A 72,089-nucleotide genomic window follows, 5' to 3' on the forward strand; every position below is an offset into this window, starting at 1 on the left:
AAAAAATAAAAAATAAAAAAACTAACCCTAAAACTTATAAAAGAGACGATATTTTATTAAGAGTAGTGATAGGCTAATAAGTTAACAAAAATGCTATTTGCACACGTCATTGGGGAACCCCCATGTACACGCGTCCACGTGTATTAATTAATGAAACGGTGCGTCTCGTTTAACAGAAGCCCTTCCCCCTATATTTTTGTTTCCCCCCTTCTTCGTTTTGCCTTCCCCTATTCACGTACAGAAGGCAGATGAAGTTAGGGCACAAGCATCATTTGTAGAGAAGGGAAAATCGAAGACAGACCACAGCTGAGACGCATGTAATCCAAAATCTTCCCCTTCTTCGCATCTAAAATCGTTTTTATCTTCTTCTAATATTTTCCTCATTTACTTCTCATTTGAAATGCAGCACTCACTTTCGTATACCCACGGAACATATTAGGCTTCGGGAGCAAACTTCCCCACACACAACCATGAAGACAGGTTATTCTAATCTACTGGTTTGCAGCTTCTTCTCATATTCTTCTCATCTTTGAACTCTTGGAAAATATTTCTGACCAAGTCGTGCACCATTGTTAGTGTTTCTTCAACCAACAATTTATTCATATGCCTTAAACCCAAAATCTCTCATTTGTAGTGTTTCTGGAACACTAGATTTCGAAATGCCCAAATGTCCAAGCATAAAAATTGCTCCTGATTTCAAAATTTGGAAACCCTAACCCTAACCCTAAATCTAAACAATGGAAAATATTTTAGACTCTTATTTGAAGGTTGTGCACGATGGATGTTTCATGTGTGACAAAACCTGATTTTAGATTTAACTCGGGTAAAAGTGTGGTAGCCAGTTGTACATGATGTAAATTATTACTTATAATGTGCACGTTTTTTTTGGGTAAGCATACCTTTCTAATTTCTTTATTAATGTATAATCTTATTTTCTCATTTCAATAATATAAGAATCTACGGCTCAAATGTAGAAGTACCAATAGGTGGAACTGATCCATAAGCATGGAAATTCATAAAAGCTAAACAAATGCTAAATTATATACACAATATTCTTTCATTGTGGGTCTGGATGGCTGTATCTCAACAGCCTTGATAAGAACTGATGGGCATGCACAGAATTTCGACTTTTAGAGTAGTGAGTGGCTACAGTTACAATGTGCAAAAACTAGAAAAATAAAATAAAATAAAATAAAAGAGTTGGGTACAGCATAGTGACACCATCTTAGCATTTCTCTTAGCAGAGAAAGTGTCAAAGCAGCTTCATCTTGGTTTCCACTTATATGTTGAGAAATTTGTATATTTTTTAGTATAAGTTTTGTGAGATGTAATTTTTTTGGTTCCTGAGAAACAATAGGTAAGACTGGTAAGTTTTGTGACGCCCCCAAATCCCCATGCACGGACACGGGGAAATCGAGACGTCCGGATGATGACATCACGGGTCATCATCCTATCGACGAGTGTCAAGTGTGTGTAAAAGCAACAAATGTGCAAAAAGAAATACGCAGCAGATAACGAAAGTCATGACTAAGTACCAAAATTTTTTCTTGTTTAATGCAAAGCTGTTCAAAATATACATAAATAAATATTACAAAACACAAATATAGATTTAAATCAAATACAAAACATAAACTTTAGCAACCCGGCGGAGCCACATCCTCGGGCTCAGCCTCCTCTTCCTCATCCTCGATCTCTGCACCAAAATTTAGGTACCAAAAATGGTGCCGCAGGTAAGTAAAATCCAAACACCACCAGATAAAAACATATAGAACTCAAACAATATGCATGAAAGGATGTCAATGCACAAAACCCATAAAATCATATTTTTCCACGTACGCCAAAAATCTCATTTGGCCCAAAAACATAACCTTTCCAAAGATCACGCCAAAAGTCACATTTGGCTCATATCAAACTCAAACCGTTAATCAATTAATCCGTATGCACCATAACCTCCCCTAGGTGTCATCCGCACACCCTGGCTCCAATGCCACACCGCAGGTAACGACCAGGCATGTGACACCTAAATGAGTGATGCACAACTCCGCGCTCCGCGTGTTCGTAGCCAAGCATCCTCTAGCCCTCACCAGCGAAGGGCCATGGAGTCGGTGGGTAGAGCGATGCCCGGTTCCCTGCTCAGCGGGTTAGTAGCCAAGCATCCTCTAGCCCCTCTCCCATCGTCACCCAGCGACAACTCAGGGGACGTCACTCAGTTTATTACGCTTCCGAGTGACCAGAGGAGCTCCACCGGAATAATACCCCATGCCGGCTTGGGGTCGTGATAGACACGCACCCGAAAATCCACTTACGCCAATAAAACAGGATTTTCTCAAATTAAATAAAATGCACGTGCAAGCACCATGTAAATGCGATTTCAATGCACAAAATGATCAACCAACCATAAATCAATAAAATAAGCAACTCCGTCCTCTATCCATCCGATCCCCGAACTCCTCAGACTCAGTTCGGAATCAGCCAACCAACAACAAATAACTATTGAAAGAGAAAAATATATTTAAATCTAAAAGTAGAGTTTGGAAAATACTTACAGCGCTATATGGTATTTTTAGAAAGCTCGCGGCGTTGCAAACGGCGGAAGGAAAGCAACGTAACAGTGAAATTTCACTGTGACCGTGGGTTGTAAAATACCCACTTTTGAACGGGGACAAACCAAGGCTCGAGATTGATAGGGAAGGGTCTAAGGATGTTTATGAAGCTAAGGGAAGTGGAGTTTGGCCTTGGGTGGCGGCGAAAACGACGGAGGAAGGGCTTAAACGACCAAAACGGAAACTAACTCGTGGGAGCTGTTCCGATGACTGTTAGTGGCCGGAAATGGGTGGGTTAGGACGGCAAGGAGTCGGTGATGAAGTGGTGAAGAGGTGGAGCGACGGCGGCAGATCGGAGCAAAAATCGTGTGGCTTGATGGGCTTTTTTCCGGCTAAACGGCGGCACGGTTGGGGATGAAACTTGGTGGGGTGGTTCACCGGAGGGAGGGGAAGAAAATGGTGGGGGTGGTGTGGCTCACGGCGCCTGCGAGCGGCGGCCCTGGGTGGCTGGCCGAAACGGCGTGAGGGAGAGAAGAGAGAGAGCGCGCAGGAGAGAGAACCGGGGAGGGAAAAAAAGAGAAAGAAGAAAAAAAAAGAAAAGAGAAAAAGAAAAGATGAGGGGAAAGAAATAAGGTCCAGTCCTCACTCAGGAAACCAAAACAGATCCGCCGAAAACGACATTAAAAAATCGTAAAACGACTAAACAAATAAAACACTACATCAAATAAATTAAAAATCAATTAAAATACATTAATTTAAAATAAATAAACCAATATATTAATTAAATTAAAAACAACCATTCAGTGAAAATACACGTAAAAGCGGGTCATCACATCCTCCCCCCCTTAAAAACAAATTTTGTCTTCGAAATTTGCAAGATCAACCACCAACTTAAAACAAGCCACATAAAATCACGTAAACCACCTGTGACCAAGATTAAGAAACGTACCATCATTATTCAAACAAGTACTGGTACTGCTCACTCATGTCAGTTACTCGCTCCCAATGCCACCTTAACCAAAGGTATTGTCTTGGACCTCAACTGTTGCTCCTTTCAATCCATGATCTGCGACGGAACAACCTCATAAGTAAGGTTCGGTTGCAACTGAATACCCTCTGGGTCGACAAAACGTGGCTCTTGTTGTCCAAAGCTCTTTTTCAGGGATGATACGTGGAAGACATCATGAAAATCCTCAAAATATTCTGGCAAAACAACTCTATAGGTGATGGACCCTACCTTCTCCAGAATCTGAAAAGGGCCGACATACCTCGGATCCAGTTTCCTCTTCTTACCAAAACGCTTAACTCCTCTCGTGGGAGAGATTTTGAGATAAACCCAATCACTTTCTTCAAAAGATAACTTTCTCCTCCTGGTATCAGCGTAGCTTTTCTGGCGACTCTGAGCTGCCGCCATTTTATCCCTGATGATCTGAACTTAGTTTTGCATCTCTTGAATTATTTCGGGTCCAATTATCTTACTCTCCCCGACTTCATCCCAACACAAGGGCGATCTGCACTTCCTCCCATAAAGAGCTTCATAGGGAGCCATCTGAATGGTCGCATGGAAGCTGTTATTATATGCAAACTCTATGAGTGGCAAATGGTTTTCCCAACTCCCTTGAAATTCCATGACACATGCTCACAACATGTCTTCAAGGGTTTGAATGGTGCGCTCTGACTGGCCGTCTGTCTGCGGGTGATATGCAGTACTGAACTTCAACTTAGTACCCAAAGCTGCCTGCAAACTCTTCCAGAATTGCGACGTGAACCTTGGGTCTCGATCCGACACTATACTCTTTGGTATGCCGTGCAGCCGCACTGTCTCCTTGACGTACAAGCGGGTCAACTTACCAAAGGAATTGGTGTTATTAATAGGCAAGAAATGAGCACTCTTCGTTAACTGGTCAACAATCACCCAAACAAAATTTTTCCCACTAGGCGTCCTTGGCAAGCTCACTACAAAGTTCATCGTGATGTCATCTCATTTCCACTCAGGAATAGGGAGGGTTGGAGCATACCTGCAGGTCTTTGATGCTCAGCCTTCACTTGACGGCATGTGTGGCATTTCTCAACATACAAGGCAATATCCCTCTTCATTCCATCCCACCAATAATTTTTCTTCAAGTCCCGATACATCTTTGTACTGCCGGGATGAACTGAATAAGGGGTCGCATGAGCTTCTGCCATGATCCACTCCTTGAATTCTGAATCTTTGGGGACCACTCTACGATCTCAGAACCGAAGTATTCTATCTTTATCCATACTATAGTGCAACGACCCTCGAGATTTTCTGACTCTTTTTCTGATATTCAGCAGCTTCGGATCCTTCCTTTGAAGAGTCTTCAATTCTTCAAAATCAGTTACCCGAATATCAAGAACTGAAGATAAAATCTCTTCTTGCTGTGAACTTTCAATAAGGAGCCTTCTCATCCCACAAAGCAAAGAATCCAATTCCGACGGCTCGGCTTCATATTCCAAGTGCGATTTTCGGCTCAAAGCATCAGCAACTATATTAGCCTTCCCCGGATGGTACTTGATCTCGCACTGGTAGTCACTGATTAGCTCTAGCCATCGCCTCTACCTCATGTTTAGATTTTTCTGGGAAAACAAGTGCTTCAAGCTCTTGTGATCGGTGTATACTTCACATGCTTCCCTATACAAAAAGTGCCGCCAGATCTTGAGAGCAAAAACAATCGCAGCCAATTCCAAATGGTGCGTCGGATAATTCTTCTCATGGTCCTTTAGCTGACGAGATGCATAAGCAACAACCCATCCTTCCTGCATAAGGACACAACCCAATCCAAATTTAGACGCATCGTTGAAGACTACGAATGGCTTGTGCGGTTCTGGAAGCGCTAACACTAGTGCCGTCGTCAACCTGTTCTTCAATTCTTGGAATCTTCTCTCACACTTATCTGACCAAACAAATTCTGCATTCTTCCGAGTCAAAGCTGTGAGAGGTCCGGATAGGCGAGCAAATCCCTCCACAAATCTTTGGTAATATCCGGCAAGTCCCAAGAAACTCCGGATCTCACGCACTGTAGTCGGACGCTGCCATGACAAAATGGATTCCACCTTACTAGGATCAACAGCCACTCCGTCTCGGGAAATCACATGTCCAAGAAATCTGACTTCCTCCAACCAGAATTCACATTTGCTGAGCTTGGCGTACAACTGGTGTTCTCTCAATTTCCCAAGTACCAGACGAAGATGATACACATGCTCTTCAACATCTCGGGAATAAATTAGAATATCATCAATGAATACTACCACAAAGGAATCCAGATAAGGTCGAAATACTCGATTCATTAAATCCATGAAAGCAGCAGGGGCATTGGCTAATCCAAACGGCATCACCTTAAATTCATAATGCCCATATCTCGACCTGAAAGCAGTTTTGGGCACATCCTTGTCTCTGATCCTCAGCTGGTAGTATCTCGACCTCAAATCAATTTTCGAGAACACAGTTCCTCCTTGAAGCTAATCAAATAAATCATCTATCCGCGGGAGAGGATATTTATTTTTTATGGTCACCTTATTTAATTCCCGATAATCAATGCACATACGGAGGGTTCCATATTTCTTTTTAACGAACAGCACTGGCGCACCCCACGGCGAAATACTAGGCTGAATAAATCCCTTATCTACCAGCTCTTGCAACTGAGTCTTCAACTCTTTTAATTCAGCCGGTGCTATGTAATAAGGAGTTTTATGTACAGGAGCCGCTCCAGGTTCTAAGTCTATAACAAACTCCATTTCTCGAACAGGGGGTAGTCTATGCAAGTCATCCACAAACACATCGGGGAATTCTTCCACAACTGGAATGTCTGCCAAAGACTTCTTCTCAGACGACGTAGACACCATCTGAACTAAGAATGCATCCGCTCCCCATGCAATCTCTCTTCTTGCTTGAATTGCCAATATAATTACCGGCTTTTCTTTTAACTTACTCCCCGCAAATTCCAGACAATCACCATCTGGAAGCTGAAAGGTAATTACCCGACTTCTGCAATTAATACTCGCAGAATATCGGTATAGCCAATCCATCCCGAGAATGATATCAAAACCCAACAGCTTAAACACCACCAAGTCAGCATCCAAGAACCTTCCAACAAAATTTAACGGGCATCCCAAAGCAACCTTAGAACACCACACCATTTCACCATTGGGTAAAGCCACTACCAATGACTTCAGCAAAGGTTCCGTGACCAAATTACACATCCGCGCAAACGTGGAAGATACAAATGACTGTGACGCACCGGAATCAAACAAAGTGCAAGCATAAAACTCATATAAACGGACTCTTCCTGAACCAAACACATTAACCCATGAAATCCAAAAACAAAGGAGAAACCAAATACACCAAAAATTAAATTAAATCCATACCTGTAATTACTCCAGCATCATGGGTCGCTGGCGCCTCATCATCCACATCTCCGGGTGTGACAGCATAAATCCGGGCTTGCACTGCTTGTCTTAGATTTGTTCTTCCTCCGCGTCTACCTCCACGGCTTCCTTGAACTCTGACAAGGCACTTACGAGCAATATGTCCCACTTGGCCGCATCGGTAACACTGGGGTCCACCACTCAGCCGACACTCACTCTCATGAGCTCTATTACATGCTCCACAAATTGGCACCCGTCCTCCCATACGAACACCTGAGGACGCTTGAGGTCGAGTTCCGGTTCGCTGAATAAATTTCTGAGGCGAACCCGAGTTGCTTTCTTCACCAGAAAAACTCCGCCTCTTATGACCCGGAGGGGAGCCCATACACAGATTATTCTCTCGCTCTATAAGGGTGGCCACATCCACTAAGTCTTGAAAAGTGGATATCCGGTGACTGACCACCATACGGCGTATATCAGGGCGTAGTCCCTCCTGGAAACGCTCAGCTCGCATCTCCTCTGTGGCGATGAGGTGGGGAGCAAATCGCCCAAGTTCTATAAATCTTCGAGCGTACTGTTCCACTGTCGTGCTCCTTTGGACCAAATTTGATAACTCTCTTGCCTTTTGCTTCCTTACAGAAGCAGGAAAGAAGCGATCATTAAACTCTTTCTTGAAGCGCTGCCAGGTCACAGCGGCAAAAGATCCCAACTCTGCTTCCAGCATCACCCTCTTGGTATCCCACCAATCAGAAGTGGTGCCTTGCAACAGATAGCTAGCGTAGAGTACCTGTTGTGCCTCGGTGCAACCACACACCTCAAAAGTTCTTTCCAAATCCTTGATCCACTTTCCAGCTTGAAGTAGATCCTCTTCTCCAGTGAAGTGTGGAGTTCTAAGCGCCAGAAAGTGCTCATAAGTGCATCCAGCTTGCACCATGCTACTAGATTCTCCTGGGTATAGCCAAGGCCCTCCCTGATGTAGCCAAGAACCTCCTGGTTGTGGCCAAAGCCCTCCTTGTTGTGGACAAGGCCCTCCTTGTTGTGGCCAGGGACCCCCTTGTTGTGGCCAAGGTCCTCCTTGTTGTGGCCAAGGCTTTGTCTGCTGTGGCCTAAAATTCTGCTGCATAAACTCCATCATCTGCCGTATTGCTTGGGCTATGGAGTCATCTCTTGATGTATTGTCCCGTGGCTCCTGACCCCCTTCTTTCCTTGGTCTCACCATTTTTCCTGCCACCACAACCTTTGACCCCCTTTAAGAAAACACAAACAAAAACTAAAGACCAACACCACATAACAAGAAACAAAAAGAAACTGCTTGCAAAAACATAACTAAATAAATAAAAACAAGCAAACAAGCTCAAACAAATAAAACAAATCAAATAGCAACTTTACTTAACATAATTTTTAAAACACAACTTTAAAAACATTCTGATACTACCTACGGGACATGTGGTTTTACTTAGAGCCAAACCGCTCTGATACCACCTGTGACGCCCCCAAATCCCCATGCACGGACACGGGAAAAACGAGACGTCCGGATGATGACATCACGGGTCATCATCTTATCGACGAGTATCAAGTGTGTGTAAAAGTAACAAATGTGCAAAAAGAAATACGTAGCGGATAACGAAACTCATGACTAAGTACCAGAATTTTTTTTTGTTTAATACAAAGCCGTTCAAAACATACATAAATAAATATTACAAAACATAAATATAGATTTAAATCAAATACAAAACATAAATTTCAGCAGCCCGGCGAAGCCGCATCCTCGGGCTCAGCCTCTTCCTCCTCATCCTCGATCTCTGCACCAAAATCTACGGTACCAAAAATGGTGCCGCAGGTAAGTAAAATCCAAACACCACCAGATAAAAACATATAAAACTCAAACAATATGCATGAAAGGATGCCAATGCACAAAACCCATAAAAATCATATTTTTCCACGCACGCCAAAAATCCCATTTGGCCCAAAAACATAACCTTTCCAAAGATCACGCCAAAAGTCACATTTGGCTCATATCAAACTCAAACTGTTAACCAATTAATCTGTATGCACCATGACCTCCCCTAGGGGTCATCCGCACACCTTGACTCCAGTGCCACACCGCAGGTAACGACCACGCATGTGATACCTAAACGAGTGATGCCCAGTTCCGCGCCCCGCGCGTTTGTAGCCAAGCATCCTCTAGCTCTCACCAGCGAAGGGCCACGGAGTCGATGCGTAGAACGATGTCCGGTTTCTCGCCCGGCGCGTTCGTAGCCAAGCATCCTCTAGCCCCCGCTCCCATCGTCGCCCAGTGACAACTCAAGGGACGTCACTCAGTTTATTACGCTCCCGAGTGACCAGAGGAGCTCCACTGGAATAATACCCCATGCCGGCTTGGGGTCGTGATAGACACGCACCCGAAAATCCACTTACGCCAATAAAACAGGATTTTCTCAAATTAAATAAAACGCACGCGCAAGCACCATGTAAATGCGATTTCAATGCACAAAACGATCAACCAACCATAAATCAATAAAACAAGCAACTTCATCCTCCATCCATCCGACCCCCGAACTCCTCGGACTCAGTCCGGAATCAGCCAACCAACAAAAAATAATTATTGAAAGAGCAAAATATATTTAAATCTAAAAGTAGAGTTTGGAAAATACTTACAGCGCTATATGGTATTTTTAGAAAGCTCGCGGCGTTGCAAACGGCGGAAGGAAAGCAACGTAACAGTGAAATTTCACTGTGGCCGTGGGTTGTAAAATACCCACTTTTGAACGGGGACAAACCAAGACTTGGGATTGATAGGGAAGGATCTAAGGATGTTTATGAAGCTAAGGGAAGTGGAGTTTGGCCGTGGGTGGCGACGAAAACGGCGGAGGAAGGGCTTAAACGCCCAAAACGGAAACTAGCTCGTGGGAGCTATTCTGGTGACTGTTAGAGGCCAGAAATGGGTAGGTTAGGACGGCAAGGAGTCAATGATGAAGTGGTGAAGAGGTGGTGGCCGGAGGTGGAGCGACGGCGGCAGATCAGAACAAAAACCGTGTGGCTTGATGGGCTTTTTTCTTGCTAAACGGCGGCATTGTTGGGGATGAAACTTGGTGGGGTGGTTTACCGGAGGGAGGGGAAGAAAATGGTGGGGGTGGTGTAGCTTACGGCGCCGGCGAGCGGCGGCCCTGGGTGGCTGGCCGAAACGGCGTGAGAGAGAGGAGAGAGAGAGAGCGCGCGGGAGAGAGAACCGGCGAGGGAAAAAAAGAGAAAGAAAAAGAAAAAGAAAAGAGAAAAAGAAAAGATGAGGGGAAAGAAATGAGATCCAGTCCTCACTCCGGAAACCAAAACAGATCCGCCGAAAACGACATTAAAAAACCGTAAAACGACTAAATAAATAAAACACTACATCAAATAAATTAAAAACTAATTAAAATACATTAATTTAAAATAAATAAACCAATATATTAATTAAATTAAAAACAACCCTTCAGTGAAAATACACGTAAAAGCGGGTCATCAGAAGTTTTGTGAGATGTACTTATCTTATCTGATTTGGCTTTCATTTTGAAAAATGAAAATTTGTGCATATGTGTAAACAATGTTTGGATTGAGAATTCAATATTTTTTTTCTAAAAGATTCTAAATTTATTTTGATACCGAACAAGGGTGAGGCTGCATTGTTAAAGAGATACATATTAGGAAACTTTCTTTCATAGATGTATGACCTCAATCAAGTATTCAGAATTATAGTATTTTAACAATTAATCGGAAGGGCAATGATTGTTCTATTTTTTGACAACATTTTTCGTGGCATTGGATTAATATAAGAATATGTCATCATCCACAACGACGTCTTCTTCCTCTTTTTCCAAACGAATTTTGGGCCATCCATTATGCTTCTGTGAGATTGAAACCCAACTGAGATACTCAAATACTCAAAAAAATCCAGGACGACCCTTCTTATGTTGTCCAAAGTACAACAAATAGGTAACTAAATTCATATTTAGTTAAATTATTAATATTATGTTCATCTAACATTTTTGTAAAAAATGTATATAAAATCACAGGGATTACCATATTGTAAGTATTTCAAGTGGGTAGAGGGGAATAAATAGAAGATGTCGGATCGTCCAGAAACTCATAATGAACTATTAAGAAAGGAGAAAGAGCTGAAGAAAATACTTAACGATATTGAAAAGATCAATATTGATTTGCGTAAAAGAGCAGATGAGATCGAGTTGGTACTATCCAATAGAAATGAGTTACTGAAGGAGTTGGTGGTTATTGTACGTGAAGCTGAAATAAGACGTTCACGCACATTACTCCTTGTGTTTTGGGCTTTTGCATTTGTTGTAGCATATTACTTGGTAGTACATAAGTAATTTTAGATTAGTGTTAGAAGTTAGTTGCTATGTGTATGTATTGTTGTTTATACGTTAGTTTTACTTGTCAACCATGTAGATTGCACCTGAAACAAGACTGAGACCATGCATATTTTGTATTGTATTTCCATTGGAATGGAAATGATTCATGGGATGGATGTTTTAGTTATGTTGAAATTGAAGTTATTTTGTATTGCATGAACATGAGTAATTATCTTTGGAGAACTATTTTAGCAGCGTCCTGCCCCAATAACAGCTAGCCATACTTCTCAATTTTATTGGATGGGAAGAGTAAAAGTTTCTTGTAGACCCCTCAATTTTACTGGACGGGAAGAGACATATCTTGTATGTCTCTTGCAATGATTTATTCAGGTTGTAGACCAAAGTTTTGTGAGATGTAACCTTTCTCTTATGCTTTCATGGGAATTGGCCAGGATTCAATAAGATGCTCCATGCATGTGGCCGGTTGGGACTTAATAAGATGCTCCATGCAATGGCCTGTAAAATATACTGATAGTGTAAATGCCAACTTGTATTTTATTACAAGTTCCATGCATCCTGCTTATAATAACACTTTTTAAAAATTTTCTCAATTCAAATCTTGCCATCCTGTGTAAACACCAACTTCAATGGCTTTTTTGGCATTTACTTGTCAACTTGACTTGCGTCTGGTAAATATTACTAACCTAGCACAAGATAGAGATTAAGAAGAATCTAAATCAAGGGAGTATTAGAAATTCTCTAAGGGGTCAGCAAGGAGAAAGGTTTAGCACCAAAATAATCACTATAATTTTTTCATTCATTTATAGTATCAAAACATACAAAAATATTGCAAAACTCTCATTTCTTCATGAGAATGTTCCGCATACAAGGTATACTTCATTCAACACTACAAAATAAACCAATCATCTATACATGATTGACTCAAATTCATGTGGACCTTTGAACACAAAATAAACCAAAAAGTGCATTCATGTATGCACTCAACTACTCCCATTTAATAACTTACATACACCTCTTGCATATATATTCAATGCTTCGGCCCTGCACCTAGCTAGCTAATTGTGATCACCCTGCACCTTCAATACACAATGCAATCATTTTCATTCGAATGAGCATGCTGTAGAATGACAGATACAAGAGAGCACGCTGTACAAGAAAGATACATTTGCTCCATCATTTTACAGTACCTACACAACACAATCCAGATTACTAACATTATTCTTAAGAGAAATAATGTGTAATTTAATCACTATAATGTGTTATTTAATCACTAGTTAGTTTGTTCAAATAATGCCCTTTTTCATAGGAAAGCCTTATTCTTTTCTGCCTATAGTTTGAATGTCAGAAAAATACTAACTAGCTTAGATTCATTAGCTCTATGTAGCTCTACCAATGTTATGCCAAGCACCCCAATGATATTACTAATAATTCAACAACTCTAATACCAACATTACCAAAGCATCAACCCATTACGAGCTTGAATAACCACTTTACCAATATTGAACTTAAAAGTCATTGAGGTTGCTTCGGTTGTGATCCATCCGCCTCAAACTCTTCCACCGGTTGTGATCCATTCAACCCAAATAGCATTTGCAAGGAGTAATATCAGTTTCTTAGTGTAATGCCAATATTACTATTTCTTAAAAATGCTGAAATAGTACGCTTTCTTGACTCTCGATCATTGATTCTTGGCGCTGGGTTCAACTAATGTCAATAATTGAGCTGTCTTCAATTGGCTGGTGCTAACATAACAAACATAAAAAATAAAAAATAAAATAAAATTGGTAGGTAGCAATAAGTAAACATCAAAATATCTATATTAGGAAAATAATATACCTGTGACAATCCAACATTGGACATATCTTTCTCTGACGGGCCAAATAAATTCCTGCGCGTGTTTGGCAATGGTGCGTCTTCTCCATTTCTCTAAAATATACAAGTAACAAAACACATTTATAAGTGTATGTCTTAATAACTTATAAAACCTCATAAAGAACTATAGTTAGTTGTAACTAACTTAGTGAAGTACTTGTTTACGTTTTCCCTTGACTGGTACTTTCTTCGCCTTCACTTTAACTTTGCTCACCTCTTTTTCCATTATCGATGCTCTCTTCAGAGATGGTGATCTGCCTTTTCCTCTTACTACTAGCTGACTGAATATTTTCTGTAAACCCGCACATGTAGCTGTCTCCGGTATCATACAAATAACATTGGAACTCGTGCATGTTCCTGATGGAGGTTCTTGGTTCTCACTACATAACTCAATCATTGCATACAACTTTTGTGTTGCATCTTTAGTATGTTTTTTTGAATCCACTGCGTGAGTAATCATCTTATAATAGATATTTAATAGAGTTGAATATCTATTAGCATCTGCCCTCTGAGCCCCTGCGTCATGGCTGCTGTCGATTAACGTGTACCTCCTCTTAATGTCCTTCCTTCATCTCTCTAAAATATACTGATTTGGCAAAACTTTTCTACCATTACATTTAAATACAGCCAAAATATGCTTGCACAATATACCCCTCATCTGAAATAACCCACACAAACACTTTGCAGCTGTATCCACCTCATTAAATTCCATTGAATATGTAACTAGCTTAGTGAAGTCTTCCACATTAACTTCATCCTCTACCAGATACATCTTTACTGCACCATCTCTCTTAAGTAACTCTGGAGCCAAATCTATAAGGCATTGAAGTTCTTGCTAAACTTCCCTGAATTTTGCATTCATGTATAATTCTTGAAACTTCTGTTTGATCAGATATCTAGATATGTAGGGAATGGTGACGCTAAATGAGTGGAAGTTGGTGCTATTTTCATTCTCAATTTTCTTCCTCAATGCATTTTCAAACTGGTCAACAAACTCTTTCAAGTTTATCTTAGCGTGAACATAACCATAAAAAAAAAGCATTCATGCTCTCGCTCTGTTGCGTTGTACTCATCCCCGCCCAAAAAGAATCTTTCAAGAATGCTAGTACCCAATGCTCACACTCAGGGTATAAACTTTGCAGCTAAGCATTCTCCTCCAAGTTGTAAGTGGTGATTAACTACTCCCAAGAGCTTTCAAACTCTTCAACACTTTGGGTATCATACACGCATTTCATCAAGGCATTCTTCATCCCACTTTTATAGGTAGCATAGGAGGAAAGCTTTTCAGTGACTTTTTTCAGTATATGCCACAAACAAAATCGATGTCAACTTTTTGGAAAGACAATAGCAATATCATTCTTCATTGCTCTGTTCTAATATGTGATAATAGCTTTTGGAGCTATATTATCCATATACTATAACCAGGTCTTGAATAACCACACAAACGTTGTCGTATCCTCACTGGATATCAATCCTGCTCCCAAAATAATTGACTAGCCGTGATGGTATACACCAACAAATGGTACAAATGGCATCTCATATCTATTCGTCAAATATGTGGTGTCAAATATAACCACATCATTGAAATCTTCATAGGCTGCCCTACTACGGGGGTCTGCCTAGAAAACATTCTTTAACCTCCCATCGTTATCTAAATTCATCAACGCAAAAAATCCAAGATTCTTGTATTGCATCTGTAAAAAATATTCCTGAAGCGCTCCAGCACCACCAGCGCCAAGTTGTAAATATCTTACCTTATCGATGTAATTCCGAAAATTCTTTTCCAAAAACGGGAGGTTTTTGAAACCTCCCGTGCCAACGACAAGAGATCTGAAACTCTTATTTATTCGGATACCAGCCAGATCGTTTGTATCTAGGACTTTTTTTACGGAATCACTAACTTGGCTATTACATCAAAAGAAGTGGAATTTTTTTTGGACTGAGACCGTGGTTATGAATATCATGAACTGTTGCCAACTGAAACTTTCCGTCAACTTTTAAGACATTAATCTTCGCCTTACACTCTGTCTTTCCTGTCGGATGTGGTCTTGCGACATTCAACGTCCTATTACGGTCCTTACCACCACGGGCATAGCTGAGGGTGGCATATCTGATAGTCCCATCATCTCCCTTCTCAGTCCTTCTTGTCATCACTCCAAACCCAATATTCTTAGTATACTACTTATAATAAGTCATTGCTTCTTCAAAAGAATTAAACTCCATCTTCGACTTGGGCTCCTCAATCGTATCACCACCAACTTCATCCTCTAATTGAGGTGTCTCGGCAATTCCATCCTCTGTTTTCATTGAATCTGGTCTATTTTCGTTGCTTTCTTCAACTCTAGTGGAGGTACATGGGATATCAGTTTCCCTATAATCGAGTGTTTTTTCTATATCACCTCTTTAGCTTGCGGCAGATCCAATAGTCATAACAGGAGTTGGGTAACCAGCATTGTGCTAAAAGAAGAAGAAGAAAAAAAAAACCTATGACATTAATCTTAAAAAAATAAAAACCAACTTATAAAAAAAAAAAAATTCAAGAACACAATTGTATCACCTCTTGAATATTTTTGGATATTGGTAGCCATCTAGCTATTGCATAAGAGCTGGTGACCATGCAGGAAGTTCTCCATAGTAACAGTGCATGTGCATGTAATTTCTGAAGTTTAGAGAAGTTGATGGTATGCCCTAACATGTTATTATACAAGTTATTCATGTACAAAATCCATAGATATCAACCCAACATAGTCCTACAATTTTTTAAAAATATAACACATTGTGGTTGGGAGATTTGAACTAGATGGTGTTAGCAGAGATGAGTGTTCTTCCCCTTTTTCCATGACGAGAAGAGATGAACTGTACAATTCCACAAAAGTAATTAAAACTGGCCTTACAAGTAGTACATCTTGAATGAAAAACTCTAAAATAAACAAAACTGAACTATAGAAGGGCAATTTAGTCATACTTAACTGAAATTGTAATAATACCAATTAATTGATCTAATTCCACAAAAGTAATTAAATTTTGCATCAGTACCTATCAGCATAGAGTTGGTATTTTAGCATCATGTTTTGAAGTGAGACCAAAATTAGGGGCACAAGGTGTAGTGGACAAAAAGTGGTCTAAATAATTAATAATTATATGTCATAAGTTGTCCAAATTAATACCAAATTAAATGTTTGATTTCAATTAACATTATCTAGTGCTGCAGCCATAATTAAATGGTCATCAAGTTTTTGTCAAGATTTCTATCTTCATCTTCTTGATTGGACCAAATTTGTTTCTAACATGAGAGCAGCAATGCAAACACTTAAAATATGAGTCACTGCCATGTATATCATTCAATCAAGTCATTTTAGAAATGCCCATGTTTTTTATGAGTTAATACTTCTTAAAAATTTCACATAATGAAAAGTTCATCTGCTTAGATTCATCACACAAAATTTTAAGAAACATTAAGGACAATTATAATGGCAAGAAATTTATAATTGCTATATGAAAAAATCGATAAAATTAGGAATTTCATAACAGAGCCAGTACCATTAGATTGTTTTCCCTTTCTCCCTTTTACGTGCCTTCATACTTGCAAAATCCAACAAATTTATACCAGTATTCATAGTTACAAAATCCAACGAATAAAGTTGTGAGATTGCAGTCTTAACACACATTTGGTTGGACAAACCAAAACCCTAATATCTGTTAGTTCATTTCCCACATTTGGTTGAAATATAAAAAATTTACCAATTTAGGGATAAATATGTGTAAACTGTTAAGGGCTTTGGAGCTATATCTTGCTTAAAACAACAACAAGAATTGTCCAAGGAAACGTAACTACACCAAAATCAAATGAAGGATACAATAATCCCACTTTTGCATGAATGACAGAAACTGGAACCACCCAAAGGTAGACACTTCTCCAGCTTCTGTAGAAACCATCAAACTACAAGACCTAATCCATCAAAACCAACCCATTCATGCAGTCTATTTCAAACAATTCCAATTAATTAATTTTAACACAAATCTCCATGAAGCAGTGTCTACCTCTTCTTTTTCTATACACCGAGTTTGTACAGAGACCCATTCTACTGTTAACTTCGAACTAGAGATTATTAACAATATTCAAACAAAGTTTTATAAATGGGAAGATAAAAATACTGCAGTAAACAAATGAAAGAGCCCCAAACTCACCGTTTCAACACCAGATCGAGTAGAGAGGAAAGGGCATTGAACGGCGTCGGGTACCTAAGCAGAAGACTTGCAGTTTTTAGCCAACGACGTGTGCCAAAAATCTATTGGGATGGTAGAAATGCAAAAGAAGAGGAAGAATGTGGTTGGTAGCTGAACAATCTACTAGGTTTTGGACTCGACAGCAAGGTTTGTGTGGTAGCTGAACTTCAGGAGTGATTTTGGCTCTCACGAATTATGTCTGCAGATTTCTAGGTTTGAAATCGTTAAATAGATTTCAAACCTTTTTTTTATATAGTTAATATATTGACTAACGTGGCATTAATATATCGGCTACCACATCAGAGATTCCGCAACAGGTACCAAGTGGCAGGTACATGTAGCAGTATTGGTAAGTTAATAACCCATTTATAACTTATAGACAACTTTGAATAAAATAATATATTTTATTAAATTTAATCACATAAAATCAAAAGTAACAGTTAAAATAAAATTTTTAAAAAGAATACTATTCTACAATATAGTTGTATACAAATTGTTATTTAGTTGGAAGGCTCTCTCTCCATCTCTCTCTCTCTCTCTCTCTCTCTCTCTCTCTCTCTCTCTCTCTCTCTCTCTCTCTCTCTCTCTCTCTCTCTCTCTCGTAAAATGTCAAGGGCTCCAGATCTTTTTTTTTTTAGAAGGCCTCCTTCTCCCTCTCCTTTCCCTCCTTCCTCCATCCACCCACCTTATTTATTAAGGTAGTTCTTTTTGTTTAGTCTTATTTTGCTTCTTTCAAGGTAAAAAAAATAGATCTACAACTTTCCGGCAACTCTCGAAAGACATGCTTAGTACAAGCAGACTCTCAAGCCACAAATCATTAGGAGGAAAGTGGCAGTTGTGAAAATCATAGCGTGTGGTTCTCACGCACCCCCCACATCTGTGCGTTTATCAATAGAGAGTATCAGCAGTAATGAAAACCAGACTAGTCACAAAAGGCAATAGTATACTGGTGGAGCTCCAAATGCATCATTTTGGTTTATGATGTCATGTTTGATATTGTGATGACCCGCTTTCACGTGTATTTTCACTGAAGGGTTGTTTTTATTTTAATTAATATATTAGTTTATTTATTTTAATTTATTGCATTTTAAAATTGGTTTTTAATTTATTTGATGTTGTGTTTTATTTATTTTAGTCGTTTTGCAGTTTTTAATCTTTTTTTTGGCGGTTTTGTTTTGTTTTCCCGAGTGAGGGTTGGACCTCATCTTTTTCCTACATCTCTTTTTCCCTTTTTTTTTTCCTTTTCCTTTTTCTCTTTTCTTTTTCTTCTTTCTTTTTCTTTTTCTCTTTTTTTCTTTCTTTTCTTTTTTTTCCTTCTTCCTCCCCGCGTCGACCCCGTCTCTCTCTCTCTCTCTCTCTCTCTCTCTCTCTCTCTCTCTCTCTCTCTCTCTCTCTCTCTCTCTCTCTCTCTCTCTCTCTCTCTCTCTCTCTCTCTCTCTCTCTCTCTCTCTCTCTCTCTCCTCTCCCACGCCGTTGCAGCCAGCCCCTCGACCCATCGCCGTCCGGCCGCTGTGCGGCACACCGCCCCTACCGGTCGAACCCCCTCCCTCCGGCGCACCTCCCCACCAAATCTTAGCCCCATCCGGCCAGCCATTTGACCGGAAAACACCATCAAAGCCCCCACGGTTTTTGCCTCGATCCGCTGCCGTCGCTCTACCTCCAGCCACCATTTCTTCACCACTTCATCACCGGTCCCTTGTCGTCCTAACCCACCCATTTTCGGCCTCCAATAGTCACCGGAACAGCTCCCACGAGTTAGCTTTCCATTTTGAAAAATCCGGCCATCAACCTCCATTTCCGCCGCCACCCACGGCCAACCACCACTTCCAATAGCTTCATAATCATCCCTAGACCTTTTCCTATCAATCCCAAGCCCTGGTTTGTCCCCGTTCAAAAGTGGATATTTTACAACCCACGGCCACAGTGAATTTTCACTGTTATGTTGCTTTTTCTCCGCCGTTTGCAATGCCGCAAGCTTTCTAAAAATACCATATAGCGCTGTAAGTATTTTCCAAACCCTATTTTCAGATTTAAAAATATATTGCTCATTCAATAATTTTATCTGTTGGTTGACTGATTCCGGACTGAGTCTGAGGAGTTCGGGGGTCGGATGGATGGAGGACAGAGTTGCTTGTCTTATTGAATTATGTTGGTTGATTATTTTTGTGCATTGATATAGCATTTACATGGTGCATGCACGTGTGTTTTTGTTTAATTGTGAAAAGCCTGTTTATTGGCGTAAGTGGACTTATGGGTGCGTGTGTATCATGACCAAGCCGGGATGAGGTATTATCTCGGTGGAGCTCCTCTGGTCACTCGGGAGTGGAATAAACTGAGTGATGTCCCCTGGGTTGTCGCTGGGCGACGACGGGAGCGGGGGCTAGGGGGTGCTTGGCTATGAACGCGCTGGGCGCGGAACCAGGCATCGCTCTACGCACCGACTCCGTGGCCCTTCGCTGGCGAGGGCTAGAGGATGCTTGGCTACGAACACGCGGGACGTGGAACTGGACATCGCTCGTTAGGTGTCACATGCGTGGTGGTACTCTGCAGTGTGGCACTGAAGCCAGGGTGTGCAGATGACCCCTAGGGGAGGTCATGGTGCATACGGGTTAAAATGGATAATGGTTTGAGATGAATAAAGGCCAAATGTGACTTTTGGCGTGTTTTTGGAACGGGTTTGTTTTTGGGCCAAATGAGATTTTTGGCGTGTGTGGAAAAATATGATTTTATGGGTTTTGCGCATTGGCATCACTTCATGCATATTGTTTGAGTTCTATATGCTTTTATCTGGTGGTATTTGGGTTTTACTTACCTGCGGTACCATTTTTGGTTTCGTAGATTTTGGTGCAGGATTCGAGGATGAGGAGGAGGAGGCTGAGCCCGAGGATGCGGCTCCGCCGGGTTGCTGATGTTATGCTTTATAGTTTGGTTTAAAACTATATTCGTGTTTTGTAATATTTTATTTATGTATGTTTTAAACAGCCTGTATTACGTTAAGAAAAATTCTAGTACTTAGTTTTATGACTTTCGTTATCCGCTGCGTGTTTCTTCGTGCACATATGTTGCTTTTGCACACACTTGGCACTCGTCGATAGGGTGGTGACCCGGGTTGTCATCATCCGGACGTCTCGATTTTTCCGTGTCCGTGCGTGGGGATTTGGGGGTGTCATAGGTGGTATTAGAGCGGTTTGACTCTGGGTAAAACCACATGTCCCGTAGGTAGTAACAGAATGCTTTTAAAGTTGTGTTTTAAAATTTATGTTAAGTAAAGTTATTTAAGTTGTTTTATTTGTTTTATTTGCTTTATTTGTTTGAACTTGTTTGTTTGTTTTTATTTATTTAGTTATGTTTTTACAAGTTGGTTTCTTTTGTTTTCTGTGATGTGGTGTTGGTCTGTGGTTCTGTTTTTGTTTGTTGTTGGTTTTAGTTGTTTTTATTTTCTGAAAGTGGGTCAAAGGTTGTGGTGACAGGAAAAAATGGGGAGACCAAGGAAATCTACTCAGGAGCCACGGGGTAATACCTCAAGAGATGACTCCATAGCCAAAGCAATACGGCAGATGACAGAGTTCATGCAGCAGAATATTAGGCCACAACAGGCAGGGCCTTGGCCACAACAAGGAGGACCTTGGCCACCACAAAGGGGTCCCTGGCCACAACAAGGAGGGCCTTGTCCACAGCAAGGAGGGCCTTGTCCACAGCAAGGAGGGTTTTGGCCACAACCAGGAGATCCTTGGCCACATCAGGGAGGGCCTTGGATGTACCCAGGAGGGTCCAGTAGCATGGTGCAAGCCGGATGCACCTATGAGCGCTTCCTGGCGCATAGAACCCCACACTTCACTGGAGAAGAGAATCCACTCCAAGCTGGAAAATGGATCAAAGACCTGGAAAGAACATTTGAGGTGTGTGGATGCACCGAGGCGCAACAGGTACTCTATGCCAGCTATCTGTTGCAAGGCACCGCGTCTGATTGGTGGGATACCAAGAGGGTGATGCTGGAATCAGAATTGGGATCTTTCGCTGTTGTGACCTGGCAGCGCTTCAAGAAAGAATTTAATGACCGCTTCTTTCCCGCAGCGGTAAGGAAGCAAAAGGCAAGAGAGTTCTCAAATCTGGTCCAAGGGGGCGCGACAGTGGAACAGTACGCCCGGAGATTCATAGAACTTGGGCGATTTGCTCCCCACCTTATTGCCACAGAGGAGATGCGAGCTGATCGTTTTCAGGAGGGACTACGCCCTGATATACGCCGTATGGTGGTCAGCTATCGGATATCCACTTTTCAGGAATTAGTGGATGTGGCCACCCTTGTGGAACGAGAAAATAATCTGAGTATGGGCTCTCCTCCAGGACATAAGAGGCAAAGTTTTTCTGGTGAAGGAAGCAGCTCGGGTTCGCCTCAGAAATTTATTCAGCGGATCGGAACTCGACCTCAAACGTCCTCAGGTGTTCGTATGGGAGGACGGGTGCCAATTTGTGGAGCATGTAATAGAGCTCATGAGGGCGAATGTCGGCTGAGTAGTGGACCCCAGTGTTATCGGTGCGGCCAAGTGGGGCATATTGCTCGAGAGTGCCCCGTCAGAGTTCAAGGAAGCCGTGGAGGTAGACACGGTGAAAGAACCAACCCGAGACAAGCAGTGCAAGCCCGGGTTTATGCTATCACACCCGGAGAGGTGGATGATGAGGCACCAGCGACCCATGATGCTGGAGTAATTACAGGTATGGATTAATTTAACTTTAAGTTGGATTTAATTTTTGGTATTTTTGGTTTCTCCTTTGCTTTTTGGATTTCATGGGTTAATGTGTTTGGTTCAGGAAGAGTCCGTTTGTATGAGTTTTATGCTTGCACTTTGTTTGATTCCGGTGCGTCTCAATCGTTTGTATCTTCTACTTTTGCTCGGGTGTGTAATTTGGTCACAAAACCGTTGCCGAAGTCTATGGTAGTGGCTTTACCCGATGGTGAAATGGTGTGGTGTTCCAAGGTTGCTTTAGGATGCCCGTTAAATTTTGATGGAAGGTTCTTGGATGCTGATTTGGTGGTGTTTAAGCTGTTGGGTTTTGATATCATCCTCGGGATGGATTGGCTATACCGATATTCTGTGAGTATTAATTGCAGAAGTCAGATAATTAGCTTTCAGCTTCCAGATGGTGATTGTCTGGAATTTGCGGGGAGTAAATTGAAAGAAAAGCCGGTAATTATATCGGCAATTCAAGCAAAAAGGGAGATTGCATGGGGAGCAGATGCATTCTTGGTTCAGATGGTGTCCACGCCGTCCGAGGAGAAGTCTTTGGCAAACATTCCAGTTGTTGAAGAATTTCCCGATGTGTTTGTGGATGACTTGTCCAGACTACCTCCTGTGCGGGAAATGGAATTTGTTATAGACTTGGAACCTGGAGCGGCTCCTGTGCATAAAGCTCCTTATCGCATGGCACCGGCTGAATTAAAAGAGTTGAAGACTCAGTTGCAAGAGCTGGTAGAGAAGGGATTTATTCAGCCTAGTACTTCACCGTGGGGTGCACCAGTTTTGTTTGTTAAAAAGAAAGATGGAACCCTCCGTATGTGCATAGATTATCGGGAATTGAATAAGGTGACCATCAAAAATAAATACCCTCTCCCGCGGATAGATGATTTATTTGATCAGCTTCAAGGAGCAGCTGTGTTCTCTAAAATTGATCTGAGGTCGGGATACTACCAGCTGAGGATAAGAGACAAGGATGTGCCTAAAACTGCCTTCAGGTCGAGGTATGGGCATTATGAATTTAAGGTGATGCCATTTGGGTTAGCTAATGCCCCTGCTGCTTTCATGGATTTAATGAATCGAGTATTTCGACCTTATCTGGATTCCTTTGTGGTAGTATTCATCGATGATATTCTGATTTATTCCTGAGATGTTGAAGAGCACGTGTATCATCTTCGTCTGGTACTTGGGAAATTGAGAGAATACCAATTGTACACCAAGCTCAGCAAGTGTGAATTCTGGTTGGAATAAGTTAAATTTCTTAGGCATGTAATTTCCCGAGACGGAGTGGCTGTTGATCCTAGTAAGGTAGAAGCTATTTTGTCATGGCAGCGCCCGACTACAGTGCGCGAGATCCGGAGTTTCTTGGGACTCGCCGGATACTACCGAAGATTTGTGGAGGGTTTTGCTTGCCTATCCGGACCTCTCACAGCTTTGACTCGGAAGAATATAGAATTTGTTTGGTCAGATAAGTGTGAGAGAAGCTTCCAAGAATTAAAGAACAGGTTGACGACGGCACCAGTGTTAGCGCTCCCAGAACCGCATAAGCCATTCGTAGTCTTCAGTGATGCGTCTAAGTTTGGTTTGGGTTGTGTCCTTATGCAGGAAGGACGGGTTGTTGTCTATGCATCTCGTCAGCTAAAGGACCACGAGAAGAATTATCCGACGCACGATTTAGAATTGGCTGCGATTGTTTTTGCTCTCAAGATCTGGCAGCACTTCTTGTATGGGGAAGCTTGTGAGGTATTTACTGATCACAAGAGCTTGAAGCATTTGTTTTCCCAGAAAAATCTGAACATGAGGCAGAGGCGATGGCTAGAGCTAATCAGTGACTATCAGTGTGAGATCAAGTACCATCCGGGGAAGGCTAATATAGTTGCTGATGCTTTGAGCTGAAAGTCACACTTGGAAGATGAAGCCGAGCCGTCAGAATTGGATTCGTTGCTTTGTGGGATGAGAAGGCTCCTTATTGAGAGTTCGCAGCAAGAAGAGATTTTATCTTCAGTTCTTGATATTCGGGTAACTGATTTTGAAGAATTGAAGACTTTTCAAAGGAAGGATCCAAAGCTGCTAAATATCAGAAAAAGAGTCAGAAAATCTCGAGGGCCGTTGCATTATAGCATGGATAAAGATGAGATACTTCGGTTTCGAGATCGCAGAGTGGTCCCCAAAGATTCGGAATTCAAGGAGCGGATCATGGCAAAAGCTCATGCGGCCCCTTATTCAGTTCATCCCGGCAGTACAAAGATGTACAGGGACTTGAAGAAAAATAACTGGTGGGATGGAATGAAGAAGGATATTGCCTTATATGTTGAGAAATGCCACACATGCCATCAAGTGAAGGCCGAGCATCAAAGACCTGCAGGTATGCTCCAACCCCTCCCTATTCCTGAGTGGAAATGGGATGACATCACGATGGACTTTGTAGTGGGTTTGCAGAGAACGCCTAGTGGGAAAAATTCTGTTTGGGTGATTGTTGACCGGTTAATGAAAAGTGCTCATTTCCTGCCTGTTAATAACACCGACTCCTTGGGTAAGTTGACACGCTTGTACGTGAAAGAAATAGTGCGGCTGCACGGCATACCAAAGAGTATAGTGTCGAATCGAGACCCGAGGTTCACGTTGCAGTTCTGGAAGAGTTTGCAGGCAGCTTTGGGTACTAAGTTGAAGTTCAGTACTGCATATCACCCGCAGACAGACGGCCAATCAGAGCGCACGATTCAGACCCTTGAAGACATGTTACGAGCCTGTGTTATGGAATTTCAAGGGAGTTGGGAAAACCATTTGCCGCTCATCAAGTTTGCTTATAATAATAGCTTCCATGCGACCATTCAGATGGCTCCCTATGAAGCTCTTTATGGGAGAAAGTGCAGGTTGCCCTTGTGTTGGGATGAAGTCGGGGAGAGTAGGATAATTGGACCCGAAATAATTCAAGAGATGCAAAGCCAAGTCCGGATCATCAGAGATAAAATGGCGGCAGCTCAGAGTCGCCAGAAAAGTTACGCTGATACCAGGAGGAGAGAGTTATCTTTTGAAGTAGGTGATTGGGTTTACCTTAAAGTCTCTCCCATGAAATGTGTTAAGCGTTTTGGTAAGAAGAGGAAATTGGATCCGAGGTATGTCGGCTCTTTTCAGATTCTGGAGAAGGTAGGGTCTGTCGCCTATAGAGTTGCTTTGCCAGAGTATTTTGGGGATATTCATGATGTCTTCCACGTATCATCCCTGAAGAAGAGCTTTGGACAGCAAGAGCCATGCTACGTCGACCTAGAGGGTATTCAGTTGCAACCGGATCTCACTTATGAAGTTGTTCCGTCGCAGATCGTAGATTGGAAGGAGCAATAGTTGAGGTCCAAGACGATACCTTTGGTTAAGGTGGCGTGGGGAGATCCGTTATCTCAAGACTTCTCTTGGGAGCGAGTAGCGGACATGAGGGAGCAGTACTCGTACTTGTTTGAAGGATGAAGGTATGTATCTTAATCTTGGTCATAGGTGGTTTATGTGTTTTTATGTGGCTTGTTTTAAGTTGGTGGTTAATCTTGCAAATTTCGAGGACGAAATTTGTTTTTAAGGGGGGAGGATGTGATGACCCGCTTTCGCGTGTATTTTTACTGAAGGGTTGTTTTTATTTTAATTAATATATTAGTTTATTTATTTTAATTTATTGCGTTTTTAAATTGGTTTTTAATTTATTTGATGTTGTGTTTTATTTATTTTAGTCATTTTGCGGTTTTTAATCTCTTTCTCGGCGGTTTTGTTTTGTTTTCCTGGGTGAGGGTTGGACCTCATCTTTTTCCTACATCTCTTTTTTCTTTTCTTTTTTTCCTTTTCCTTTTTCTCTTTTTTTTTCCTTCTTTCTTTTTCTTTTTCTCTTTTTTTCTTTCTTTTCTTTTTTTTCCTTCTTCCTCCCCGCGTCGACCCCGTCTCTCTCTCTCTCTCTCTCCTCTCCCACGCCGTTGCAGCCAACCCCTCGACCCACCGCCGTGTGGCACACCGCCCCCACCGGTCAAACCCCCTCCCTCTGGCGCACCTCCCCACCAAATCTCAGCCCCATCTGGCCAGCCGTTTGGCCGGAAAACGCCATCAAAGCCCCCACAGTTTTTGCCTCAATCAGCCGCCGTCGCTCCACCTCCGGCCACCATTTCTTCACCACTTCATCACCGGTCCCTTGCCGTCCTAACCCACCCATTTTCGGCCTCCAATAGTCACCGGAACAGCTCCCACGAGCTAGCTTTCCATTTTGGAAAATTTGGCCATCAACCTCCATTTCTGCCACCACCCACGGCCAACCACCACTTCCAATAGTTTCATAATCATCTCTAGACCATTCCCTATCAATCCCAAGCTCTGGTTTGTCCCCGTTCAAAAGTGGGTATTTTACAACCCATGGCCACAGTGAATTTTCACTTTTACGTTGTTTTTTCTCCGCCATTTGCAACGCCGCAAGCTTTCTAAAAATACCATATAGCGCTGTAAGTATTTTCCAAACCCTATTTTCAGATTTAAAAATATTGCTCATTCAATAATTTTATCTGTTGGTTGGCTGATTCCGAACTGAGTCCGAGGAGTTCGGGGGTCGGATGGATGGAGGACAGAGTTGCTTGTCTTATTGAATTATGTTGGTTGATTATTTTTGTGTATTGATATAGCATTTACATGGTGCATGCACGTGTGTTTTTGTTTAATTGTGAAAAGCCTGTTTATTGGCGTAAGTGGACTTATGGGTGCGTGTGTATCACGACCCCAAGCCGGGATGGGGTATTATCTCGGTGGAGCTCCTCTGGTCACTCGGGAGCGGAATAAATTGAGTGATGTCCCCTGGGTTGTCGCTGGGCGACGACGGGAGCGGGGGCTAGGGGGTGCTTGGTTACAAACGCGCCGGGCGCGGAACCGGGCATCGCTCTACGCACCGACTCTGTGGCCCTTCGCTGGCGAGGGCTAGAGGATGCTTGGCTACGAACACGTGGGGCGTGGAACTGGGCATCGCTCATTAGGTGTCACATGCGTGGTGGTACTCTACGGTGTGGTACTGGAGCCAGGGTGTGCGGATGACCCCTAGGGGAGGTCATGGTGCATACGGGTTAAAATGGATAATGGTTTGAGATGAATAAAGGCCAAATGTGACTTTTGGCGTGTTTTTGGAACGGGTTTGTTTTTGGGCCAAATGGAATTTTTGGCGTGCGTGGAAAAATATGATTTTATGGGTTTTGCGCATTGGCATCACTTCATGCATATTGTTTGAGTTCTATATGCTTTTATCTGGTGGTGTTTGGGTTTTACTTACCTGCGATACCATTTTTGGTTCCGTAGATTTTGGTGCAGGATTCGAGAATGAGGAGGAGGAGGCTAAGCCCAAAGATGCGGCTCCGTCGGGTTACTGATGTTATGCTTTATAGTTTGGTTTAAAACTATATTCGTGTTTTGTAATATTTTATTTATGTATATTTTAAACAGCTTGTATTACGTTAAGAAAAATTCTGGTACTTAGTTTTATGACTTTCGTTATCCGCTGCGTGTTTCTTCGTGCACATATGTTGCTTTTGCACACACTTGGCACTCGTCGATAGGGTGGTGACCCAGGTTGTCATCATCCGGACGTCTCGATTTCCCCGTGTCCGTGCGTGGGGATTTGGGGGCGTCACAGATATGGAGACATCTTAAAATATATCCGGTCATGAATGTAAGTTTCTTGATGAATGAATGATGACAATTTTTCTTAAAAAAACAAAGAGAGAAGTGGCACAGGGTATCGCGGGTCACTAGAGAAACCCGCGACCATTGATTTAGGTCTCAATACCAATTGCTCTATCCTAAGTTTTTTTCGCTTGTTATCTTTTAAAGTCATGCAACACCTTTTGAGGGTGTAACCATAGTTTTGAATTCCATTTTGTTCCAGTTGGAATTTTTTGTTTCAGTGTAGTATTCGGTACACTAAACATCATTATTCCATTTCACTCCAAATTCTGGCCTGTTTCGGTCCGTTTCAGCCATTTCGGTCAAATTTCGACCATTTAGACTAGAATTGGCATTCCGGCTCCTATTCTATTTTGGATTGTTTTTGTAATTTTTTAGTGCTTGGATGGTATTTTTATAAATTTTAAATTTAGATGGTATTTAATTAGTTCTAAAATATAAAATGTATTTATATAATTTTTTTTGTAACTTTAAGTATGTCCCCTCATTCACTCTTTTTTTAAATATCATTATTTTTAATAATTTCTATATTCTTTTATTTTTTTTCTTTGTTTCTATTTCTCAACTCAAAGTTTTGATTTTTTTAAACTTATATTTATTTTATAAAATTTCAATTCTTCCATATATATACACATATACATAAGACACACTTACATATATATATATATATATATGTGTGTATTTATTATATTAGTTGATAGGTTATATATACATATAATTATTTATATATAATATATAATTAATTCATAAAAGGTATTAGTCTCAAAATATTTCGTTCCAATACCTTAACATAAATGACTACTGAAACGATATTCAAAACTTTAGATATAACTCGACAAATTCTTTCAAGAAGGCTATTTAGCCTTTTTATTTTATTTTTTATTTTTTTCATACATTTTTTATACCCTTAAACATTTTTAAAAAAAAAATTCAGAAAATCATTAAAAAATATTTTCTTAATTATTAAGTAAAATATATATATATATATATATATGGAGAACTACTCCCAAGACAAACCATCGGTGGGTTTAGTGTTTTCCTATTTTTTATTTACCTTTTATTTATTTTATTTAGATTTTTAATTTTTAAGATTTTTATGTAGGTATTTGAGTTTTCCATTTAATGGAGGGGGGCATTGCAATTTCTCAATAATTCAGTGGTATTAATTTAAATTAATAATCTGGAAAATCGTTACTCCATGCGCGGGCGGGAAGTGCCCGAAACAGTTAAAAATGGTCACACGAGGACCCTGCTCCGTCACGCCACGTTTCCTTTCCGTCCTCAGCATCCCTCTATTCAAAGTTTCCCCTCGACACCCCCCTACAACTCCATCAGTCATTTCTTCGTGATAACAAAGCATCACCAACAATGGCTTCGCAAGATCCAAACCATAAAACCCCACTCTACCCCGATGTCATCCAATCAAATCCCGACGCTCCCTCTCACCCTATTTCTTCGTCCCCTTCCTACAATCTCTACCTCTCCAGCGACATGCGAGACCTCGTCGAGAACCTCTTTCCTGACCCCCCTGATTACCCCCAAAACCCTAACTCTAACAGCTACTGTTCACCCTCGGCCCCGCCTGAGGCCACCGAGGAGGTCATGATCAGGATCCCCGGTGCCATTCTCAACCTAGTCGACAAGCACTACAGTGTCGAGCTCGCCTGTGGCGAACTCACTATCGTACGTATACGGCAGGGGGACAACGCCGTTGTCGTACTCGCCCGCGTTGCCGAAGAGATCCAATGGCCGCTGGCCAAGGATGAGGCCGTCGTCAAGCTCGACGACTCGCATTACTTCTTCTCGTTCCGCGCCCCCAAGGAACATGGATCTGGTTCCGAGTCGAGCGACGAGGAAGACAAGCATTATGGAAAGGACTCTGACGATCTGTTGAATTACGGGTTGACGATTGCGTCCAAGGGGCAAGAGTGCTTGGTTAGGGAGCTGGATGGAATTTTGCACAGTTACAGTAGCTTCTCGATGCATAAGGTTTCGGAGAATGCGAAGATTAAGAAAGGGGGGGCATTGGATGGGTCAGTGGCGAAACAGATTTCGCCAGCGGATATGAAGTCGGAGAGGAAGGAACTTATGGAGAAGCAGTGCGCCGCTTACTGGACGACGCTGGCTCCAAATGTGGAGGACTACAGTGGGACCGCCGCTAAGATGATCGCGGCGGGTTCAGGTAAGCTGATCAAGGGGATATTGTGGTGTGGGGATGTCACAGTGGAGAGGTTGAAGTTGGGAAATGAGGTTATGAAGAAGAGGGTGAAGCCGCGTTCCAGTTCGGAGATTGATCCCAAAACCTTAAAGCGGATTAGAAGGTACGGAGAAACACAAATTAAAATTAATTTATTCCTCTTTGTGGTGTTGCTTTCAGTTTAGTCTTTTGTTTTCCTTAGTTATAGTTTAGTGATTTAGAATTTAGATGGCGCATACTTGAAATAAAAATGGGAGCTATGACATAACTAGTTAGCGCGTTTTTAAAAGGTTCATAAGAGTTCTTTAAATTGAAAATGATTTCTTGTCATTGCATTGGCAATACATTTTTAGCTAACGTTTGAACATTGTTGGTCTGACAATATGTAGGGTTAAGAGGGTGAGCAAAATGACGGACAAGGTTGCAAATGGCGTCCTCTCTGGGGTTGTTAAAGTCTCTGGATTTCTTACAAGTTCGGTAGCAAATTCAAGAGTGGGCAAGAAGTTTTTCAGCCTAATGCCTGGGGAGATTGTGCTTGCAACCCTGGATGGGTTCAGTATGTTGATCATCTCAAGCCCTTGATCTTTTGTGTTAACAATTAGCAGATATTTCTGAATGGCATTTTTACCCTATACTGCAGCTTCCAATTTAAAAGTTCATAACTAGTTGCATAGATTGTGAAACTGTGCAACCCGCATTAATTATAAGATATGATATATAACTATGAGATTAATTTGGGATATCTTCATCCTTCCTTCCTCTTTGAATACGAGCCTGCAAGCACAATGGCCCCCATCATGCATGTGGACAGGGAAAGTATGTTTTAACTGTAGAGAGAGATAGAATTGCGTGTGTAGCAGGGGCTGCTACACAATATGATGATGTTTTGAAGAAATAACTTGATAGAATATGTATGTCAAGTGAAAGATTTTTCAGAATATGTATGTCAAGTGAAAGATTTTTCAGCTAAATACTTGCCTCTTCATTGAGAATGAAAGGTGCAATCACCAAGATCAGGGATGAAAAGAATGGAAGATTATTAAAGAAAATGGGGAAAAAACTTAAAAGATAGAATTCTAGGTAAAAAGTCCACTGCCTTAGGCCACCGTCTAAGTTGCCTGGGCATTGACCTGCTCCTCAGAGGTAGATATGAAGAATCAAGCAGGAAGAAGACAGATCAATAATTGAGGGTCAATGTGTTTTTTTATAACCTTTTGTCTTCTCAATTGAATGACTTCTGAAAGGTTGGTTGGATGGGTTTAAATTGCTTGGAGGTGATGATTATTGCTAAGTAAGAGGGGAGCTATATAGATAGTTTTGTGTGCAAATAATAGCTCACGCTTTCAACCTCTCTTTAAAATAAGGGGAAGGGGTCCTTTTTGTGTTGGCGACAGAAGGAGCCGCCAGAAATCCTTTCCTTTCTCTTTGGTTTTGGACAGTATAACATTTAGTGCCAGGAGAGGAGATAAGGGTAAGGAAAGGAGTAAGAGATAGAAGACAGAAGGCGAGTGAACTGGCAACCCACAGGTCACCCTAGCATTGCCCAAAGAACAAAAGTACTGAAATACTGACTCCTAATCCAACTTAGAAGAGATTTTGAACGGTGCATGTGGCAAGAGCCACTCGTGGAATTTTGAAATATTCATTGATATTTAAAGTAGAATAATGATAGCCTTACCACTCTTTTACCACTTTTTTTAATTTTTTATTTTTTAAAATTTTTTTTTTTTTTACTTAATGATTAAGTAAGTGACTATCACTAAAATTATATATTTTTAAAATTTTTTCTTAATGGTTAAGGATGTTAAAAAAATATTTAAAAGAAAATGATAAAAAATAAATACACTACAAGTGGTAAAATAGTGGTAAAAGGGTGGTAAGTGTATCATTACCCTTTAAAGAAACCGACCCGGTACAATGTCCCAGGAATTTTAGCCTCGTGGATATATCCTTTTTAATAGGACTCCCAAATTAGAAACTATTAAGCTCCTTAAAAAAAACAAAGGATAATATCCCATTCAAATGTGCACAAGATCCCCTTCCCCATAGAAAAAAAACAGAAGAGTATGAGATGAATATATATTTTTTTTTTATTGGCATCGGGTGTCTAGGAACAGCGTCCCACTATTCCCGGGAGTACATAGGTTCTCTGCAAGGAGTTTCTCGCAAGTGTACCTCAGATAATTCAAGAGGAAAATACCCCAGTCTGATGGCCCATAAAAATTGTTTGCACCCAAGGGAATTTGAACCTTAGACATGGAGGAGCATACCTCCAAGCTAAGAGTCTGGAATGAACAATTAGCCAATGAGTTTGTTCAGTGTTGATGTTAAGATCCGATATCTAAGCTTTTGTTGGTAATTTTATTTTTATAGTAAATTTATTGCTGAGGCAAAACATCTGTATTCAAATCTCCTGTATTAAACATGGTTATTTCTTTTTGTTTGTGCTTTAGAAACATGTTTCTAATTTCTTAAAAATAGGCAGAGTCTGCGATGCTGTTGAAGTAGCTGGCAAACATGTCATGTCAACATCATCCACTGTGACAACTGAACTCGTCTCCCACAGGTAAATTCAGAGGATGCCCAAAAAATTGAGTAAAACAGCATGTAAAAGCTCATAAAAATACATTCATTGATGCCGTAATGATTTGAGCTTGAGAGAGAGAGAGAGAGAGAGAGAGAGAAAATAAAATAAAAGACCAGCAATTTAAGTTTGTTTTCTTGTATTCATGCTTTGGTGATGTTGACAAACTTTGTTATCTCAGTAACTAATAAGTAGGTTCTTCTCATTTTCAACTAATGTAGCCAATCCAGACCTAGTCTTTATGGCCATTTTTTTTCAGATTTAGTGATGTTATAAGACACTGGCAGGTAGGTCATTATGCTTCTCTAACCATTACGGGTTGGAATTTGGAAAATGCTTATCTTGCAGGTATGGGGAACAAGCAGGTCAGGCAACAAGTGAAGGGCTTGATGCTGCAGGCCATGTTATAGGCACTGCATGGGCTGCTTTCAAGATCCGAAAGGCATTCAACCCTAAAAGTGTTCTCAAACCTACCACCGTAGCCAAATCTGCTGCTAAAGCTGCAGCCGAAGAGAAAAAGGCTAAGAAGTCCCAGTAATTGCCGATGGGAATTTTCCATAGTGTACCAGAGGTTTGCCCATATACAGAATGTAGCCTATATTTGCAAAAAACTTCTTGTCAAAGGCTTGTACATCTTCAAGATTAGTGGGGACTTTGTTCCTCAAAATGATTGGTGAGCTTGAATATGCTGCTCAGGCCCTTTTGCTCGATGCTTTAAATAATCTGGGTTCAATGCCCTTCAAAGTATGGTTTTCACATTCCATGGACATGGGCTGACCCGGTTGAGGGCCATGTAATTATGTAACAGCACCGTGAATGAGCTTTTTGTTAAGTTATTCTTTGGGTTTCATGAGGGAGGGGATCTCGACTCGATATTGTCCCGGAGCCAGCAAAACAAACTATTGAAAAGAAGGCAGAAAGTGGGTTTTTATTTATTTATTTATTATATATATATATATTTATATATTTGAATTGATTGCATATCTGACTTAGAATATGTAAGGGGCTCCTTTTCGTGGTGGGGGAATGTTCTCATGATCGCCTGTCGTGAATCGATTCGTCTAAACCAAAGTTTTGAAATCCGTTCCGGAGACCATTCCGGTCGAGGCACTGGAACGGAATATTTCGATACCGGTACGTTTCGGTGTACCGTTTCGAGATTAATTATATATTATATATAAATATTTATATGTATATATAAACTAACAATTAATCAAATAAATACATATATATGTAAGTGTGTGATATGTATATGTGTATATATATAGAAGAATTAAAGATTTATAAAATGAATATATATTGAAAAAAATCATAAACTTGAGTTAAGGCACAAAAATAAAGGAAAAAAATTAAAGAATAGACAGATTATTAAAAGTAACAATACTTCTAGTGCACGGAAAGAGGTATTTGAATTCTAAAAGTATAATTTTATTCATTATTTTTCAACTTATTTACAAGAGAATTTTTTTCTTTTTTTTTCTTCTTTTTTTTTTTTTTGGGACCGGAATTACTATTCTGGCCGGAATATCGGAATTCCGGTCGGAATTGACCGGAACGGCCGGAATTTGACCCGGAACGGAATAGACACCTATCCGGTTCCGGTCACTGTTCCGGCACGAAAAATTTCGGTCATTCCGGCCGGAACGGAACGGTTTTTAAAACCTTGGTCTAAACCCTGGCTAGGAATAACTTTTTTCCTTTTTTTTTTAAGACTTTTATAGTCTAGTGTCGGGATAATCTCTGAGGCCTAATTTTTTATTCACTGGCGTGTAGGTAGGTATGGAGATTGGGATGTGAATTTTTAGTTTAAGATAAAAGTTAAAAGTTAAATAAAATATTAATTTTTAATATTATTATTATTTAAAAATTTTAAAAAGTTGAATTAAGATTTTAAAAAGTTAAATTATTTATTATATTTTATGTAAAAATTTAAAAAATTTATAATGATGAGATGAACTAAAATGAATCTTATATTACTTTTAAACTATCAAACAAGTCCGTATTGTTTTTTTATGATAAAGGTTACGGGTTTTGAAATTCAGATTTTTTAATGAGTCGCATGCTATTATGCATCATATTTAGTAAGAAGGGTGATGTATCATGTATGTGTATATATATTATATTAATATGTATTATATTAATATGTATAATATATAAGGGAAATTTGGACATACCTCCCTGTACATTTAGCCGCTTTTTCTCTTTTGAGAATTAATCATGTGGTATTTAATACTTTGGACCAGATTCCTTCATCAAATTTTCTGTCGATGTCAGTTAAAGGATAACACCTGCCATCCCATGAGCCGGTCACGTGTCAAATTTTATTTTAAAATTTTAAAATTAAAAAATACAAATAAAAAGCTCAATTGTTTGTGGGAGGAGAGACCTCTCTCCCCACCGTCGGCCACCACGTGGTGGCAGGCGAAATTAGAAATCCTGTAAAAGAGTTGTTAGTGTGTTCATTTTCCAAAGTTTATTAATTATTAGTTTTTATTGTATTTTAGTTGTGTTAATAACTTGATTGGAAGTTGTTTGAACATGACCTTCAATTGCTAATTTTAATAAAATAATATAGATAAAAGAAGATAAAATATTATAGATGAAAAAGAAAGACAAAAGAGTTTTCGAATTCAAAATTCCATTACTTATCAAATTATTTTAAATTTTTATACTGTCACGTAAGACATGAAATTAAATGAGAAATAACTAAAATCTTGTAATAAACCAAAAATTCTAGAATAATTATTATAAAATTAATGAAGAGAAAGGCTGATATGGCTTAATATGTCCTCATCTTGGTTTATTTTATATTTATGAGTTTTGTTATGTACAAGTGAATTCACATACCGATCTACGTATCAATACTGTTACTTTTATATTCAAAATTTAAATTGATATCATTTTCATTAAAATCTGACTTTCTAACTAATAACGTTATATAGGTGCACATATTAATGCACATAATCACTTACAATAAAATTTTTCTTATATTTATTAAGTAATCGTGTTTTCCTCAGCTGTGTATGTGATTGTGAACCAAATGATAATGGAATCTAATCTATGATTGAAATCAATATTTTAAAGATTATGATATCTTTTTCAGAGCAATTATTTAAACTCTTAGTGATTTCCTGCAAGATTATCACTCTGCTTTTACTCCTATCAACATCATGTAAAATATCAGTCGCCGCCCCATATTTTTGTATTTTTGTTAATTTTTAGTGCAAGTGGATTTATTTTTGGCTCCATAAATTGGGTACTATTTGTGTTTAAATTATTCTTTACTTAGATTTTACACCACAAGCTCTCAAAGGCTATGGACTTCTTTTGAAGTCATACCAAGGGACGAATCAAATGCTCCTTTAGTGTGAACACCTCCCAACTATAAAATGTCGCCATCCTTTCCATTTCTTTCTTGATTCTTTGTCTGGTTCTTGCCTTTTACTGATGAATTCATAATGAAAAATTGGTTCTTCTTATTTCTTTAAACTAAGATCACTCAAGAAATACTCGTAACAAATCGTACCCGAGACTTTCGAAGCGGCGCGTGCACGAACTCCACCCCTTCCTCATGTTTTATCAATTCACTTTAATACATATTTGATTAGGAAAAAATGTTTTAGTAAGCCAAGTATATAGACACAAAACATTGAAAAGATATTATGGGTGAAGTTTTGAAAGGTGCCAAATCAATCTTCTGGGATTAGCAAATCTTGGTTGTCGAATGGAGATGCTTTTGGACTTTGGAAGTCTTCAACCCACATGTGATTCTCAAAATAAGTGGCCGAGCATATGTATATCTATCTAAGAAGGGGAATAAGTTTATTTAATTTTCTCAAACACCCAAAAACGAAAAAAAAAAAAGAAAAAAAGAAAAAAAGAAATGACATAGCTTTGCTATCCTTCCCTTGCTTTAAAGTGAGGTGCTCTCCTCTTCTAAATCTCTAAAGTGGGGGGAAAAGGGGCTGAGAAGATAAGAAGCAAGGAAAGAAGATATGCCATGGGCTGGTTCTTAATTAGATGAGAACAAAGAAAAAGACAAATGCTGATAAGGTTTCTTAATTAATTAATTTTTTTTCTTTTGATGTGCAATAGGAATGGCATAGTGTGGATGAGTGATTGGCAGCTTAAAAACTCAAATTTAGGTAAGGTTGATTATGTCATTATTTGAGCTCTGAGAATGTGGATTATGGATTCCTGAGGTGGATCACCATGAGTATTGTACGCGTTCTAGATTTGCCACGCCAAGTAAAGGTACCTTAGATGGTGCACCATCCACACATTTTGGCATTATAATATATAGGCCAGCCGCACTGAACATATTGACCCTTTATCTTAAACTGATGTGGGTTGATATCAGCCACAACAACTTACACCGTCAAAAAAATAAAAATATTTAGTTACTGCCACTTGGGAAGAAAAAAGATTTTCAACTCTCCATTGATTTCTTGCTTCTTTGCTTGTATTGGTTGCATAGAAAGGCTTGCAAGAAACTAGCTCTAAGATACAATAAACTAAACAAACGTGCAAAAAGAAGTTTCATTGTGATATTTCATATGATATGGATAAGGATATACAGTTGGTAAACAAGATCCCACATTATTTAGAAAATAGAAGTTCTTACTCTTTATAAGATTTCAACAGGTTTTAATTATATCATTGATTAGTCCTTTTAAAGTATAGATCCTGCGATTTGGGCCTTCCATTAAAATGTTACAAAATCATAATTCCCCAATAGGTATGTGAATTATGTGGAGGACTTCAATTTTTCATAATTCCCCAAAACCACAAATGAGTTTCCTCACTATACCTTAAATGCATGGAACTATTTATATATATATATATATATATATATATATAATATGGGTGTGTATAATGGCACGCCCAATAAATTTGGCTGATGTGGAAACATTTCCCATCAATTAGCATAAAAAATTATTAGTGTTTTGATTTTTTTAAAATTATAATGAGTCCCACAATAAATAATATGTTTACACTGACTTTATGTAGCATAACTCATTTAGAAACATATACAACCAACAAAAACATTGGAATAGAAGAGTTTGGGGAAAGAATCTTTTCCTTACATTGTTGAAGAGATCTATTTGAAAAACAAGAAGAGAAGTATTTTTCTTAATGCATATAATTCATTTATAAGTAGTTATTTTCAAAGAAAATTCTACATAATACGCTCTTATCTTACTATAATGAAGTCACATTGTCTATCAACTTTTAAGTTTTTCTTCAAAAAAAAAAAAAAAAAAAAAAGAGATGATTCAAACTTGATGAAAAGTTTCACAATTACATAGTGCGATGAAAGTCATGGGATAAGAGTATTATTTAACATTATTATATATATATTTTTAATAAACTTAAAGAGTTTACAAGCCATGAATCTTATAATTAATAACTGACTTTTGGCTTCTCTCTCTGCTCAAGTTAACTCTGTAAGGTTTTCCATTACTCACATACAAACAAGAAAAGAGTAGTACCATGGTACTTACTGATCAACCAAAACTTAGAGATCTAGTGTTAACATTGATACCTGGATCCAAAAAGCACAATTTATTCACGATCTCAAAATTATTTGAGCTCAATATATTATTTTTCATTTAAATCCTTAATAATTCCCACGCATATATATATATATATAATAATTCCATAATACCCTATATCACTAAGGATGGTGGCTCAGTGGTCCATGATTTTAGTAGTGGGCACCAGGTCCTGGGGTCAAAATCGATCTGCAACAAGAAGCGCTCATGATTATTAGTGACTTATTGGCTCATGGATCATTAATAACCTCGTGGGGTTGAGATCAGGATATGGCTCAAGTCCGACTAGTAGGGAGCGCCTATGATTCTTGTCATCTAGGTCCTTCCTGTCTGGCTTCCCAACGGTTTGGATGCTACTATAGTCATGTCCTGGTAGAGAAGCCATCTCTGGTTAATCCCACCAACCTTTTTTTTTTAAAAAAGAAAAGGAAGAAACCCCACAATACCCTATTAATAATTTATTATTGTAATTAGATGTGTGATGCATGAAATCTCAATAATATATATATATATATATATATATATATATATAATATATATATATAGCATAAAAGGGTTGGAAGAGGTGATCATAGATAGCTTCCCTACCTGATGTAATCATAGTAGCACTCTACTCACTAGAAACAAAACATGAGGGTCCTTACTAAGGAATTCAATGAATCCAGGACTAAGTAGATGCCCTAGCTACCAAGAGTAACGCAAAGATTATTGAGCCACCACTCTCTATGCTTTTCAACAGTCTTTACTATCAAATAACTTCCATTGCTAAAAAGACATTAAAACAATCAATAAGAAAGAGTTAATACTACAAGACATTGTGCTTAGTTTGGATCAGTAGAACTTTATAATTTTGTAGATTAAAAGGTGGGCCTTTTCTCACATGTAATAGCTGACCATATGTAGTCCTTTTTTTCTTGTCACAATCTTGGAGATTTGATCAATTTTCAACATTGTAGTATGGTAGTACCAGCACTAAAAGGCTAGGTCAGCATTATTTCGACATGACATGACATGACCGATCAAATAACAACAGGCATCATTGCACACACCCAAAGCCCTGCCCCATTCATGAGATTTTCAAACCACTTGAGTCAGTGACCTTATTGTAAAGTGGTCACTCAAATCCCACTCAAAGTCAATAATCCATGCATGATCTCCACGTTTCAACAAATGAGCCAATGGCACATGTACTCCGTGGTTACTATTGCAATTGGCACAACTATTGATCACTTTCTTGAAATATCATTTTGGTAGTTTTCTGCAATATATGTGCTGGTCATACCCCATGCATGGAATCTTCAGAAATGTCCTCGAAATTATACATCCATGTTGCTACCACTTTGAACCTCAAGATATATGGAACTTGGGCTAGGCTTAAAAGGGTCATAAGTTCCTTTGAATTTATCTCTCTTGTCCGGTTCTCAGAAAATAGGGTACAACCATAGTCACGCCTAGATAGGAAAGCCACCTCCAGCTGCCTCCCCCGCCTCCCCACCCCGGGTTTTTTCTTCTTCTTCTTTTTTTTTTTTAGACAAGTTTTTTAGGCAAGTTTAACATTTTATAGATAAACTAAAAGATTACAAAATATAAATTTCAGTAGGGTGGGTGTCCCTAAAGTCATCCCAAAATCAACAGAACATCAAAAAAGAAGAAAAAATAGATATGGAGCCAAGTAAATGGCTTCCACCCATGTCCCACTAGGGAACGTTGCTTAAAACAATTTTTGTATAGGCTGATAAAATAGACTATACTACTGCAACTAAAAGCCCCAACAAAGGGGAATTATTGCATCTTATTGGTTTGGACTGGTTGGAAGAAACTACCATGCCTACTTTCATTTGATCCTCAGTTTGAAAAAGTGGAAACATAACATAGCAGTCCGAAATAAAATTGAGTTGCGAGCAAAGGGCCAATATACGCTGTGGTGGTGCATGCATGTAGGAGTTTATTTATACTTCAAACGGATAGAAATAGAACATTTTCATATATAGAACTTTGAACATGGATAAAGCTAGTAGGAAAGATATCGTTAAAGAGATATCTAGAGAAATGATTATAAATATATGAATTGGAGCCAAAAAAAAAAAAAATGCACCTAATAGATCCCAATTATGTAGAGCATGATGTTTGGAGACTTGGAACATTTCATAATTTTGTAATTATTAGTGAAATAGATTGAGCGAAAATATTTTATTGGGTTTTTGGAAATGATAAAGGAAAAGTTAAATAAAAATATTATAAAATTAAAAAAATATTTGAATATAATTTTTTTAATATTAATTTTATTTTGAAATTTGTAAAAGTTGTATTGATTTTTATATTTTATTTTGAAGTTTGTAAAAGTTGTATTGATTTTTGTGTTTAAATAATGATTAGGTAATAATTTTTTTAATAAGTTAATGATTAGGAAATAATTAGATAAAAAAGTTAAAATTTTGAAATTGAAAATTATTCTATATTTAAATTATTTTTAGAATAAAATTATGAAAAATTTTGAAATTTTAAAAGAATTCTGCTAATGTCCAAAATGCCCATAGACTTTAAAAACTTATGAATTAACCCAATTAGAAATTGCGAATAGAGGTGCCTATTGCCTTGAGAAAGTGGAATGACACCACACAAGCATTGTATTAAAACTCTCTCCCCCCTCCGCGCGCGTGTGGAGCACAGTAGTACGCACAGATGCACACGTACACGCATATAGCCTTTTGCTAATATGCTTGCTTTTATAGTTTCAGGAGGAGTGGCAGGAAACCCAGATGAATGAAACCCACCCTGAATGTTGTGAATGTACCCCACTTCCAAGCACTCCGATGGATACTCCTCTAAGAAATGTGTTGGATAGAATATCAGGTTTTGCAACTCCTTGGAGAAGACAAAGCGGTCCAGCTCCACGCGGTCGAAGAATCTTTCACAGGGACGTTGAGCGACAAGATCATCAATTCCAGTATGGTACTGCTCACTGTCTTTCGTCCTACTACAGCGTCTTCGTTGCTCGCCTTGCTATCATGGTTTGTTGAAACTTTTCCCTGAACATTCAGTTGAGTTGGAAATTCAAACATGTATCAAACTTATCATCATGAATAAGCAAAGTCTACAATTTGCTTGTATCAATGTAAATATACATCCTGCGAGTGAGCTTTTGTTGTGAACATGATATTGGGCACATGAAGGTGATGCTGATCTGAGGAACGGCACATCAATCCTCTCGAGGATCTTATTTGAATTACTATATTGCTCATTTTTTTTAACTGTTGAGATAATTCTCGGGCTTAAATGAGTGTGAAATTCATACATGGGTAGTTTGTATCTTTGATGCATAACTTTAAAAGATCCTGTTTGATATAAGAAGAAGCTGAATTATCTGTGTGATCCCAGAAGATTATCTTTGGTTCTTTAACTAATTACTTTTGTCTTCTTGGTAAAATTTTACAGGTGATGCTAGCCATTTTAATTGGGCTGCTAACCATATTAACATGGCATTTTACAAGGATCTACACAACAAAATCACTGAATAGCTTAGCATATGGCCTTCGAAATGAACTTCTACAACGTCCCATTTCACGGATGTGGAACATCATAAATTCTACTACTGAGATAACAACAGCACAGCTTAAGCTGTCAGAGTATGTGTTCAGACGGTACAACAAACCTGCTACTCAGGCAGAACAAGTTGAGGTTGATCAATTATTAAGCAATTCATTGTAATCTCTCTGTTTTTGGCGAATTATATTTTTGACTGTTTTTTAAATATGTACCTTTTTTTTTTAATCCCCTCTTAGCAGCTATACGAAGTGATGAGGGATATAACTTGGGCACTATTTGCAAGTCGGAAAGCTCTCAACGCAATAACTATAAACTATAAAAATGGCTTTGTCCAGGCATTCCATAGAGATCACAGGAGTAATAATACGTTCTACATCTACTCTGATCTTACAAACTATTCAATCAGTGCTGGTGGATCTAATGAAATTAATCTGCTGTCATCGCATCAAAGCTGGAAAGATCAATCCATACATGGTAACATTTCTGCAATTTGGTATCAGGAACCCCTTGATCCCGTTACTGGTGAGAAGATAGGAAAAGCAAAGCCAATCCCACCAGATGATCTGATCAAAATTGCAGGGCTTTCACAAGTACCTGATGGTGTAGCTTCATGGCATGTGGCAGTTAGCAAATATACAGATTCACCCTTGCTTTCAGCTGCACTGCCAGTTTGGGACCCTTCAAATGAAAGCATTGTGGCTGTTGTGGGTGTTACTACAGCACTTTATAGTGTAGGCCAGCTTATGAAAGAACTTGTTGAAGTCCACAGTGGGCATATATACTTGACATCCAAAGAAGGTTATTTACTTGCTACCTCCACGAATGCTCCACTTTTGACAAATACAACCAAGGGGCCCAAGCTAATGATGGCTGTTGATTCCGAGGAAAAAGTAATAAAAATGGGAGCTAGGTGGCTGCAGGGAGCCTATGGCAATAACTTTTCTCAGAGACACGAGATTCATGCAGAGAATGCCAGGCTTGGCCAGGAGCAGTATTTCATTGACTCTTTTTTCCTAAAACTGAAGAGGCTTCCCTTGGTACGTCTTGACCATATGTTAATTTCTTCCTTAACGCTGAGATCTCAGATCATATGTCGTTAAGAACTTAGTGACGGAGGTCAAGTGGAAAGGGTTCGTTTTTTAAACACAATTCTATGTTACTCTTTTCCCAACCAAAAATTCCATGAGGCTTGTCCTAGTGTTCCCTTTTTGTCTTGGCCCACAGTAGTGTAGCATCTATTAGAATTGAAGGATAAAATAAAACTGAGCTTTGTGCAGGTGGGCGTCATCATCATTCCAAGAAAAAATATAATGGGGAAGGTTGATGAGAGAGCCTTCAAAACGTTGGTGATATTGATATCTGCATCTTTGTGTATCCTATTCATTGGATGTATCTGCATTTTTATACTAACAAACGGGGTGTCCAAAGAAATGAAACTAAGAGCAGAATTGATAAGTCATCTTGATGCAAGAAGAAGGGCGGAGGCATCCAGTAACTATAAAAGCCAATTTCTAGCAAACATGAGGTCAGTAATTCCCACCTTTAGAATGTAATGATTTATAATAGAACTACAACGTTAATAGATTCAACAATAAAATGTGGTATTGCAGTCATGAACTGAGGACACCTATGGCAGCAGTAATTGGGTTGCTGGACATTCTCATATCTGATGATTGCCTCACAAATGAACAATTTTCAACTGTTACACAGATTAGAAAATGCTCAACCGCTCTACTCCGGCTTCTAAACAATATATTGGATTTGAGCAAGGTATGATATGAAACAAGCTAATCACTTGTGTTTATGAGCAAGGTATAGACTATATGTTTTTTTAATAAGTGGAGAGATAGTTGATCACCTTCCATTCTTTACCAGACAACTAGAAAAGAAAAAGAGTCACCTAGATTTGCGACTCAGAAATTATGAAGTACACTGGATAAGATGATGACATACGTAGTGTATAAACTAAATGTTTGTTGAGGAGGTTTACAGTAATATATACTTCTTCAGTTTCAATTTTTACAGCAACATTAGGAATTTGTGAGCAACAATAACTCTAAATCACCACTTTATTCTGCAAACTGCACTCCTGACAGTGAAGTTAAAAATACCATGTAGGTTGAATCTGGAAAGCTGGTGCTGGAAGAAACTGAGTTTGACCTAGGGCGAGAACTTGAAGGACTTGTTGATATGTTCTCAGTGCAGTGCATTAACCACAATGTGGAAACAGTTTTAGATCTCTCTGGTATGAATTTAAGTCTCAGCAGAAGACAACTCGAAGTATGGTCAAAGATTATCATTATAAGTATAGCTGTCTGTTTCTAATCCTGATTTCCACTATTTGTTTCCTGTGTAGATAATATGCCCAAAATAGTTCGAGGTGACTCTGCTAGAGTTGTTCAAATATTTGCGAATCTAATTAGCAATTCTCTCAAGTTTACAACGTGTAAGTGCAAATCATTTATTGCAAATTTGATAGCTGTAGTTTGACAGTGCTGCAGCAATGAAATAAAATGCAACAAAGACAGAGAAAACTGAGAAAAAATGAATATGTTTATTTATTTATTGGACCAGTAATAGTAAATGCCAATGTGTAATAGCTATTAGGAATGCACTATCAGATTGTAATAGAACCTCAAAATGATAATGAAAAAAAAAATAGTTTTTAAAGAATAGCTCTGTTGGTTCCAGACAAGATTGAAGATAATAAAAAGTCTCTTCTTTTCAGGTGGGTATCTTTTAGAAGTTAGAGCTACAAATGATTGGGACCATGTGATTGAGAATTATCATTTGTAGCTCAGATATCTTGTAAGTTATCATTTGCTCTTGGGAGCATCTGACCCTTGTTCTTCCATCCCCAACAAATTTAAAATTTTTAAAACAAAAAGAATATTTTAATTTTTCCACTTATTTTGGTTCATCATTCAATTTTATGGATGTGTAAGAAGGAAGCATGGATGTCATACATGATAGTTTTTCTTTTAAAGAAAAAAGAATGTCATATATGAACCTCATTAAGGTGGGAGAACACCACCGTCAAAACAAACCAAAAGAGAAAAATCAGCCCAGCACACCATACCAACCATCCTCGTTTACAGCACAAATAAGCCTATCCTGTAGTCAAAATTCTTTACACCGCCTTAGGAATGAAGTTTTACCAAGATATACTTAGGTTCCCATAGCGCCATCTTTGGCAACAAATATCAGCAATACTATCAACCTCTCTATGGGCATGCTTAAACTTAACAAACAAACCAGCCTTCACCTCAAGAATGTTCTCCCACCGAACCAAAAGAAATTCAAATGAACCATGGCAAAACCAACCAACCCTCAAACTACAACCTGACAATTCGACTCCACCTCAACACAAGGACAATGCAATCTGACACAAAGTCTCAAACCACCCACCACAGCCATCGTTTCAGCCTTAGTACCAGAACTCCAATGGTAATAAGAATAAAAACCAGCCAAAAAACACCCATCAGCATCTCTGATAACTCCACCACCCCGAAAATGACCAGGATTCCCCACAGAACTCCCATCTGTATCAAGTGTCATCCATCCTGGCAGTGGCTAAGTCACTTAAGAATACAAGCCTCTTGCTGCCTGCATGGAAAAATAGAAAGACCAAGCTTATGTAAAGGAAGTATATCTGAGCAAGCCTTGTCAACCTTTGTCACCCGAGCATGATCTCCACCAGCAATGCCTTATCTTCTGAATTACAAGCCTTCCCCCAAATTGACTTTCCAACCTTTCATGACTTCACCTTAACTAACGATACCAACTAATGATTAAAGGAAGAAAGCCAAGCACTAATCCAATCTGAGAATGCCCCCTGCTTTTTGAAACCACATACTTATTCTTTGATACCGGGATTGCCCCACCAGACCTCGTTACCCATCACAGAGAAAAATAAATCCAAATCTGGAAGGCCAGCTCCTCCCATTCAACACATGATTTAAATATTCCTCAGCAAGAAGTGTACTACAGTCACGTTTCGAAGCTCGTACTTGATAGTTACTTATTGTCTAATGAATTATATCAATTAAACCAGATAAGAAGCAGGTATCTCTCCAATTGACTCCTTTCAGAAGTTAAAATATCCAATGATGCTTTAGATCGTGGAATTTAATATTTCATCCGCAACATTCATAGGATAGCAAGTTCAATATGGACAAGGAATTCAACCCAACATTCCTTGTAGGAGAGTATATACAAATGTAGGCCTGTTGTTAATATGAAGACATATTAGTAACAAAAATAAAATTATATATGGGGGATAAATGATAATGTTTCTCTGGAAAGAAAGAGTAATCTTGTGTACTGAACTGTTCTGAATGGCTTACAGCTGGTCATATCATTATCCGAGGATGGTGTGAGAACTCAAATTCTTCATTTGACATTGGAAAGTTTCCGCTCAATCAGAAGAAATCACGGCCTGCACATAAGACCAAGTTGAAGGAACAGGGAAGCCATACAAAGAAGGCCTGCAAGCAAGACAACAGAATGACTCTACGGTTTGAAGTTGATGACACTGGCTGTGGTAGGAATCTTAAAATTGATAAATCCATTGTAAAATTAGACACTGTTTTTGAATACATTTAACATTAGTTTACATGTTTTAGGTATTGATCCAAGCAAGTGGGAGTCCGTATTTGAAAGCTTTGAGCAAGCCGACCCCTCAACAACACGAACGTAAGTAAAACCAACAGGCTTCATCGTCCACAAATGAATCTGCCAATATCTTTGATAAACATGCAGCCTGTTGTCTGTTCTTGAGCTGGCACAAAATAAAGAGAATCCATATGATGAAAACTATAAACCATTAATCAAAAAATTCGAAACTGAAATCTCTTGAAAATTATTCTGAATCTTTTGCTAATTTCAGGCATGGTGGCACTGGTCTTGGGTTATGCATTGTGCGGACCCTGGTGAGTAAAATTATCCTGATATATATATATTGATGATGCATGGGTTATAAATCATCAATGGCTTATAACTGAAAACAACATATATGTTGTGTACCATCCATAAGGCAGTAAGTTTAGAGGTTTGGGGGGGACGGCGCAATGGTTCCTACAAAATAAGGGTAATCCCACATCTAAAAGATGGTAAGGTGTGAATGCATAGCTATTATTAATTTATGAGAGTTGGAAACCAAAACATTGCACAATGTGAGTAAGTGTGAGAGCATCGTTGGCTGCATTGTGGTATCGGTATCGAGATTGTTATTGTAGAATTAAATGATTAAATTCGCCTCGTTCAATGAGTTTAAGCTGTTGAGACAAATGTTAATTTAAAAATCATGGTATCATAGTACAGATACTATGTTTGAACCCTGGCTAGTTTGCAATCCATTTTTGATAGTGGATTTCTTGTGGCAATTGACTGAGCTATATTGAAAATCTGTCTTGTGGCGCTTGCTTTTTTATTTTTTCTCTATGCAGGCATGTGCACACTGCAATTTCTCGAGTTTTTGAAGTTTTTTTTTTCTTTTTTTCTTTTTTTTACCTCTAGGCTATCAGCTGCATGTCCATGATTTTGCCAAATTGTCCTGAACAGAAAATTTTAAATCAAACTAAGGTTTTGTGGGGGTGAAAATGAAGGTTTTATCTTATTATTTTCTAGGTTTTGTATCCCCACGTAATGCAAAAATCTCTTTGTTCAATTCACAATTATACTGTTGATGACAGGTTAACAAGATGGGCGGAGAAATCAAGGTCGCAAAGAAGGATGGTCCAGGCACTCTAATGCAACTATACTTGCTTCTCACTACACCTGTAGATGGCACAGAACAACATTGCCAAGTAGATTTTTCAAAGCAGAATCTAGTAGTGAGTAAAATTTGTTTTGTCTGAATACTATGTGAAAACCTGTGCAGATCACCTATGCAACTATAAAAAATAAAGAGCTTATCCATTCGAATTATGAATGCAGGTGCTACTTGCACTACGTGGCAGAATGGGTAGATTGATTATGTCCCAGTGGTTACATAAAATTGGACTGTTCACTGTGGAAGCATCTGAATGGAATGAATTGACCCAAATTCTAAGGGAACTCTTCCGTATCAGAAGTTCAGTTTATAATAATGGCTTTGATGCTCAATTTTCACTAAGTGAACCCTTGAGTACTAAAGTAATGAACATAAAAGACATGAGGAACCCGGCCTTCATCATACTTGTGGATATAGGACTACTTGACTTGAGCACGGATATATGGAAGGAACAACTTAACTTTCTTGACAGTTACTTTGGAAAAGCAAGGTTTGCTTGGATGCTTAGTCATGATACTCCCAATGCCATAAAGATGGAGCTCCGCAGAAAGGGACATATGTTGATGGTGAATATGCCACTCTACAAGGAAAAGATGATACACATTCTGGAAGCTGTCATAAAGGAGAGAAATCTTGAAGGGCAGAAAAAAAGTTCAAATACTTTGAGAACTACCAAAGAAGGTGATCTACACGAATATCTTGAGATTGATGCCACACAATTTGATGTCGCCAGCTCTGATGATTCTGATATTTCTGAAATTGGTAGTTCTAATTCTGTAAGTGGGTCTCAGACTGGGGAAAAACGAAGAGAGAGGCTTAGAAAACCTGGTTCTTCCGGATACCAGGCAATTAACAATTGTTTAGTTGAACTCACCCGCGTATATTCAGAAGAAAACTATTCAACAGAAAGAGATCCATGTCATGTCAGGCTCAATTCTCACGATGTTCAAAATGAAGAACCTAAATGTTGCACAAGAGCCTCCCTTTCATCAGAAGCTCAAAGCGAAAGTTCCGAACAACATTTGGTTATCAGCTGTCCTACAGCACAAGGTAATATATATTCAAGTAAAGCTGCGAATGAACAGAAGTCCCTTGAAGGCGTACGAATATTGCTTGCAGAAGATAACCCAGTACTCCAGAGAGTTGCAAGTATAATGCTGGAAAAATTGGGGGCAACAGTGTTCGCTGTCGGAGATGGACTTCAGGCAGTAGACGCTCTGAATTGCATACTTGGTGCAGAAGATTGTATAAGGGAGTCTATCTTTGAAGATAGAAACACTAGAACTCAAACAGAAATCAAGGATTTTCCTTCATATGACTTGATCCTAATGGATTGCCAAGTAAGAATCTAAGACAATTCACTTTTCTGATGCTCTCGTGCCTTGGTTATCCCAATATATTAATCAAATAGAAAATGCATGGGTTCTATTCGAACATTTGAGAGTAAACTATAATCAATTTTAAGAGGAATTCTTATTAAAAACCCCCAGACCAGTTTGTTTCATTTGGTAAGTAGCATAATGCGTGTGCTTAGATTGACACATAGCATGAAATTTCTAAACCTTTGTCTTCTTGACAAAACAGATGCCAAAGATGGATGGTTATGAAGCAACAGAAATAATCAGGAAATCAGAAGCTGGGACCGGGCTACACATTCCCATTGTTGCACTTACCGCCCATGCAATGTCTTCAGATGAAGCCAAGTGCTTGGAAGTGGGCATGGATGCTTATCTAACAAAACCAATTGACTACAAGCTGATGGTTTCCACCATTCTTTCACTCACTAAAAGAACAGCCTAACTTTCGCATCAAGCAAGAGCTAACCAACCTGTAGCTTATGCAGCCTTCGGATGTAAAGTTTGATAGCAGCAAGTAATTAATGAGAAAATGCAGTTTTACTTGGGAAATATGGATGCAGATCCATTGTCCAAGTCCAGCATATATAATAACTCATGACTGGATGCACTGTGCTTGATTACCTGACTCTGTAATCAATACATAGAGTGCCAATGGTGGTTAAAGATCAGAAGAGCAAGGTGGCATTATTTCTAAGCAAGTGGGGTACAATTTATCCAGGAAAGATGGCATTGGTGGAATGTAATATTTGATGTATGCTTAATAGTAGTATGTGGAAGATGAAAAATTCGTTTGCAAGTAGGGCTTCTGAATATGCTGAATGAACAAAATAAAGCCTCTATATTTTGATAGTCGACATTTGGATTCTGAAAGCGTTTCGTTTCATCTCATCTTATCATTACAACTTTTTCAAATTTTCACAAAATGTAATAAACAATTCAAATTTATCAAATCCCAAAACAATAATAACAATATTTTATTCAATTTTCATCTTTTATCTAAAATCATCTCATCTCTAAATCCAAACAGCTTGCAAAATCATATTATATAGCACAACAGCCATGATTTACTTTTGTTACAGACCTACATGAGTATGCTTAGTTCATGGTTTTTCCGTCAGGCAATAGTTCTGTAGACAAATATTTCAAAAATAGTAAGAAATATTCCATAGGTTTAAATGGACTAATTATCTAATGCTATGGACTAATACTCTAATGTTTTCAGTTTCAATTTTTGCTTATGTTTCAAAATTATCAGTTTGTGCTGTAACTGGCATCAATGCTAGGCTTGGGTGGAACCTGTTTGACCATGATAACCTTAAAACTTAATCTCGATGTAATTATTACAGAGTATTAGTAATAAGAATATTATTATTATTTAATATAGTATTACATAGAGTATTAATAAATGTGTGGGGTTTGAAGAGATATTGTTATTACTATTATTACATATAGTTATTAGTTATAATATTAGTACTAGTGTATTATTTGTTATAGTAAATAAGTAAATAATTATTACTAATTTACTATATACTAATAAACTAATAGTATTAGCATATAACTAATATATATATTAATATATATATATATAATAGTAATACTCTATGTATATATATTAAGCATATTACAATATAATTATATAAGTATTAAACAAAATGTCTTTAGATAAAAAATTTTAAAAAAAATAAATAAAAAGATACAAGGTGGACCGAACGGACTGACCAGACCGAACTGTTTTGAATGGGACTGGACCGGCTCCATCCTTAAGGAGTTCAGTCTAGTTTAGGGTGGAAAAACTCTAGATCGAATAGGTTCCGTCTAGTCTACAAAACCTCCCAGAATCTGATCGGACCAGGCAAAACTCCCCCCATTAGAAATGACTTCAAGTTTTTTACATCACCGTATAATTATGAAAAAATATACTATGCCGCCCATTTGTTACCATTCCATTTAACCGCTCAGTAATTTTTTTCACTTAATGATTAAGAAAGTGATTTTTAGTATATTAGTATATTTTTTTCTATTTTTTTAAAATATTTAAATATATTAAAAAAATATTAAAAAAAACAAATAAAAAAATGCCTAAATTTGCTAGGCGGCATTACAGCTCTATAATTTTTACTCCAGGCTGTTTTAGTGCCAATATAGAAAGGAAAATCTCCACCGAGATAAGTTACTGGAAAAATCATTCTCTAATTTTTATATTTTTACTTAATGATTAAGAAAATATTTTAATGTATTTATAAGTTTTTGAAAAATATTTAAATTTTTTAAAAAAATATAATTTTCACTATTGATCGAATACAATATTTATTTTTCTCGATAACTAGAATTGTTCAAATATCAAATGGAAATGACCCTTAAGCCTTTTTACGTCACGTACAAGTCTACTGCAAGCCATCTCCCATTAGAGGACAACGTTGAAAAGAGCACAGCATCATCGCAATCGGATGTTCTGTGGATGCTGACGTTTAGGGCTGGTTTGAATATCTAAATCTAAATTATTTTATCTAATTTTATTTTTATAAATTTTTACATAAAATATAATAAATAATTTAATTTTTTCAAATTTCACAACAAAATTAATATTAAAAAAATTATATAACAATATTTTATTTAACTTTTAACAAAACATATCATCTTATCTTATCTGAATTTTGTAATTAAACAAGACCTAGTTAGTAGTCCATCAAGATTTGGGAACTATTATTAATTAAGGGTATCGACTACTAAGTAACTATTTTATAAATTATGAATTACCTTTTAGTCAAGAAAAGAAGAGTGCTACAGTCACAAAATGATTATACAAAAGTAATATCACAAACTGACATAGTTTCATATTATCCGTCAGATATATTTTATAATAAAAATAATTTTACAATCTGATAAACTACATAAAACAACATCAATTTGTAAGATTATTTTTATATAATTACCTTATGACTAGAATATTTCTCAATTTATATTATTCATTGATATATATATATTGGTGGTAAGGCAAGTTCTTTTGAATACTTCATAAATTATTCAAAATTTTCTACTCTATTCTACAAATCATACAATATTGTAAATTTACTTTTATTGTAAAGCAGATCCAACAGATAACATGAAACCATATCAGTTTCTGTGATTGTTTTTATATAATCACTTTGTGACTATAACACTCATCTATAAATAAAGCTCTACATTTCCTTAACTCTCTTCGATTTCATTCTAACCTAACCCTAAAGCCACTCCTGCCATCCCTCTCCCTCTTGACCTCTCCTTTCCCACGTCGATGGTGCCACTTTGCTTCTCCTCTTAGTCTTCTCTTAGTCCATGCTGCGGTCCACCTCTCTCATCGTTGCTCCACTCCTTTATTCACTCCCTTTTATCTAATCTCCTTGGTGATACAAATATGATAAGAAAATATATTCTCGAGCATATATAATGATCAATACAAAACGTTCAATGTGACATCCTAAAATTTTTCAAGTTGCATATATTATTCAAATAATAAGTTATAATAAGATTCAAAATATGCACAACACATCACATTCGAAGAAATTATAAAATTATACAATATTTATCTTCATCTTCATTCTGGCATAATGAATAGAAAATTGCATTAAAAAATGCATTATCAACCTTTAAAATCCTTTTAGTCGTCTCACCCTTATAATTAAGAACTTGGAAAAATTTAATAATTTTTTTTATTCAAGTTCCAACTAGAATCAATACAATACAAAGTAATATACATGTTAACGATGTGTTTCGTACAACTTTGGGCCAGGCTCTCAGCGGTCCAAGTCTTCTATTTTCGGGGCCTGCAATAATGAAGAAGGGATCGAGAAAAGTGGTCCTAGGGTGGCCCGAGTGCCCTCTGCTGCCTAAGTCAGTATGGCTTACTAAGCAGCAAGAAGAGAGTGAATGCCAATATTTTGGCGGGATGATTCGATCCTTTACCTGGTAGTCGAAGGGGCCTTTTATACCCGACCTGGAGAACCAGGAGGCCATACCCTGTAGCTTGGGAGAAGGGAAATCCTCTCGGAGCTCCCTCTGCCATACTATCTTTAATGCTACATGACCCTCTAAGATAAGTCATTAATGCGACATGGTTATCTGATGAACTCATTTAATGTGGTGTGGTCTCTTGGCATTGCTTTGGAGTCCAGTCCCTTCCTCTTAGCGTGCTTCCTTCTCCTTCCTCTAGCCTAGCTTCCAACACTTCTCCTGTAACATCCCATCTTGACTCGAATAGTTATGCTCGATTCATATGGGTCATGGGTTCTTCCTGAGCCTTAGGGAGGCTCTTGCGGGTTTGGGCCGGGCCATTTCAAGCTATCTGGAATGTGGGAAACCTACTTGATGTTAGGCTTGGGCTGGCCCCTTGGGCCTTAGACCCTTGACAAAAATCCCCCTAATAGTTACCCTGCTAATTCTCATCAAGTTAGATTGATGAAAATTTCTTTTACCTCTACTTAGTGTTGCCAATTATTCCTCTTGCCACCGAGTGAAAACATTAGTGGGTCGATGATTCCATGTGCTCGGTTTTGATTCTTCCATTGCTGTTCCAGAAGACGTAATTGACACTCCGCAGGCTGACGTTCCATCTTTTCCACAATGATGACCATCAGACGTTCCCTCTTCTTTGCGATTACATAGCCACGCGGGGCCTTTAAATCCTTTCTCCCTTTTGCACTTGTAATGCGTTGAGAACCGATAACTTCTGTCACACTCTCATTCCTTCCTTCTTCTTTCCTCCTCTTTGCTCTTATGTCTTCTCTCTTTCCTCGTGTTTATGGCATTGGATAACACTTGCCATGTTTGTCATGGGATTCATGATAGGCTCTTTGCGAGTTTGCATTAGATTTGACGAAGCTTTGAGGTGTGCATGCTCCTTAAATTTTAGGAAGCGAACTGCTGTTCCTTGCCTATATAAGCCCCATTTGCTTTTGTCATTTACCAATAATTCTCCCTTCTTGCTTTCCAAGCACTTCAAGGTTTTGTTTTTTCTTATGCTATTGTTGACCATTTCTGGCTCTGATGGGTCTTCTGGCCTTAGTCCAGCCTTCTGATATTGCACCCTATAGTGGGCTTTTGTGGAGGCATGCCAGTGGCAGCCTCTTGGGGTTTTCGGAGGACATCCTTCTAAGAGACGTATCATCCTTTATCATTAGGAGGTGCTTTGTAAAGGGGGCATGCACAAAGAGTTATGAGATATGTTCAATGCATTCATGCTCGGGAAGGAGATGGGCTACTCCCTCAGGCTTGGCGGGCGAAGGGGATTTATTATGTCTTGAACTCGTCGGGCTTCAGGCACTTCCTCGCCAAGCAAGGGGAGAAAGAGGAGGTGCTTGCACCGGCAAGGGGGCTTTTATGGAGACCGCGGAGGCGTGTCCTTAAACTCAAGCTCTTCATTGCCCCAAATTCTTAGATGGAGTCCATGGAGAGGTAGCCTCTATTTGTTGCTTCCACATTGGCTTTCAGCCCGCATGGAAGTGGTTTTGACTGAGGCTGGTTCCCCCTCAGGCTGTCCTCGATGGCTATGTGGTTCAGGAGCGTGAGTTGACTGCGTTTGCTCATTGAGCTCGTCTTCGAAGCGATTCCTGTCCTACAGTCCCTCTATATTCTGTGATGGTGTCTTTTCGCTTATGCCATCTTTTCTTGCTAATGGTACTGTATGGCACCTCACCTTTTTTCTGCCAACGGTACCATATGGTACCCTGCCAAGTTTGATTTTGCCTTTGGACTATTCTCAACCTTTTGTTAACGTTTGTATGGTTTCTTGCGAATATGTTGCAACCTTTCCATTGTAATTGTTGTAACAGTTGATGAATAAAATGTTATTCCATTTATGCTTTAATCTTTGTTGCTTCTCCTTGCTTTGTTTGTCTGTACTCTATGCATACCCCTTGCGGGTGATAACCTATTAGTGGCTTGTCGAGGCTTGGCATTTTCTTTTAACCTAGCAAGCAAATAACCTCTCATGTCACGAGGGCAATCCCGCTCTTCGAACAGCACCCTGCCTAGTACGACAGTTTCTTCACCCAGTTATTGTTTATTTATGTTTGGTTCGAAACCCTTATGAACTTAGGTTGGGATTCATCCTTCCATGGAGAGGCGTATGTTGCCGAGTTCATTTATAACTTTTGGCGAAGGTTGTGCAGTGTGCATGTAAACCTAAATTTGCTCGAAGGCTTTGTAGAGGTTGCACTGTGTGTGAGACAGAGTGCGCCTTGTTGACTCTCACACTTGACGAGAGGGGCTGAGTGGGATATAAGCCTGAACTAGCCCAAGTATTTTGTGGAGGTCGTGTGGTGTTTAAGACCGGGTGCACGTCGTTGACCTCGCACTAGGCGAGAGGGGGCTAGTGGTGCATAAGCCAGAACTCGCCCATAGAGTTCGCATAGATCTTTGGTGGAGGTCATGCGATATGTAAGACCAAGCCTGTGTCGTTGACCCTCGCGCTTGGCGAGACGGGCCGAGTGGCATATAAGCCTAAACTTGCCTAAATCCCTTGCGAAGGTTGTGCAGTGTGTATGACAAGGCACGCCTCATTGACCCTCACACTTGGTGAGAGTAGCTTAGTGGCGAATAAGCCTAAACTCACCCATATCCTTTAAGGAGGTCCCGCAGTATGTAAGACCGAGCGAGAGGGGGCGAGTGGCGAGTAAACCAGAACTCACCCGTAGAGTTCGCATAGATCTTTGGGGGAGACCACGCGGTGTGTAAGACAGGGTGAGCCTTGTTGACCCTCGCGTTTGGCAAGAAGGGTTGAGTGGCGTGTAAGCCTAAACTCAGCCAGATCCTTTGTGGACATGCTACAAAATCAATTCCCAGGTATATATACTTTATTTGACAATTACCAACTTGTCTTGTTGGTTTGTCATGGCGAGGTGCTGGGTCTTTGCTCGTTTTGGGGGACGTGCTTTCTTCTAAGATTGTGTTGGCTAGTCTTAGGACTATCCCGCACTCCACCGAGGTAGGGATAGGGGTGCCTTAAGCCACAACCTCCCCTTCAAACCCCTAGGGAGGTAGTCATCTATTTGCCGTGATGGGAAGGGGTAATGTTAAGGCAGCCTCTAGGTTGGTCCCGCTCTTCTTCATAGGGAAGATAGTTTGTTAGGGTAGTATGTTTGACTGAACCCACTCCCATCCGTTGATGTCACAGGAAAAGGGAGTGAGGCCAGGCCGGTGCTGTGCCCACTCTTCATCATGGCAGAACGAGGTAATCTTCAAGCAACCTCAAGGCTAGACCTGCTCTCCCCCACGGGAGGGTTGAGATGGCCTTTAGCTCATCTCACCCTTCGGTGCCCCAATGGGAGGTAATCTATTTAGGCAATATGTCTGACTAGACCCACTCTTGTCTTTGATCGATGCTCATGAGGAAGGTATGATGTGTCGAGCTGTTGAGGACAGTCTCATACTCTGCTGAGGGAGGGGTAGAGGCACCTCAAATCACACTCTCCCTATTCATTCTCTTAGGGGAGGTAGTCATCCATTTTTCGTGACAGGATGGGGTAATGTTCAAGCAGCCTCTGGGCTGGCCCCGCTCTCCTTGGCAGGGGAGGTCGATCTAACCTTGGGTTAGCTCCACCTATTGGCCTTTACGTGGAGGTAGTTTTTTTGAGCAGTATGTATAACTGAACCCACTCACATCCGTTGATGTCTCAGGAAGGGGGAGTAAGGGCCAAGGTGGTACTGTGCCCACTCTTTGTCGTGGCAGAATGGGGTAATTTTTGGGCAACCTTAGGGCTGGATTGCTCTCCTCCATGGAAGGGTCGAGATTGGTCTAGCTCATCTCGCCATTTGGTGCCCCGATGAGAGGTAATCTATTCAGGCAGTACGTCTAAATGAACCTGCTCCCGTATTTGATCGTTGCTCATAAGGAAGGTATGGTATGTCAGGCTGTTTTGAGGACAAGCCCATACTCCGCCGCGAGAGGACAAAGTAGCCTTTGGCATTACACTTATCCATTTGTTACCTTGTGGGGAGGTAATCAATTGATGAAGATTTGGAGTTTAGATGAAGTAATTGCAGCTAGAGACTTGTTTCACCTAAAAAAGACTAACGCTTTTCATTAAGTAGAGTTTATACAAAAGGGGATCAAATTTAAAAAATTAAAGGAAGACCCGAGTTGCCTCTTTCCTTTTCTTTCTTATGTGCCCCTCTCCCTCCCCATAGTCGAGACAGCTTGTGTCATGGCAAGAGCTTGTCGTGGCTTTATGAGAAGCACATACCTGCGTTGGGCATTGTTCCTCCTGTAGTTGGCTTCAGCTCCTGCACATAGCATTCTCGTGCCGAGGCTTGTTCTCCTCGTATCTCGCCCACGTCTTGAGCCATTGGGAACTTTAACTTTAAGTGGTAGGTGGAGGTAATTACCTTCAGTTTGTTGAGTGTTGAGCAATCGATGATGGCATTATAGGAGGAGGAAGCTTTTGCTATTAAGAAGTCAACCATGACTGAGACGGTGCAAGAGAGTTGCCCACAAAGACTGATAAGGTGATCGTCCCCAATGGTTGGACCGTGCGGTGGTTCTCATTCTACTTCCCTCCTCTTCAAGCTCTCCAGCCTCTTCTGCTGATAACCTCTAGCAAGACTTCTTTCCCGAGAATGTCCCCTCCAAGACTGTTCCATTTGTCAAGATGTAGGGTATCGAGGTGGCTCTAGGTCCCCCCAGTATAAATGGCACTGCCCAATGCTGTGGGTGGTCGACTAATAGTAAGCATAGTAATGTCGCTCCTCTGGAGTTGGTCATTTATCCTCATTTGCGACGGTAAATGTTGAGTAGTCGTGTTGGTGTGGCATACTCCTCGTGGTAGGCTCTTCTTTCGTCACTTCCGGTTGCTTCCTCTTGACCTTCTCCTAGGTGTGACCTTTGGTTGGGCTTTTTGCTTCTTGTCCACTCACTCTAGCTCTTATCGCCTTGGTTCGACCAAGGTGCAGAGGATATCCTCGGCGTTTATGAAATTGCCGGCTTGATCTATGAATTCCTAGAGAGTCACAGGGGTCCTTTTAGCCAGTTCTGCCATGAACACGGATCAGGGCCAAACTCCCCTGATGAGTGCTACTAGAGTGATCTTTTCATCTTGGTCCTCTGCAGTCATGCAACTCCTTGTTAGTCCTAGCCAGGTAGGTTTTTAGGTTCTCGTCTTCCTTTTACTTGACGGTGAGGAGGAAGGTAGTAGGGCACATTCTTCTCCTACTGGCCATGAAATGGGTGAGGAATAAGCAAGCTAATTCATCGAGCTTTTCAATAGAGTCGGGCACTAGGGAGCCGAACCATGTCCTTGCTAGTCCCCTCAAAGTCAGGGGGAAGGCTCTGCAGGCCACCTCCCCGAGGAACCCATGCAACGTCATGTGAGCCTTGGAAGTCTTGAAATGCTCAATTGGGTCTCAAGTCCTGTTATATGCCTCCATGGGTGGAACCCAAAATTTTGGTTATAACGGAACCGCCATTACCTTTGTGCTATAGGGCAAACCCGAACTGATGAGTACTTGGTCCACTGTAGATGAGTTTCCCATCTTTCTCATCATTTCCTCATACTTTCCCTTGAGGTTTCACAATTCATCTTGCATGTGCCTCCTTTCCTCTTGGTCATTGTCTCCTTCCTCTTCCCTTCGGGATTCCTGGTGCTTACTAGCACTTAGATGTCGATGGTGAGCCTTTCAACGAGCTTTTTCAGGACTACTAACCTTGTGTCCATATTGCCTGAGGTTTCTTCTTCCTGGTCCCATACCAAATGAGAACGGGTTTTTACAGGCATATGAATGACACATTTTCGTTTGTAAATTTTGAATCTCACAGACGGCGCCAACTATTAATGACATGTTTCGTAGACCTTTAGGCCTGGCTCTTAGCAGTCCAAGTCTTCTATTTCTAGGGCCTACAATAATGAATAAGGTATCGGGAAAGGTGGCCCTGGGGTGCCCTGGGTGCCTTCTGATGCCTAAGTCAGTATGGCTTACTAAACTGCAAGAAGAGAGTGAATGCCAATATTTTAGTGGGAAGATTCGATCATTTACTTGGTAGTCAAAGAGGCCTTTTATACCTGGCCTGGAGAGTCAGAAGGTCATACCCTGCAGCCTTGGGGAAAGGAAGTCCTTTCGGAGCTCCCTTCGCCATAATGTCTTTAATGTAGCATGGCCCTATGGGATTAGTTATTAATGTGGCATGGTTATCGGATTAGTTATTAATGTGGCATGGTTATCTGGTGAACTCATTTAATTCAGCGTGGTCTTCTGGCATTGCTTTGGAGTCCAGTCCCTTCCTTTTGGCATGCTTCCTTCTGCTTCCTCCAGCTTAGCTTCCCGCGCTTCTTCTGTAATGTCCCATTTTGACTTGAATAGTTATACTTGATTCATATGGGTCATGGGTTCTTCCTGAGCCATTGGGAGGTTTCTTTGGGTTTGGGCCGAGCCATTTTAGACCATTTGGAATGTGGGGAACCTACCTAATGTTGGGTTTGGGCTAGCCCTTGTGGGCCTCAACCCCTAACAAAAATCCCCCCAACAATACATATAATTTATATGATGAGTGCTACAGTTATAGAGTGATTACACAAAAGTAATCTTACAAATTGACATGGTTTCATGTTATCCGTCGAATCTACTTTACAATTTGACAAGTCACAACAAACCAAATTAGTTTATGAAATTATTTTAGTGTAATCACTTTGTAATTAGAATATTTTTCTTATTTATATATCCTTGGCCCCTTTTTATCTAAACATTTTAATTATTATTTTTATCTATAGGTCAAAAAATCAATTTTTTGTTATCTATTTTTGTTATTATATATAATATTTATTGTACCATAATTATCTATCAATATAAAATTTTAGTTGAACTTTTTTAAAATAGTTTTTAAATGTTCTTTCTTAAATAAATATTTTATTAATTTTTTGTGACGTATATTCCTTGCAAAAAAGTTGATTATTTGATAATATTTATCCTATTATGTGTTATTATTATTCTGTCAACATTATTTCTTTTTACTTTTCTAAAACTTTATAATAATGTCCATGCAAACACGTGATCTCGACCCAAAATATACACAATATACACATGATATCCAGCCCAATAATATACATATCTAACTTCATAATCATTTAACAAAATCCAACTCCAATTTAAATTCAAGCTTCGTACTAAACAAAGCCCATATGAGTCCAAGCCCAATTGGAATATTAGGGGATATAAATGTAATATCAATTCAAAGCTCACACTTTACAGGAGACTTTAAGAATATACTTCCCATTTTGGAAACAAAAATCCATTGACTAGAGAGGAGTCGTGCAATGGATCCTTATTGAGGGAGCTACGTGTGGTGGCAGTCTGGGTGAATATTGACGGCAGCGCGGCTGGGTTCAGCAGTGACTGGACTTTTGAGAGAGAGAGAGAGAGAGTCTTATTGAGGGGGCTCACATCGTGCAACATGGAGGAGCAGTGGCAGTAGCTGGGTGACATGGCAATTAATAGCGTCAATTAATAGCAGCCTAAGCCAATGGTGGCCATGGGTGAATGGTGCACGCTCGTGATGGTTGGGCAGCTCATGTAAAAACAATGGAGGTGTTTGCTCTGTTTTTGTGTGGTGAAATAAAGGTTTTGTGGTGGTTTATAGAGGGTGAGTAGTGGTGGTGAAAGGCAGTGGTGAGTTGTGCAAGGTCGTGGTGCATAGCAGGGAATTTTCCATGGTGATTTTGTTTTGGATGCTAGGATGTAGGGCTTGACTGTGGTATTTTGTAGGTTCACAACAAAGATTGGTTAGATAGTTGCGCAACTTGAGCATGGCAGTAGTGTGTATGTGGGGCTGACCTACTTTTGGCATGATGTAACTCAGCTTGCTGTAAGGGACGTTTGAGGCTTACGATGGTCTCTATGGTGGTGCAACTGGCACTATGGTAGTGCAATGGCTTAGACCTAGGTGATAGAAGGGATAAGGGAGTTCAATGGAGAAACGTTTTTGAAAGGGCAGTTGGGCAGAGATGAACTGAGAGGTAAAGGGAAACCGAAGAGAATCTATGGGGGAGTGGCTTAAATGGGGAGAGAAATAGGGAGAATGGAGTGATGGGGAGGAGGACAATTCCCGGTCAGCCAGCTCTATGGGTGGCAGTCCTTCCACCCATTCGTGAGGAGGAACATCCTGTGACCTTGGGACAGAAGAACCTACAGAGGAGCATGCTATGGGCGCCTCTCATGCCTTCACCCTTAAGCCTTCCTACAGGTCGAGTCTGCAAAGTGAGGACAATGTGTCATTGTCTCGCCGGGGGTGCCGACAGGGTTAATGCAGAGGCAATACAAGAAATGACCGACCAACTCAATGGCCTCCTATCTCCATGATGCTCTTCTTCCCATTCTATTTGAGGTGTGATTTTGCTTTTGGATCCCGACCATTTAACTATTTTGATGTTGCTTGACTGGGATTTGAGTTCTTGGCAACTTGGGCCATGGATGGATGGGCCGAAGTGGAGAGGAAGGCTGAGTCTTGCATAGGCTGGGCGGGCGGGCCTATTGTGAGATGTTTAGGCGATTACCTTGGCGTGCGTAGAGATGGTCCATAAGGAGATCGAGGTTGAGAAGGGCACCTACGACAGATCATCAAGGATCTTTGCAAGGAAGCTTCCGACCTACACACGAAGGAGGCCCTGAGGCAAGAGACCTCCAACCTTCAGTCTACCGCGAGGGCCACCATAGAAGAGAGGGACCTGGAGCTAGGGGTGCTACCCGCACCATATGGTGCGGGGTAGGCCCCCCCCCCCCCCCCCCCCCCCCCCCCCCCGCATGGGGCGGATGGGGAAAATCCACTCCGTCCCCCGCCTCCGGTGTGCGGGGGCGCGGTACGGGGTGGGGGGCCAGTCCGTCTGGCCCCCCGCACCCCCCTTCTGGGCCTTGGGCCCAGAGGCAATTTCTGGGCCGAAAATGGCCCAGACGCAATTTCTGGGCCATTTTGGGCCCAGAAATCTCAGCAATAGGCCATTTTGGGCCCATAAAATTATAAGTAAAAAAGAAAAAAAAATATTTTCCGAAATTTAAAAGAAAAAAAAAATGTTATGTCTAAGAGTCTAATACGTAATAAACTAATAATAATAACTAAGCTATTACAAAATTGAAAGGCTAAACAATTACAAAATTACAAACATAAAAGTGTCCAAAGGACATTGTATCAACATTACAAATTATTGAATACAAAATTTTTACAAATCATTAAAAATTGATCATTCTAAAGAGGCTTGCCAGCTGTGGCTTGTCTTTGAGTCAAGAGGTGTGACAGTTGGGGCGGCCCGGGTTTGAACACATTTTTATGTTGCAGAGGTGCTAGACGTCTCATGTGTTACTACAAAAATTAATATTAAAATTAATAACGATGAAATGGAAATGAATATAAAAAAATTAAAATAATAAAATAAAAAATAATTACCAGGTGGTCCAAATCCAGACTGATCACCACCCTCATCGGTCTCCTTAAAATCTAAAATATCCGGAACATGAATATCCTTTCCTATCGTCCAACTCTGTGTGCATATCAATGCCTCTACAGTTGTAGGAGACAATGAACTATGGAAAGGATCCAATATACGACCTCCGGTACTAAAGGCTGACTCTGAGGCAACGGTGCTAATAGGGATGGCCAAAATACAGCGGGCAATCTCAGAAATGATGGGATATTTCTTTGAGGCATTCTTCCACCATCCTAATATATCCCAATGATCATCATCATCTTGGACCATATCCGCTGACAAATAGTTGTCTAACTCAGAAACGACCTCCGTAGATTGTTGGACTAGTGTGGGATTCTGTGCGAGGGTCTTAGTCCACGGCATTCTGCGCTTCTTTGTAGGAGGCCCGGTCACGATGTCTGTAGAAGGAGTTGGGGTCGGTGTATGTGTCTTCGATGTAGTACCACCCTTAATTGCCATAAACTCGTCATACAATTTTTTCAGGGTATCTCGGGCCAATTCACCAATAATGTCAGTCCATACCTGATCGTGAACAAGTCCCAACCCATATAACAAGCCTGAAACTTTCAGACGGGGATCAAGAATAACAGCCACATATAAGAAAATATTCATTCTAGTCAAATCTCCCAAATACTTGTCATATTTTAGCATCATGGAATTTGCCATCCCCCTCATCCTTTCATTGGAACCCCTACGCATATCTTCTAATTCTTCTTTTACCCTACATATTTGTTGACAAAACCCATGGGATGTAGGGTACAAAGAACCAGATATATTCAACGTGACATCATAAAATAATCCAAGAAAATCAACGAAAGTAGAAACTACCACCCAGTCATCATCATTAGGCTTTCGTGATCCCCCGTGCTCATCAAAGTATTTGACATATTGGATGTCTTCATCACCCAATAATTGAAAGGCTACCTTATATTCCTGGGCCGCCTCCAACATCAAGAAGGTTGAGTTCCATCTGGTAGGAACATCAGTACAAAGACCCTTCTTCGATGTTATGCCCGCAGCCTTTGCAGCAACTTTGAATTTCTCCAATCTTGAAGGAGAAGACCTCACCCATTTCACAGCCATTCTAACTCGGGCAACCGAGTCATCAACATCTTTCAACCCCTCAGTCACAATTAAATTCAAAATATGTGCAGCACATCTAACATGCAAGTATTCACCACCCAAGAATGTCTTATTTGCATCTTTAAGATAATTCTTTAGATATCCCAATGCGACATCATTAGATGACGCATTATCAACTGACACAGACAAAACCTTTTCCAACCCCCACTCCTTTATTGCGGCCTCCAATGCCTTCCCAATCGTCTCACCCTTATGATCAGTTATTTGACAAAATTTAATAATCTTTTTGTGCAGAACCCAATCAGCATCAACAAAATGCACAGTCAACGATATGTAATTCATATTTTGGATAGAAGTCCAAGTATCGGTAGTGAGGCAAACTACCAAACCCGCGAGTTGGCCCCTCAAAACATCTTTATCACGAAGGTACATCTTCTTAATATCCTTTGCCACGGTGTGACGAGAAGGAAGTACAAATCTGGGTTCCAACTCTTGGACAAATTCTTGGAACCCTTTACCCTCCACAAACTGAAAAGGCAGCTCGTCCATGATAATCATACGAGCTAACTTCCTTCTACACTCATTGGGGTTATACTTCGTATACCCCTTCAATGTTGGCCCCCCGGCCCCACTACTCCCATCAGCCATTTTAATATCTAGTCTAGATTGGCCCTTCTCTACTAAGGATTTTAATATTGGAGTCTTCTTGCATTGTTCCTCTAGATGGACCTTCAGCTGGGATGTACCATGTTTCTTATAGTGACATCCATACATTTTCCCACAGTGATTACATTTAGCTTGTGGGTTGTTGGGGTCCCCACCCTCTAGTTTGGTAAAGTGTTGCCAAACTATAGATACAGGTTTCTTGCCCTGTGTGGGCTTCGGAGTAGGGCAAGGTGTACTCGTTATAGGGGTAGGAGTAGGGTTAGTTTCTGGGGTAGGGGTGTTGGCTGGGGAAGGCGAGCTATCACTGAAATCCGAAGACATTCCTGATTTTCCAACAAAAAAAAAAAAAAAAAATTCAAAGTACAATCCAACACAATCAGCAAAAACTACATTCATAACTATTATTGATGTATTAAGTACTTTTTATATATAATGATGATAATATGAATGGCTACACTATAATAAGTTTTTACACCTCATATAAGCAATTCCAAATAATTTGATTAGGAAGAGTCGAAGAGGCCACTTTAAAATAGGCATTATTTTAATAGGCCACTTTAAAATACATTTTTTAATAGGCATTATATTATTTTGTTCTCTCATTTTTACTTTTCATATATTTAATTTTATAAAATTCATTTCTTAATAGTTACTGACATTAATATTAGTATATTGGTATATCTTTTAATTTTTTAAAATCTTGAAAGATGTTTAAAAAATATGAAAATGAGATATATGTTAAAAAAAATAGTTTATTTACCACATGACAAAAGAAATAATAATTTATGACAGAAAAATATATATTTTTTTGAAATTTACTATCTTACTAAAAAAACTATCTTATTAAATTTTCACTTTAATAAGAAAATTTATTTTAAATATTATAATATTTTCATCTCTTAATTTTTGTCCAATCATTTATCTCTATTCCAACGTCTAAAAAATATAAAAATAAAAGCAACATTCATAACAAGTAACAACTCAAATTAGGTATGGGAGACAGAGACAAGCATCCAAAACGTGATGATTTAGGGGTTTCAACCCCTAAATCAAATTAGGGTTTCGGATTTGGGATAGAATTTTTAAAATTAGAGACATTTAATTAGGGTTTCGGATTTGGGATACATTTAATTAGAGACAAGTAACAACTTTAAAATACATTTAAAACTTTTCAACTCTGATAAAAATGCAACTCTGATAGAATTTTTGTCCAATAATTTTGATTTAGGGGTTGAAACCCCTAAATCAAATTAGGGTTTCGGATTGGAACCCCAATCCGAAACCCTAAATTGATTTAGGTTTCAACCCCTAAATCAAATTAGGGTTTCGGATTGGGGTTCCAATCCGAAACCCTAAATTGATAGGGGTTTCAACCCCTAATTCAAAATTAGGGTTTCGGATTGGAACCCCAATCCGAAACCCTAAATTGATTTAGGTTTCAACCCCTAAATCAAAATTAGGGTTTCGGATTGGAACCCCAATCCGAAACCCTAACCCCTAAATTGATTTAGGGGTTTCAATCATGAAACCCCTAAATCAATTTAGGGGTCCGAATCACAATGCAATTAACAAAAAAAAAAAATAACAGAGCATTCAATCGGGAATCCAAACAATCACACAATCTGAAGACATCCACAGCACACAATCCAAACAATCCCATCCTCCATCTCCGATTCAACCCCATCCTACCTCCAATCTCCGATCAAAACTAAAAAAAAAATAAAAAATAATAACCAAACGGAGAAAATCAAAAGGGGAGGAGAAATGTTACCGTGCGGCATGCAGCATGCGTCCGGCCTCGTGCGTCTTGCGAGAGAGAGGGATGATGGAATACGTGCGGCGGCCGGACTGGTTGCCGGTGGGAGGAGGGAACACCGAATGGATTAGGCCGAAGGGGGTGAAGCCGTGAAAGGACTCGGGAGGGGAGGGGAGGGGAATCAGGGGATCGGGGGGGGGGGGGGGGGGGGGGGTTGGGTTATGGGTTAGGGTATTTAGAGAAACGGCACCGTTTTGTGGTGGACAAAACAGCGCCGTTTCAATTAGTGGGTTATATTATTAACCCACTAATTGAAACGGCGCCGTTTTGTCCACCACAAAACGGCGCCGTTTCTCTTATATAACTTATATATATATAATATATATAATATATTATATATTTATATTATATATATATAGATGCGGGGCGGGGGAAACACGGACCGGGGGGGTCCGTTTCCGTCCCCCGCCTCCGCTGGGGGTTGGGATGGGGGCCCCGGCCCTAACGGTGCGGGGCGCCCCGCCCCGCCCTATGCGGGGGCGGGGCGAACGGGGCGGGGCAGCGGGTTCCGGGGCCCCGCTGCCCACCCCTACCTGGAGCAGGTGCGAATGCTCCTTTTGGAGGAAGAGGTGAGAGAGGCTGAGAAGCGTTTGTTAGGACTACATCACCATGCTCGTCGAAGTTGCTGACATCCACCTCAACCTGAACATGCACCTCAGCGAACTCCAATCTGAAAAGATGCATTTGTAGTGCAAAGCTCCGTGCTCCAAAGGGACAAATAAAAGGTCGAGGGCCTGAACGTGAAACTGTCAAAGTCCCACTTGCGACTCAAAGAGGAGTCAAGGTCCTGTGAGTAGAGGTGAAAAGGTTGGAGGGCGAGCTCATTGCTGTAAATGAGAAGCTTGCCCGAATCACTCCCTAGCTTGAGGCGGCTAAACATCTCCATAACCAGGCCTAGAGCCTCGAGTACTCCTTGGGGGTTAGAGAGGGTGAAAGAACATTGAACCCTCACGATGCCCCTAGGACTCTAGACTTGGCCCACTTCGCTCCTTCCCGAGAAGATTGCAAATCCCTTGACTTCCTAGGGCATGACTTGATACCCAAAATCTTTCGTGACCCTGCTGCTCTCACCTATGACCGTTCGGGATGGCTTTTTTCTGAATGTGGTTTTTTATCCCTCCTGATGCCGAGGTTACATTATATTAGCTCGAATCCTTGTAACCACATGAATACTTAGTGAATATGACTTTCAGCGTTCTTTTTATCTTGTGATTGTGAGTTTATGTCTGTCTTCCTAGCTTGTTGTCATTCTCTTATTTGTTGAGGAGCACCGGATCGTGGAATAGGGTGAGGTTGGAGGTCGACCATGCCCAACGATTGTCAGAGGCCGTATGGATCTGGAATAGACCATGCTGAGTGGTGAAAGGGACTAGGACACTTGGGAGATATATTCCCCATACACCTGTCAAGGTTTGAGAGTTGAGTATCGACCCGAGTGGCTAGGTGAGATCTGAAATTGACTGCACTAGGTGGAGAGGGGGATTGGGATACTAGGGAGAGGTGTTCCCTCTGGCGGGATCAAGCGTGGAGTGTTGGCCCAAGTAACCAGGTGAGATCTAAAATTGACCGCACTGGGTGGCGATGGGGGATTAAGACACTTGGGAGAGGTGTTCCCCATACGCCCATCGAGGTTTGAGTACAGAGCATTGACCTGATTAACAATGTGGGGTTTGAAATCGACTGCACTAAGTGGCGTTTGGACTCCAACGCATGAGCTGGAGCATTGACCTAAATAACAAGGCGAGATTTGAAATTGACGGCACTGGGTGGCGTTTGGATGCCGAGTCATAAGCACGAAGCATTAGCCTTCGTAACCATGTAGGATCTGAAATCAATCACCCTTGGTGGCGAGGGGGGATCGGAACACTTTGGAGAGGTGTTCCCCCTGGGCCCATCGAGGTTTGAGCACGGAGTATCAACCCAAGTTACCAGCAGGATCTAAAATCAATCATGCTGGGTGACTTTTGGACGCTGAGGGAGGTCATCAAGCCATTCAATCCACACATACATGCTTATATGTGAACACATAACTTTTCATTACTCTCATCATTGATTCTTTACATGGGGAGTCATCGGATGCAAAAGAAAAGAGGAGAAAATGGGCTTTCACATGTGTTAGGGTGCCTTGGACTCCTAGTTGGGGGGAACTTAGCTTGGTTGGCCTCAGGTGACGTCAGGAAGTAAGGAGCTGATTTCCCTCCCCTACTATATGAACTTAAGCCGACTAGGTTTCTTGCCTCACAGCTCTTGCACGTAGCACTCCCTAGCCATTACATGTTCACTGTGCACCACTTCTGCACCGTTCTCTATTGGAAACTTCATCTTTAGGTGATAGGTCTAGGTAACCAGCTTTAGGCCGTTCAGCGTTGATAGCCCGATGATGGCGTTATATGAAAAGTGGGCTTTGATAACAAGGAAGTCTGCCATGTGGTCCTCATGCACCTTCTTGTCCTGAAGGTGACGTGAAGCGTTATGTCCCCCAGCGGTTGCACCTCCTCACCACATAACCCCCTTAGAGGTGTGGGGGATGGCTGCAGCCTATCTTGACTGATCCCCATTTTGGAGAACGCCTCTCAGAAGAGGATGTCAGCTGAGCTACCGTTGTCTTCTAGTATTCTTCTGGTGATGAAGTTGGCCACTAACATCGTCACCACGAGGGCGTCATTATATGGGTAGATGACTTCCTCGCAGTTGTCTTCACAAAAAGAGACAGCAGGTGTCTTCTGAGTTTGGGCTTACCTGGGCGGTCTCTCAACTTTGAAAACCTCTTCATACCTCTCCTTTCTAGCGTAGGCCTTCCTACCCAATGCGGAGGCGCCCCCGCTGGCGAGTCCCTTAGGGATGGTATGGATCTCCCCTAGCAAGACATTGTTTCAGTTTTGCTTTGGTGGGCTTGCCACCCTTCTCCTCACATTCCTCATTCTCAAGCTTTCATTCCGCCGACCTTCCCGTCTCGGCTCTTGCCTGTCTCTACCTGCCTACTTAGGTGGTGATGGGTAGCGAGCGCCTGATTTTTTTTATATTTCTTTCCAAAATTGCTCCCACACATCCTCACGAATCTCCTCCATGACTTTCCTTCTCATGATCTGGCAGTCTTTGGTTCAATGGCCTCTTCCTCATGGTAGGCGCAGTATGCGTGGACCTTTTGATTGCGATCTCCATCCTCTCACAGGCACCTTTCCTCATGTGTATGTACATGCATGCTTGTGTGCATCAACCTTGGGGCCGGCCACTCCAAGCTGCATTCAATGCAGTCGATCCTGCGGAGGACAGGATCCTAGCCTGTCTGCTACTCATTAATGAGTGGTGACTGGAGGAACCATCGACAGTCCCTCCTTCCCCCTTTTCTTAGGCCTACTTGGGCCTTCCTCCTTTTTCTTTCTGGAACTACCCTATCAAGAGCTTTGGGCTTCAATATGTGAGGTCTGGGCTTGGCCCAATGGGGTATAAGATCTCCACTCCACTACTTGAAATAAAATTAAATAACCAAGTCTAGATGTTAAGGTTAACTCAACTCAAGTCGATCATATATAGTTTGAAACAGCTAAATCAAGTAATTAACTACTTAATTAGTGGCAAAATTAAGCATAAGAACTTTGAGTCACTTAGATATCTAATGGAATGAACAACATAAAATTTAATTTAATGCATATTGCTCTCCTTGCAAATTGAAGTTGGAAACCTTAATTCTTGTTTGAGTAATTTTCTTTTCTTTTCTCTTCTTTAAAATTTTAAAAAAAATAAAAAAACTACTTTCCTTTTTCAAATTATTGGTAAACCAAGCAATTACAATTTATAACAAAGAACTTCACAAATGCATGTGATAGTTTATAGCATTCGTTATCTCTAGATCTAGCGACCCCGTTGATATACAGTCTATCATCCCGTTGGTAGTTAAACCAAAATTTATAACCAGCGACATTTTCCTTTATTCTCACATCCAACTAGGGGTCATGTAATTTGAGCGTGCTCATCGACAGGCATCTTAAATTTGAATATGTTAAACTCAATTTACGCTCGATTTATTTATTAAATTAGTCTATTTATGAATATAAAATTATGATCTATTATTAAATGATATAATTTTTATAGAACTCAACTCAACCTCATGTTCATGAACAAACTCATACAAAAGACAAATCTGACTTGTAATTAAGCTTGCTTAAATATTAATAAGAATATGATTAGGGTGCAGCACTAACAATGTCGGAGTCGGAGTGCCCTACCTCCAACTCCGACAGGCACTCTGACTCTGACTCTATCAGAGGTCGAATCCAATCTCCGACTCTGACTTCGATTCGCATAACTTCCAATTCTACTCCAACTCTGACTTATTTGAGTGAAATCGGATTTTGACTTTTTATTGGACTTTTTTCCTTGGTCCATTTGAAATTTTACTTTGACAATTTTGGACTCTTGCTAATCTGATTAGGCTTCTAGATTTTGGTTTTTTTTTAAATATTTTATTAATTTTAATTTTATTAAAACATAACCAAAATTGAAAAAAAAAATCATTGTGCAAATTAATGTTATTATACATAGTATTATATATTATTATATATTAATATTTATACATTAGTATTACATGTTATTATATATTAGTGTTACATGGTAGTAATGGTTAATAGTATGGTGTTTACATATACTAAAATATTATTAGTCAGTTTAGTCTATTTATATTATAGTATAAGTATATTATTTTATAATAATATGCTCGTACTAGTATATTATTAAATTTAAGTAACTATATCAATTATAGTTATATAATATATATATATATATATATAATTAATATATAAAATATGTACAATATTAGAGTCAGAATCGCACAAATTACTAACTAATGAATACAACCTTTAAATGAGTACGTACTAATGGTAAAACTTAAAAAAAAAAGATCCAACAATGTCCTAAATGTTTCCATCACATCCAACTCACATAATAGCTATAGCTATAAGCATCAAAGTTTTTAAAACCGTTCTGTACTGGCTGGTACAGTCCAAATTTATCGTTCCAATATAGTATCCGATACACTATACCACCCAATTCCATTTCACTCCAAATTCTAGTCCATCCCAGTCAAATTTCGGTCAAAATTGACATTTTAGTTCCCATTCCGTTTTAGACTATTTTTATAATTTTCTTATACTTGGATAATATTTTTGTAAATTTTAAATATAGATAGTATTTAATTATACATTAGTTACCCATGCAATTATACACTACTCGAAACTTCACGAAAGAAACCAAAAAAACAAAAAGAAAGAAAGTCAAAACAAGAATAAACTCAATTTTTTTAGAATGAGGGAATGATGAGTCGATGACCATGTTAGAATGACCCTTAGAGCAGAAGCAAAGAGAAGCAGACATTATATGTTAGAATGACCCTTAGAGCACAAGCAAAGAGAAGCAGACAATATTATATGTTAGAATGACCCTTAGAGCACAAGCAAAGAGAAGCAGACATTATTGAAGATAGTCATGGCGTAACTTTTAAGAAGAGGGATGATAGTCCCAATTTTATTGATAGCTTACAATGGAGAAACACCTTTAGCATAATCTAATTAACCAAGAGAAGCATACGATTAAGCAGATAGTGTGCATGGATTAAAACATGATCATCGCCGGCGGCCCGACCGTCTAATTAATTGCTTTTATCAACACGGGATTAACCGGCAGGCATACAACTGCAAAAGGGAAATGGCAATCAAAGCTGAAACCGTGAAACAAATGTAAAGTTTTCGTTTGAACAGCTGCACAGGATCAGGTTGTCCTTGAGGACACAGAATTTGTATTTTGCAATGGCCATTCGATTCGTCTTTAGCTTCACGAATTCTGGATTGCAAGCTCTGCTGATCGATACGGTTCACGTCTAGATAATACCAGGTCCAGTAAAACTTGTTCACCACATCTAAGAAAGTGATGAAGTAGATTACAGAAGTTGAGAGGGAAATAGCGAAAGGTACCCACCAATTTTGGCAGTAATATTGAAGAGACGACGTGGTGGAGGATCTGTAGTGGGAGATTGGGATCATATAAATTCCCAGAAGTGTAAGGTAGCCAATGGTCAAGTTCTGAGCTCTATTCACATGGTGGTGAACACGTTTTTCTTGTCTGCGATTGATGACAACAAGCTCGTTGTAGTCTCGTTGGAGCTGATTTTCTTGCTGCAAATAACTACAACAACCTGAATTACAAAGTTTTGCCATGGAATTGGTAGGTTATACTACGTACTTAGGTTCTTCAGTACTAT

The 72,089-nt window shown here is 39.8% G+C and overlaps 2 protein-coding genes across 4 annotated transcripts; both read left to right on the plus strand.

Moving 5' to 3' along the window:
- Positions 1-29,028: 29,028 nt before the first annotated feature.
- LOC122317786 (protein EARLY-RESPONSIVE TO DEHYDRATION 7, chloroplastic-like) lies at positions 29,029-33,346 on the plus strand. Its single transcript, XM_043134788.1, has 4 exons — positions 29,029-30,140; positions 30,406-30,572; positions 32,498-32,582; positions 32,949-33,346. Exons 1-4 carry the CDS (start codon positions 29,188-29,190, stop codon positions 33,136-33,138), a joined length of 1,395 nt encoding a protein of 464 aa, XP_042990722.1. The 5' UTR covers positions 29,029-29,187; the 3' UTR covers positions 33,139-33,346.
- A 7,534-nt stretch (positions 33,347-40,880) lies between these two features.
- On the plus strand, positions 40,881-49,702 carry LOC122318826 (histidine kinase 1-like). 3 transcript variants are annotated; one of them, XM_043136482.1, is made up of 13 exons: positions 40,881-41,166; positions 41,591-41,833; positions 41,938-42,738; positions 42,979-43,226; positions 43,312-43,471; positions 43,820-43,946; positions 44,058-44,147; positions 46,050-46,244; positions 46,327-46,396; positions 46,590-46,632; positions 47,395-47,535; positions 47,639-48,814; positions 49,059-49,702. In XM_043136482.1, the coding sequence occupies exons 1-13, from the start codon at positions 40,915-40,917 to the stop codon at positions 49,272-49,274; spliced, it is 3,762 nt and encodes a 1,253-aa protein (XP_042992416.1). In that variant the 5' UTR covers positions 40,881-40,914; the 3' UTR covers positions 49,275-49,702. The 3 variants fall into 3 exon arrangements, with proteins under 3 accessions (XP_042992416.1, XP_042992417.1, XP_042992418.1); XM_043136483.1 differs by having other exon boundaries at positions 41,941-42,738; XM_043136484.1 differs by having other exon boundaries at positions 40,887-41,107.
- Positions 49,703-72,089: the final 22,387 nt, after the last annotated feature.

Source organism: Carya illinoinensis, chromosome 8 (assembly GCF_018687715.1).
Source record: "Carya illinoinensis cultivar Pawnee chromosome 8, C.illinoinensisPawnee_v1, whole genome shotgun sequence".
Lineage (NCBI taxonomy): Eukaryota > Viridiplantae > Streptophyta > Magnoliopsida > Fagales > Juglandaceae > Carya > Carya illinoinensis.

What these genes read in the sequence shown, in the direction of transcription:
- LOC122317786 (XM_043134788.1), top strand. Translation starts at nt 29,188, where the DNA reads ATGGCTTCGCAAGATCCAAACCATAAAACCCCACTCTACCCCGATGTC. An exon ending in TGCAACCCTGGATGGGTTCA is followed by an intron (nt 30,573 to 32,497) that starts GTATGTTGATCA and finishes TCTTAAAAATAG; the next exon opens with GCAGAGTCTGCGATGCTGTT. An exon ending in ACTGAACTCGTCTCCCACAG is followed by an intron (nt 32,583 to 32,948) that starts GTAAATTCAGAG and finishes CTTATCTTGCAG; the next exon opens with GTATGGGGAACAAGCAGGTC.
- LOC122318826 (XM_043136482.1), top strand. Translation starts at nt 40,915, where the DNA reads ATGAATGAAACCCACCCTGAATGTTGTGAATGTACCCCACTTCCAAGC. An exon ending in AACTGAAGAGGCTTCCCTTG is followed by an intron (nt 42,739 to 42,978) that starts GTACGTCTTGAC and finishes AGCTTTGTGCAG; the next exon opens with GTGGGCGTCATCATCATTCC. An exon ending in AGTTGATGACACTGGCTGTG is followed by an intron (nt 46,245 to 46,326) that starts GTAGGAATCTTA and finishes TACATGTTTTAG; the next exon opens with GTATTGATCCAAGCAAGTGG.